We start from the raw sequence: 64,643 nt of genomic DNA, 5'->3' as shown, positions 1-64,643 counted from the left end.
CAATTGTAAGAATTTTCAGCTTCCCCTGAATTTGTCGTGGGTTTACTGATTTTTTGGTCTAATTTGACCGGACTATTAACTGAAGCGAGAGAACGCCATACAAATCGGTACACGCTTTTAGTACGTAATGGTGTGTAATATTATGCATTTGATATATCCATAGAATAATATGAGATTGAGGATCATACTTGTAACTAATTATTAATGATGTCAATATTTAACAATGAAGGCACTTAGACTTAAAGAGCACACATTTATATTTTAAATAAATTCTATCAAAAACCTCTTTTGCCGGCCGAGTTACACCAAGCTAGTTTTTCAAGTCAGGATGGTAAGCCTTCTGCCTTCGTGTAGAGAGAACTAGCTTTCTTTTCAAAGCTAGTGAGCTAGTTACCTAGTATACCAGGTATACCAGGCTAGTGTCATTATTTAGCTTAGTGGCGCGAACACGTCACGTGTTTAAGAATAAACTAAACGCATATTTTTCACTTAGGAGCTTTCTGAATACTTGCTTTGTCTACATGAAGCTAGAACAGAAGCCAGGATGCGCTAATAGCCCAAAAAATTTAACTCCATCCTACTAAAAACTATCCTGGCTTATATCTAGCCTAGTATAACTCGGCTAAAATAGAAATGATGCAGATCTATTATTGTCTGGTTACTAACAAGTGTAAGTAATTTTTTAATTTGTATGATTTTTAAAAAGCTTTGTCATGTGCCAAAATACAACTTTGCGTAGAGTCTTAAAATCGACATCAGATCAATAATAGTATAGGGAGTACCTATCTTTTAGTACTTACCTGAAAACTAATATTATTTGTGCACGTTTAATATGAAAGACGTAAGCACATGGAACTATATAAAGGACTACATATTTGCATTAAAAATATAACATTCAATACTTTTTTCATTCATCAGTCACAGATTAGCGCATCATTGGTTAGAACGTCATGTATCAAAAGATTGTCCATAAACCATCCTTAAACGCGAACAAACGATCAAACAATAATTTATTTTGTAATGTTATTATAAAAAGATATTGTACTAATCATAATATAGTTTTTCGTGCTGGTCATCAATCTTCATTTCCGCGTGTAACAGGCGCCTTGCGATTTATTTTATATAAAAGCGAGTGAAAGTTGTGTCATTACGGTTCGTCTCAAAGGGAATCATGGAGACTTTTCTAGTAACTTAAGACAGATAGATGATAGTAAGAAAAAACACAATAATCTACAACGTGTTTCATTTTTGTAAATGTACTTACCTATTCTAATTACCTTAAATCGTATGTTGCATTATGTTGGACATAGTAGGTACATTAAAAAAAATGTGTAAAAGCGAAACCTACCTTATTTGTACCTTTTGACATAAAATACAATAGTTAATTAAAACTTTACTATTTTTAAACGTTATGTTGTCGATCATGTGTTTTTTTATTTATCGTTTACAATACCTACATAATAATCTACATACAAATGGAATAACCCATTTAACTTAAAACGTTTTACTGGATAAATGGTTACTCACAAAAAATAACACTACGCAGCGAAAACGTAAAACCAATGACTCAGATAATATCCTTTTGTTAACCGAACACAATTATTTTGCAGTTGCGAGCGGCGCGATGCTATGTCGGCACGGCCCGTGCCAGAGCGCCTTTCACCGCGGGTCGTAGGTCAGGGCGCGCTCAGGTGCTCCGCCCTCGGCCGCATTGCCTTCCCCTGCCCCGCACCCCCGCTCACTTCTCTTCACCACCCTCCGCCCCGCACTAACGGCCCGCCACCATTGCCCTATTCAGCTGTCGTCGCTCCGGCTACATCGTCGCCGCTGGGAACAACGGCGCTTATGAATTATTCCACTGCTCTGCTCATTGAAAACAATTACAAAACAATACAAATTCATATCGTAAATTTCAAAGCCCTTTGTAAGCTTTAAACGCTACATGGCTTTTACTTGTTCTGTGCTACGATAATTGGCTGCGTAGATAGCCTTCCATAAACAAACAGAAGGAAGTATGCTCATTGCTTTATTGAGGTTCACGAACTGAAATGAACATATTTAAAATAAAAAACTCTAAATGCGTGACAGACACGCGTTTAGCAAATAAGTAAATAAGTTTAGAAATCTTCACGTCACTCAACGACATTAACACGATAATTTCCTGTTACTAAAGATAATGAGCGATTCAATTTATGTAAGTGTAGTGTGTTGCGTATGGTTTGTATGGCGTGCTAGGTGCATCGTTAGGTTAATTCGGCCGCAGCGGCGGAAGCCGGGTATAGCGAGCTTTCGGCGGTTCCCACGGCACCCCCCTCTCGCGCGCGCCCCGCGCTGCCTTCACCCCCGGCGAGATCCCCGAGAGCTGTTACACAATGAGAGGTGAACGCGGATCTAAGCAATCGCTTAACCTCGCCCACTGCGCCTCCATACCAGTGCACTATCGATGTGCTTTTGATTACACTACGAAAGCTAAACTCTCATAATGTACAGCGTTTAATGTACCAATTCTGTAATGCGCGATATTTGTGGCTTTAGGTTTACTGTTCTAAACTGCTCAATAAACGTATCTACTTGTGAAATTCGTGAGTAAATTGCTAGTTACGTACACAAATAAGTATCTAAAATTACAATGTGAACTCGAGGCGTAATAATTCTGTAATATTTACCGATTTGTAAACATAATTAATGCAACTTTAGAGACCGATTCTATTAACCAGAATTACGAAATATGTAGTATGGTAGTATCGAATGTAGTATAATATTTGTTATTTATATGAGAAGATAAGGTATAATCTTAATCTTCAAAGGAGGTCCTTACAACAAAAAAGCTAAATGATTGGATAAGTTAAGGTTGCCACATAAACTAAAACAAAGATCTTACGCAAGCATCTACATAGATGGCACACACAAAACTGAATATAAGAATGGATTACGCAAATCGACGTTCACAAGTATTGATTACTGTTCAATTAGAAAAATTAACTGTCACATAAGTCAAAATCGCATTACGTGTAGCGCCGCGGGCGGCGGTCACACTGATGATCACTTTCGATTCCGGCAGGCCGCCGGGGTCACGAACGATCTTTTTGTCCAGCACTAGAGATGCACGCGACGTACATGATTATATTCGACGCGCATAATTATGCTGTCACATCGTCACTTGATGGGTGGTGAAAGCGAACCATACTTGTAATAATAGAGGAAAAATAGACGTTAATGAGAAATCGTGAACAATCTCCACTGAATCGGATTTCATTAAAATGAATTTTATGGGATTTTTATTATCGTAATACATGGCTATAACGCCACATTATATTTAAGTTTATAGGTGTGCGCCAGGGTATATTTAAATAACACATTATTAAATTATTCTATTAAAGTTGGTATATAAATATAAAATTCAAATTAAATGGCCGTCGATGTCTGTTAATTAGCATGTTACGAAGATAATAATTATAAAAACGGAAATCGATCAGATTTGAATTTTTTAAATCATAATAAATATGAAAATGTGTCAGGGCACGGCAATATTGCGGAAAAAATGACCCAAATATTATAATTGAGGTAAAGCAAAGGCAAGACGTGTGCAGATAATGTTTAATTAGGTACAATCGAGCTGTCGGTGGAGGCATAAACGAATCAGTTCCGGTTGTGGAATGGCCTGGTCCTCCTTGAGCGCCACTGGGTTCGACCGCTACGCTCTTATACATCATCGCTTTTATTATACAAGTCCGCATTAAACCTCCCTACAACATACATTGCCAATATATTCAAAATTTATAGCGTTGTTCATTGCTATAGTAACTTTCATTTTCATCGGCATTTTTATTTCACCTAAATAAATTCTTATTTGAGAAGATGCCAGACAAATGGAATCACATTTCTTTATCGTGAATAATAAAAAAATCACTTGGTCGACCAGGAATATGGACAAAAAATATTATAACAAAAACTTTGGTAAATTGTTTTTATTAAAGTATAGGTTTGGTAAACTCACCAAATCCACAAAACATAGAGAAAAATTATTTAAATTAAAACTTGACCACCATCTTTGGAAAATAATTGAAATAATTACATTCGTAGTATTACAGATGTAAAATTCCTTACGCAAATATGCTCTGTTGTACCCGATATATTATACTTCATTCCAATATTAAGTATTATTATTATATGCGTTTTATTACTAACATTAGGTCGGGACTAAAAATTATATTTTACAAATCTGTATTGTTATGCGGAAACTGTGATAGGTACCCAAGATCTTTATTAAGTAACGAAGTTATAAAATGGCATATTATTTTTTATAATACAATAATTATTGCTATCTAGTATGGCATTCAATTCAAGTAAAAAATTTGATTTATACGAATATAAGAATTACAAATACCGTTCGTTACAATTAAAATTTTAGCCGTTTAATAAACGCTCATATGTGAAGAAAACGCCTATAGATTCTGAGGAATAATAAAATAAAATATTGTATCTACAAACTTTTAAATTGTAAGTTACGTATTACATAAAATGTTTGAATAGAAATGTTTAATAATCTGTCACATCTAAATATTTTTTTGTTTCTTTAACCTGAGAGTTACTCCTTTTACGAAAATCTGGCCGCTGCCGTTCACTTATTCATACATTCATCATAACAACCGTCACTTACTTCCACTATTTGTCAAAAGCATTTATTTTTTGTACACTCACAACAAATCAATTTATATTGATTCAGTTCAGTCAATTATATTCAATTAAATTGTAAAATTCTAACAACGAACACAACTGCAGAAATCGTAGGTACTACATTTTGCAAAATATGTAAACTTGCAGTTACAATTATTATAAATATGCGTAAAATGTACGTACAATTTAAGGTATGACTTGTAGATTTTTTTACAATTTGTAACGGTTATAGAACAGGGCCCAGGAAAGACGATCCACTTCTATCGTCGTCAAATTGCTAACGCTACAACTTTTATAATGCCTGAACAAACTTCAAGGTACACTTTATTATATTATGGTACTAGAATAGTATTATGTTATGTGTGTGTGACTATGGTAAGAGTGAAAATCCATTACAAGTATAGTACAAATAACGCCTATTATTCAATAAATTTGTGTGTCATGCTATTATGTGAGAATAAATGTACGGAAGTAAATTGTAATAATCACTGACTTTTAAATAAATTGCAAACAAACGAGGTAGTCAATCTATAAAAAAGAAATAGAACACTTCCTCTAAGTGCATTATAAAAATACTGATAACAATGAGTCGTAAGGAAAATATTTTAATGTATTTAATTCTTCACACGTGGTTGTAGTAAAAGGCTTTGTTCGTTGAGTCTTTGGTGTTACTCACGTATTTTCTTTATTAAATCTGTAAAATACATATCTTAATGATAACGTCACAATATTATAGTTACAAGAAAAAACTTAACAAGCTCGCTTATAAAGTTTTTATATTGATGGCCAATCTAACTGCCATTATTGAAGTATATTCCTTGTTACTACAATAAAATCTTACGGCACCGTATGATAAGGTACCTTACCTTATCATACGGTGCCGTAAGATTACATAACACTAACTCGCGAGATTGGAAGCTGTCGGAAAATGTAGGTACCTAATCCGTAACATAGGCTTTCAATTCAACGCATAATTTTCGTCAGAATATTTATATTAATTATATATGAGAGATAATTATAATACAGATAATTTACTGATTTTACCGATTGGTGTGATTTTTTTGTCTTTGATAGGAAATTCATAGCAAATCATTTGAACCCATTTACATGTGACCTACCCATGAAAATTTGCAGGTATAGGGCCTCTACAAATACGATATATTCTCCGGATAAAGAAAGAATTGATGAACGAAAATAGGAAATGAATGGATTAGGAAGAATGAGTAAAGGAAAAGGGCCTTTGGCTTCCACAATAATTATGGAAAGGCACCAAAAATGCACTAACTCCTGAAAAATGAATGAACGAGTAAAGTAATTCTCATATGAAATATTGATACGACAGATGTTATTGGATTCGATTGTTATTCGATTTTGGATATGAAATTCTGAACAAAATTTTTAATTTATATAATTCTATAATCCTTCCTATATCCTACTAATATTATAAATGCGAAAGTTTGTAAGGATGTGTGTGTGTTTGTTGCTCTATCACGCAAAGACTACTGAACTGATTGCAATGAAATTTGGTACGTAGACAGCTGGACAACTAGAATAACATATAGGCAACTTTTTATCCCGATATTCCTATGGAATAAAGATTTACGCGGGTGAAACCGCGGGACGTAGCTAGTTTTACATAATCCAAAAGCTTAATTTAAAAAATTGTATTTCTATAAAATGTTGAATATTTGATATCATGAATATTTCAAAATTCATTATTTAACGTTCTGTATTTTAAGGAGTATATAGGTACCTAATGCCATTGCTAACCTCGTTCGGTATAAATTTTAAAATAAATGAAATCATCACATTAAAATTTATGTATTTTTTATATTAATACAATTTCGCAATATAACAATGCGAAGTAGATATTTAAATAAATATCCTCTTAATGCCTCTTATAATAAATTCGCTATGTCTAAGCGACAAGACATTAATATATGCACTGCCACACCTAATATGCAAATAAATAAATATCACACAAAACGATCACTAACTATAATATAACATAATTGAGAAATGACTGTAATAATCGAAACGGTTTGTAAGAATTTATAAAGATTAAAATTATTCATATTGAGGTGAAGTTTTTATCAGGTCATGATTTTTTGAAAATGTGTCCACTTAAACATTTTCAAAAAATCATTTATCATAAGAAATCAAAAAATAAATTATATTTATGCTTAAGAAAGAATTTAATTCAATATGCCGTGTGTACCTATTGGAATGCAAGTAGTGGCAATACAACAAAGTTGATGACTAAGGTTGATAATATACAATAAAAATATGATCCTCATGATACCTGCGTAACCTGCGGATCAATCGTGCCTATCTCATACATTTATTTATTAGATATCGTAATAGAAAAGTAAGATTGATAACATATGAATCGCTATTAGCTACTTCCTTTGCAGACAATAGCATATGAATGGCCGATATATATACCTATTATGCAACATAGTTATCGATGAAGTCACAGAATTTATCTGATGTGTTTAAAATATATTGCACGTCACTTTATATATATACGAAGATACTAAGCGAGAGATCTATTATATAAAAATAGAATCATAAATCAACTGATCAAATTAGGAGCAGCATGCGACAGCGTGGGCGGGATACAGCCAAGTCAGTCGTTTGAATTCAAACATCTTGCATACTGTTCTGGTTTCTTATTTATGGATACGGCTGACCACATTAAGGCTATCGAAGAGTCATCATTGCTAGATAATTGACTACTGTTCCTGATAGTATTTATGGTTACGTTTAAAATACGAACTGCAATACATTTGTATAATAGTTACAAATGCTAAGTGACGGGTTAGTCACATTCTACGTTAATATGAATTACCACCTTAAACCGCGTCACCACTTACTTTTCTATTAGGAAGGATTGTACTCGAACTACTTGTACTTATTATTCTGTGCTCGCACGACTACCTATCTAATTAAAAAAAAACTTTATTTTAATTTATGAATGTGAATATTAACACCATCCTTCCATTACAAGAAGGTACCTGTATTTCATAGATGCCTAAGTTTATCTCTATACGAATTATAGTCTAACCTTGGATAAATTTCCCTAAAAATGTCAAGAATAGTCTCTAAGTCTGATCTACATTATGCAGGAGAAAGCACGAAAACAAAAATCAATATAATATATTCCAAGACTACTCCGTTTATTTAAAAAATACCTGATATTAGATAGCAGTTATGAAAAAATTCAATGCAAATGATAAGTTTGTTAGATACATACTGTAATTATTACAGCTCAAACGAACATAAAAATCTGGCCTGAGATGGACAAATGAAAATCGTGTGAATATAAAAATCTAAATTCGAAACATAAATATCTATATACCTATTAAAATAAAACTATTTAAGACAAATGTTTATTTTATTTGTTTACGTCGATGTTAATCATACTTTCACTTGCGGTTAAAGTATTTAAACACGGTTGAGATATTGCTACTGCGAGAAGACTAATGGTCGATTGTAATTACACCGCAATGGGTGTCTCACTTTAATAAGTATTTGTCACTATTTCATTCCCATACAATAACCGGACACGACGTCATCTTGCTATGATTTATAACATAATTAATGATATCCGTATCATGTTGATGGCACGTCACACCTGATCATATGAGAAATATGTCCTAGCTTACTAGTCGATACAAAAGCGCAATTCACATAAATTATTTGTCATGCTTCATAACAATATAAAAATGACAACGTGACCAGTCATAAAAGCGACACAACAATCAACAGAAAGTAATAAAATCCAAGTGTTGTCGCAAATCATTAACGCCTGTACAATAAAATTTCTTTTTTTTAAGCCTTAATACAACTGTATTGCGTAAGACGATATCTAGCAAAATATTATGCGACGTATTGGTTTCATAGTGCAACAAGAGTTATTATTTTTATTCAATATGTTCTTTTGTTTATTTTTTAGTCTATCAAAATAAAATCAGTTAAGTGCGTCTGACTTCAAGGGTGCCGTACAAATAAGCTAAAGAGTAACTGCATAAAAATTTTAGCCAACTAGTTTATGACCTTGCTACCCGTTACCATGCTTAGACTTATTATTATATAATGTTATAGCGGCAACATTAATTCACCATCTCTGAAAATTTTAACTGTAAAACTATCACGGTTTATGAGGTACAACAGCCTGGTTACAGAGGGAAGTACAGTCGTACTGACAAACACATCAACGGACAACAAAGCCGTGTGGATACTGAGCCCTAAAAGTATACTTTCAAAATCTTCACGATCAAATTAATACAAGCATTGTTTAGAATTTTTATTTTACATTAGCTAATCCGACTAGTTCTCGATTAGTTTTCGCTTCTGTTATAAGTATAAAGTTTTAATAAGGTTATTTTTTGATTATTTGCGTAATTTTCTTGTAATGTTTATTGATAAGAACATTGTCCTGACAGATATAATCAGAACAAAGAAGAATTATTATTATTAATTAGCGAAATCGGTCAAGCTATTCACACGTGATGTGACCACGGGAATTAAAGATTGAGCGGAACCCGAAAAAGGATATGAAATACAACCTTCCGTCACTCGCTGCCGACACTGCATACCATTATATCATCAGATTTCACTCGTTGTTAAACAAAATTACATTACATAAGTGGGTTTTTACTATCTTTACATTCAATTTTTACTTCCTTGCCATATATATATATCTATTTTACTGTACTATATCGCATTGAAATTATTTTTTTGTCTCTCTTTATGTCGTCAAAAAATTAAAATCATACGTGTCTAATCTGTAAACATGATTTTAAAATCTAAACGGTGTCGAAGATAAAGACTGCCGTATATTTCTCCTTTTAGAGTATAATCTATATTTGGAAGTGAGAAGTGGTTCTGAATATAATATTAAACGCCATTGCCCACCCAATCAGGAAAACATTGATAGGTATATAATATAGAATAAAAACAAAACACAATATTTAAAAATACAAATTTTTATAACACCTAAAAATCTTTTTAACACTTCTTTATACCTATAATTTCCTAAGTTTAAATTGTATGAATTTCCTCACAAAATGTGTTCACTGACCTAAAGCTGATCAACTACAATACAACTTACGAGCATTTGGTAAATAAGTAAAAATGCACAATTTAAAAGATCTATCAAATATTATTCGTTAACAAAAATATAGTCAAATGAGATTAAACATCACATAATATAAGTAACTGGGTAAATATGGTGGTCATAAACTGACCTCCATGTTGACGAATTCGTGGATATGATTTAGTTTAACGTTAACTTGTTACGTAATAACAAACAAACTACCCTTATGTATTTTCTATTTACATGTAACTTTATACGTCTGACCTAAATTTATATCAATACAATAAACTAATAATCATATATCCCACAGTTTAATTATGATATGAAGCCCATTCACGTGTGATAAAATCAATCGCCTTCTGATAACTGCAAAACCACATTCCTACGTGTGATACTTATTGAATTACACGTCTTAAAATTAAATAAATTTTACATATCAATTGTAGAATTACTTAATTACTATAGTAGTATAGTACTTACATAACATGTCTCTATGTATATGTATGAAAATATATGAAAAAATCTGCCTGAAATCAATAATAGCAAATACCTTTGTCTTATCACACTGTAAATTATTTAATTCCAAATTTTTCTTGAATGTGAATTATTATTGTATTCATTTTTATTTTTAAAGTCAATAAACCACTTCCAAATTAGTTATACCTTACCAGTCAACAAAAATACAGTACCTAATAGTTATTAACAGAATATTCTTCTAATTTAATCATAAGCCGTAGATCCGTTTGCGCTATAAATTATCGCAAGGAATAATCCAAAGGTAGAAACTATGATTTCACATAACCAGGCAATATTTACTTCATTTATGGTAAGGCGACAGAGTCTGCCCAGTGTCCATCTACTAGACATGCTTATGAGTCGTGTCAAAGGGTCATCGACTGGCTCCCAATCGCTATGACATCAGCTTTACTAGTGATTACAAAATATTGATACACGCTCACGTAACTCGACAAGTGTGCTAGGCTCTGCCGCATCTTTACAAATTTGTATAGCGAATTATTGATGACGAATCTTTTAGTCAGCGGTCAAGAGTAGAATAAGGAAAATGTGTAAGAAAAATAAATCTCACTCTCATCTCAACATTGTACAGTATGTGTCTGATTTTTTAACAACTTGGTAGCACTGAACAATTATTAATCTACTATATAAAAATAAGTCGGGTTTTCCTTCCTGACGCTATAACTCCAGAACGCACGAACCGATTTCCACAGTTTTGCATTCGTTGGAAAGGTCTCGGGCTCCGTGAGGTTTATAGCAAAGAAAATTCAGGAAAAATTTCAGCAGAAAAGCAGGGAAAACGAAACCATTTATCTGGTGGCGAAACGGAGTTTGCCGGGTTTGCTAGTTGTATCTAAATAAACGATCCAAATAGTAGATACGTTCACAAAAATGTTTAATTATAATCATTCATATCAAAATTACTAATAAATGTATTTATCCATATTTAAGATTAAAATGCAAGTTTTTACGAAAACGTATAAATTTTTTATCGGCAAACCGATGTTATAACCGGACAATTGTATAAAACCGTCAATATAAATCAACATGATGCCTCCATATTTATTCAATGGAAGACGGTTGCACACAATAATTAGAATTGGTTATAAGCTAACGGCCACAGCTATAAATAAAATTGTATGTTACCTGTTCAAGTATATTTACTTACATTATTCATAAACAGTTATTAAAACATACTATATGATATATTGTAATAGCAACTCAGCCTTTAGGCTACAGTTTTACAGGCAACATAATCATAGAACTTAAAAAGCAATCAATCCCTTCTCTTTGGCAACACCAGCAAATTGTATCTTCAATGACTCGTAAAATCTCGTGGCTCTCACTTGGCTTGATATTATGAAATATTTTTAACGATGCTTGACTAATAATTGTTATTAATATACAGCTTGAACAATTCTATAAATGTTATTATATTTGTATGCTCTTCTTTACGGTGTAGTGTATGGCTATATTTGCTCTGTAATGCAATCTTTAAATTTTAATTGCATAGGTAATTGAAATATTGTAATCCATACTTAATATTATAAAGCTGAAGACTTTATTTGTTAGGAACTACTGGTCCGATTTGAAAAATTCTTTCAGTTTTAGATAGCCCATTTAATGAGGAAGGCTATAGGGTCTATGTACCACGGGCGAAGCCGGGACGGACCGCTAGTGTCTAATATTATTTAAAGGGGTAAATAATAAATCTAGACGTCATAAAAATACCAGCATCATTTAAAAATTCAAAATAAGATAAGACAGTTACAGATAAAAAATACATTAAAATAAATGCAGATATACCCTTGAGAGGATATTTTGTAATATAATGAGCAGTCCAATTCTAGACTTTTAGTATAAAATGTCCACCACGTAACCTCTAAACGTACGATTAATATGTAAATTTTCTCGCGTGTTGGGCAAAAACTTGTCTTGAGACATATAACATCCAGATCGTCTGTATCTATGCTAAAAATGGTTTGTTTTATCAACGAAATATTTTGTCCAGTCTGTTGAGATCTACTTTCATTTAACCTTGCTTTTTTATGGGACAAGCCCGCCTCCCGTGTATTGTGCCGTCAAGTACCTACTTATGCATAGCTATCCGCTATTTAAACTTGATCGAGACGTCAAGAATAATTATAATATAGAAATAAGTTTGAGCAATTTTAGTTTAGTGTTATCCTCGTTAATTAAAAAAATGTAAATTGGAAAAAAAGAGCGCTTTTATTGTGTAACTAGCTTTAGTCCAAGTAGGAAAAGGAAAATTCCATGTGAATTAAATCTTTCAACGCGGAAAAAGTGGCCTATGTCACTTTGTAGCCTCGTAACTATCTTCAGACTTAAAAATCATAAGATAAAATTGACAAGTTAAACAAACACATGTTCGCGTTTATTATCCATTTTTTTATACGCATAGGAACATTACTTCTCTGAAAACCTTTACTATTAGCTCGTACTCACATGAAAACAAGATTCCAAACATTGAATATTTAGAAAGTAACGATTAAAACTCTAGCCTAAACTCTAATATATAAAAATAAAACGAGAGCCTGCTGGACCAGAACGTGTAGGCAGATTTGTCTCACAATCACGCGACAAGCTTCCATATTTATTTAGCCAGTGTCAAGTAACTTACCGGTTTCACGGAGTGGGCCGCTGCTGCTTCAAAGTAATGCTAATTTGAATAGAAGCTGTTACAAACATCCTACATTTTTGATTAGTAGGAGATTAAAATAAAAACTAAAGCTATGTTAGAAATAAAACCGGGATGTTAAATTATTGCCTCACCATTTCCTTTAAGTTTATGAGAAAATTTATTTTTATTTAACAGTATTACTAGTCAGACAAGTACAAATCGTAAGAATATTTAATTGTAATACTCTTTCAATCATTTAATGGATATTTCATGAACCAATAATGAACCTATGATTATAAAAATAAGGAAATCACGCTATGTAGATGAATAAAAATTTGTTAATTATTGTATGTACAACTTGAACATGGTATATATTTGTTAAGAGGGATCAATAATACAACCTATCTAGAATTAAAAATCGTTGTCATAAAAAAAAATGTATTTTTACAATGGCGCAATGTATTGCCAGCAGCTGTGTACTAAAATATAAAATAATACCTTCTTGAAGTAAGAGATACAGGGCAACCTTGAAGTAAAGTGGATTGTTCCGGGTTCTTCCAGCCAACCGGTTGCCGCGTCTCTGCTGCGCGTTGCACTCACTTATGACTTGCATTATATTACATAGAACTTTCAATATCAGAGTAATGAAATATTACATGACGTTACATACATCCACATGGTGATCGTATTCATTATTTGGATGGTTTTGGTCATAAGTATATGGTCAAAGCGTACCTTCTATGATCGGTTAAAAATTTTAAAGAAAGTTCAATATATCTAAAACACACTCCATTTAAATAGTACAAAAATGTATTTATTATTTTTTTAAATATGCACTGTATATATCAATACGAATAAGCTTTATTCGAACCTTGCACTAATAATAAACCTATAAAATCTTGTGGTATATTCAGTTTCCTCATTATTAATATTCAAGTAACAATCACATGCAAAACAAAATAGTTGCAAAAACGTGTTCTACTTCATATTTATATGAAAAGTGAAAAACAAAAATAATTTATTTTCTTGCAAATCGACTTGGGTGACCTTGCATGTTATTTTAACAGGTTCTGCAACAAACGTCGCGTCCGCTCGGTTCCGACAAAAAAGCCAATCTATGGCTCCACACACCAGGAGACATGTTAACAAGATTCTACTAATATTTACCAAATATACTACTACTTACCAAAATTGCGCAACATTAGATTTACTAAAAAATAAGCTTCTAGCGTGCTATCAATAGATGTCTGCTACACAATGTGTGAGAGTTTTATATTATATGTATCATTACATATCAAATGGGTACCTGTGTGTACTTTAACTTTACATGTTTTACCATGAAACTGTGTATTGAATTAATTTGAACGTTAAATTCCTGCCTAATGTTTTTTAAATAAACTTCTTTTAAAATAATAGGTAAATATTGATACACAAGCATCTTTCATTTCTGGTAGGTCAGGTACGCATTTATGTTGTGATTCATGATTTAGTCCAATCTTATATGCAAACCAACGTAACATTTTCCGAAACACATTGTTAGCTTTAGAAACAATGAAAGAACGGTGATTTTTTTAGATTATTATAATTAACAAAAATGTGTTTAAAGTGAATTAAGTTTAATACGATGACCTTCATCACTTTCCAATAGAATACAAAATATGTTAAGTGTTATTGCTCCTTCCATGAAGATATATAAATAAATAAATACTCTGTACCACATAATAAATAACACAAGAATGCTAAAATATTTTATTGTGTTCCAGCAATATATTTAAAATAATTTTAATGTTAAATAAGGCCTTTGCTCGGTAATGCAAATACAATTAGCTACTTCAATTTTCCGACACAAGCAAAAAAGCGACTTGATAGTCAATTATTGCGACATCTAAATTATTTATTATATTATTAAATATATTATCTTTGGGATTGAGTAATTTGCTACTTCTCTTTATCTTCGATTTCGACTATATTTGTTTGAAATTTGGAAATTTCATCTAAATTATTATGTGTATCGGAGACAGATTTTAATTCATTTTTCGGACTAGTATCGTCTGCTTCAGTCTCAATATTGTTTTTTAATACTTCTGCATCGGCAGAATCAATTTTATCAAGATCCGTATTGGCGGAATTTATTTCGGCTTCTGGTGCCTCAGGTACATCATTAATTTCTAAATTCGGTACTTGGATTGATATTACTTCACTATCACATTCTTTTGCTACTTCTGGTAATTTATTTTCTTCCAGAGGCTTAAAAATTTCTTGAAGTGAAGAAACTTTCTTTTCGGATGGTATTATTCTATTTAAATATACCAAAATATCCGAAAGAGAAACAATACCTACAAGTTTACCATCCTTATTTACCAACAACAGTCGATGACTTTCAGTCCTTACAATTACTTCTAAGGCCTCATATAACGTAATACTGGAGAGACATTTTTGCAATTTCTCTTCCCAATCTTTTTTCTTCGTTCGTACTTCGCCAAGAGATATTGACAAGTTGGAATACAATTTTTCACTAACTAGATTTAACACTTCATATTTAGCGTATACATCTACAAGAGTACCATTTTCATCTAACACTGGTAGAGCAGATACGTTATTATCTAACAAAAGTTGAAAAGCATCTTTTACTGACGTTGTGTCTGATACTGATATTATTTCATCGTATGTACCGATATTTAAATCCATAATTTTCTTGTGGAAAAACGTTAACTCGGGAAATTCATTAAGATACACAAAAAGAAATCGTAATATCCTTTTGTGGGATAAAATGTATAATACATCTCCAGATGTAGGGTCAATCATTAGCAAACGATGTACACGATGTTTTATTAGTAAATTTATAGCTTCGTGTAATGATTGGTCTGGGCCAATGCTACACAAAGGCTTCCGTGTAGCGCGTAAAAGTCTCCTCCAAGTGTGTAGCGTGTGAGTTTCTAACTCATCCATCGATATTTGTTCCTTATCAAGGTGTAATAATATTCTGATAAAATCAGTAACGGTTATCATACCTACGAGTAATTTTTTATTCGCATCCCATAGAGGTGCCGATCTTATACCATGGGAGACGAGAGTTGGAAATGTTTTTCTAACTAAAAACTGAGTATCAAATATAATGACTTTTGCCGATTTTGGCAAAATTTCATAACATCGGTGGTATTTGAAAAAATTTAACAACAACCTAGTTTTGTCTCTACCTCCTAATGATATTTGAACTATAGACAAATATGGGTCATATTTGGGAAGTCCACGAATTTCTCTGAATAATTGTTTTGCTTGTATTGGATCTAGAGAAGCGTATGAATTTTTATGATAAGTTGGTGACGTGGTATCTAAAGAGGATCGTCGTATTTGCTTTGTTGCTTTCTTTTTAGTTAATTCAACAGAAGGCTGATCATTTGTGGAGGGTTTACTGCGGAATATATCCATCACTCTTGTAATTGGGCTATATTTTCGAGACGACACTCCCGTAACTGTATAATAGTATTTTTTATGAGACTCTTTGGACTCGGCATTATTTTCATCTTTTGTTGTATCTGGAGATTCTGCTGTCTTAGGCGCTTTAATATTTTGCATGAGAGTTTGATGTTTTTTTGAATCACTTTTTCTTCTAATGCGAAAAATATCGAAAATGGAACTTCTTGGACTAGTTGATGTACCGTGAAAGGTTTCATATTCTTTTTTTCCGCTCGTATCTCTTTCAGCACTTGAAGGTCTAGAGGTTTCTGCTGTCTTCTCTTTAAAAATTGATCTTACATGAGGACGGTGTGATTCAGCGCCTCGGGTCCCAAAATGAACAGTGTGGATATTACTTTCAGGTAAACGACTAGTGCTTGGTTCTTGATCATCTGTAGCTGAAAGCTTGGTAACAACAAATTTTTTTCGTTCCCCCACTACAGTTTGACTCTCCTTTTGTGTTTCTGAATGTGTTTTCTTCTTTTTGTGTTTTTGCTTAGATTTTCCATGTCTAGCAGGTGATTCAGCAGAAGCTGATTCATTTTCTAAGATAGGATCCATGGTATAATTTTAATTCAATTAATTTTCTGTTATTTTCCTTATGCACCATAATACTGGAGACGAAATGCCAATACCTGTAAAAAACGAAATTATCCTCAATTTACTAGTGTAGATAATTATATTTCATGATGATTTTATATTTATTATACTATAGATTAATTAGTTTAAGGTATCGTGATTCGTTGCAAGTTTATCACCTAAATTAAATTTCAAAATTTGGTCTATTCCCGTAATTTATTTTTTAAAATGAATTTATCAACAATATTAATAACAGAAACATATATATCATGTAAAATATTATGTAAAAATATGATAAATACATATTGTAGTATATAATATATCCTCGTAACTTTCTTTACTGTATTAAATAAATTAATAAAGACATGAACAATCGAATGTCGTTGCTAAGCAACAGGTTCAAGTGTAATGCAGCAATTTACTGCACCATTTTACTACGCTTACGTTGTTTATGGTTTTCAAATTTTGCAGTCTACCTGTAACTTGCTTATCATGTCAATATATTTTTTTAGCATAACCAACATCTTTGATATAATACAAGGAAAAAGCAAGTCAATAATCAATACTAGATAGGAAGTTGGTAAGCCTAAATAGAATGTTACGTAAAACCATTGCCTACCTGATTTGTGTTGGCATTTCATCTTCATAACTAAGTACTACAACAATTATGTAATGTCAAAACAAGTCACTGAATGGTATTTATTGAAGAAATAACTTATAAAAAAACAATTTTCCAGAGCATCGCGTGATATCGATGCCGGATTTGTGAATGGGCCGCCATGTTGTTATTTTGCGGATGGGGTGTAGTGACATCTATCGACGGGTGCGGAAATCCGGGAAAAGATAAACTGGTGTATAAATGTGTTGGAAAACTTGAGGAACCAGAGTTCTGCCATAAAGCGCAAGATGTCAGTAAAGAAAAAAAAACATACAGAACAAATTTTAAATAGAATAAAATACAAAAGTATTTGAGAACCCATTTAGGTGGCGATCAATATTTCGTAATTTTGTGAAAGTACGTATTGTGTGAAATTTTACTGGTAAAAGTTATTGTAAAATATATAAATAGTAAATTATTTTATTGTTATTTATTTCTCAAAACTTAACATGTTAAAATAAGTACACAAAATCTCACTTTAATGATTCTTAAGAGATTTTTTTTAAGACAGTAATAATGTATATAAATATATACAGTTATGATATTATCTATATTAATATTCATCTATTATTAGAAAATTTGCTAGAAAATACCACGCATGCGTATAAAACTATGACGTACAGAATCGTCACATTTATGACGACATCATTTTTCTGTCGCGGGGTAAATGATGACGTAACCTTTTACGGGGAGAGAGGTTTGGATCGATACTTTCCCAGCGTTAATAATATTCGTGTAAGTAACGCTCGATTAAAGGAGCTCGGGAGTAGAAACGGCCTTTGAATATATACGGGTCGATAGCTCACGTGCACTATTTTATATACATAGGTCAGGGGTTCATTAAAGAGTTAATAAGTTGTGACATTCTGATAAGAGAGGGGCGGTTAGCTGACCCGTAGTGAGCTTCACTTGTGATGTTGATATGCATATTCCGTGATATATAACATCTACCTGTTGTCTGCGTTTATGCGCATTCAATTCAATCGTGATCATTGTATCAAAACATTCACGAAATTAACAACAAAATATTTCAATATTACTAGTTTGTTTAATTAAAATACAATACTTTTTTTATTACCTTTAAATAAATTACACAAAAGAAAATTATTTTTCTATAATAACTTGAATGAAACCGGTATAAAGATTGGAAATATATACTTTTGATTGTCTATTTAATCATCCGATTATCGTCAAAGAGTAGAAAATTCCAAGTACAATTTTAAACTCATAAATCACACAACCAAACATAATTCTGTTATCTAATATCACCTAAAAGCGTTACGACATACTAGCTCCTGATTATTTCGCTGTTGTATATCTTTAGACGACTGACGTCCACTAATCCTTAAATACACAGGTTTGCTCACTGTATAATCTTATTCGCACTCAAAAGTAATTCCGAACGCTTCGTTCAAGTATCACTTACACGATAAGATAAAAAAAAAAAATCGACGATCCATGAAGATCAAAACCTAATTTATGATATTGTGAAATAACTATGTCTATATTATCCAATAATATATTAAATGTTCAAAATAGATTTTACAATAGTTGCTGTATGAATGAATTATGGTAGAACAAATCTATAAACCAGCTATTAATTAATTATCATACGTATCTCTCTTTGCAATCAACTCATTATGTTATTTTTAATGTATATTATCAGCATATTATTATGTTAAAATTTAGGTATCGACATATTTGCATAGATATTCATTTAAATGCTTTCAATGTAATAAGTAGTTTATAATTATAAAAAATACATGTTCCAGTTTTATTACATATTAATATATATAGCTATAAAGCTATAAAGTTGAAGAGTTATGTTTATATGTTTGTTTGAAAATGCTGTTCTAAGGAGCTACGGATCGTTTTTTTGTGTATGAACGTGTACCCTTAGTGGTATATATTTGTACCACGAGAAAAATCGGAGCGGATTTCTAGTAATATATAATTGAAATGGCAATATTATTAAAATATACTAAACTATGTTACGATATTAAAGGTAAAGGTGCTTATTCAATAATTTAAATTTTCACTTAAGATGCCCAACTATTAATCGAAGACCAGATAGGTAACAACATTGGCCTCAATAGTTCTGTTTTTAATTGAACTCGTTAAAAACACGGAATGTTGAGGTCGATTGGTGTAAATCATAATATAATCATATTGCATCGTTAAAAATAAAACAAATTACCTACAGGTAGTTGGGAAAATTATAATAGTATGTTAATAAATTCGTAGCTCTCCCAAATATTATCAGTAATTCGACGTTATGTACCTTTTAAAATACCATAAATATTTATTTGTCATTAGAAATATAAAAAACATATCTAAGTTATTTGTTACCATTACTACAAAACTTTCCCAAACCGAACTCAATCTATTTGTTCTTCTGTTCATATTCTTTTAAGGTCATCTATTTTTATAAACAATTTAGGTTGGCAATAAGCATCTTCACTATACTTTTCATAATAATTGCTGATTTCACGTAATACAAAAATTATAATACTACAGGTACAGGTTTGCTTGTTTTGTTTCAGAAAAAAAATGTTTATTAAATCTACAACCATCAATTACATAAAACAATAAAAAGAATAATTACAATGAAGCTCTAATCGCAAATAGAAAGCTAAACTAAAACTATGTCACGAATATGTTAACAATTAGATATAAAACAAAATTTTTGTAGTGTTGTTATGCGACACTGATAAAAATAAATTACAAAACCAGATCGTTCGACACATAACCTCAAAATGACATGATGTAGATTATGTAAAGTATTAAAATCAACTTACTATAAAGATCATTTCGTTGAACCCCTTTCGCACAGACTATTTGTGAACAATACACACACACGGTTACAATGTGCATCATGCACCCGTCAACCTAGCGTTTAGAGAAGCATGCGTTGAGTCAGCAATTAAGCTATCTCGTTTCACTGTACGTTCGCGTGTTTATTAAATCGCATGAACACTATGAAAAAATACACTGGATCGTTAATAAGGGCGGCCATGTTCAATTAGCACAATTTATAAAACACAATATTCAGACATATGAGCTGACGGCATTCAAAGATGCTAGTCGCGTTCACGTTATTATACAAGCGCGGGGCGCAGATGCCGCTGCGTTCGCGCTTCAATAATATGACTCCGCGCACGCACACACATACCGACCTATTCCAACGCGTACAAACTTTGACGGTGTGTTCAAACACATGTGACGCGAACCGCGGCCAACTTCTAAACAACAAACTGAATACTGATAAATATGACTCTTATCACTATGGCATTATCATAAAAATTATGCCAATGTAAATATATTGCAGTTTTTATTATAATTGCATAGGTTTTGCAAAAACACATATCTATTCTTTTTCAAGGTACAGGTTTACTAATGTTAATTCATAATGGACTTATTTGATTATAAATATATGCTTATATTCAATTAATTTTAAAGGGAATTATTATATTTTATTTTTACAACAGTTTTTTTCTATTAACCGAACATTGATTATTTTCAAGTCACATAATTAGCAACAGTAAATTTGAAACTCACAGTTATCTTTTTTTATGCAATAAGCGGGTAACTGATTTTTTTTTTTTTTGTCTTATAGCGTTGAAATGTTTTATAAATGAGAATTTTTGAAAGAAGAGAAAAATGGGGTGTCCCTTAGAAGCATGAAGCCGAAAGAGTGAAATAAATTTTGTGCGTATACAGGTAGTTTAATACTAAATTACATGAAATTAATTCTTTTTTGTTTGACAATATTTAAAATTCCACATGCGACTTCTTTGGATTACAAGTATAAAATAACGTTATGTTCAAGGTTAAAACAAAACAATACAAAAATGGGATATCAGTTATATTTAGATTATCGCCTTAGATAAGTAAATTTTGAGAATAATAAAAGATTCGTAATTAAATTTGGTAAAACGTGATAGGTAATAATAATGTGTAAGTATACAATATCTTCTATTTATAAAATTGCATAAAGGTCAAGAAATTGTACAAGCTAATATATATTTTATTACCCAATATAGCTAGAATAATATTGCAATTTTTACACAGTAAAAAAACTAGCTCTGTGTTTTTATTAGTTTATCATTCAATGTCACTCTAAGTATATTGGGTTATTTGGAGTGCATAATTTTATGTTTTGACTCATTAAGATATGATAATTGCGCATACGTTCATAGGTATATTAGGGTTTGATGTCGCAGGGAAATATAGATATCCTAGATTTCACGAAAACCACAAAATCACGAAAGAGGTCGAATATTCATGTTAATTACCTACGTATTTTTTCTAAAAATGTTTATTTACCTGCGACATGTTCATTGGCGTGTCTGAGAAAGTGAGATCGCTAGAATGCTTATAACTGTCGCAGTCAAAACTCATAGCCGGCATTTTATCTTATTTTGAAGGCAAAGGTAGTTTTGCCAGCCCTCAGACATAAACGTTTTTGTCTGCGAAGGCATAGAAAGAACAAGCATAAACACATAACCATCATAGGTTTTAGTGTCAAAAATTCGTTAAGTGTTTTTGGCCGGTTATGAATTTTAAATTTAACATATCTATATGTATATATAAGCAAGTAATCTAATGTCATTAAGATTAAAGACCATGATAATTATAATATATTTGTGATTAAGTTACATAAAACTAATTTCACTGCATATAAAGTTCTTAAAATTAAGAATAGGAACTGGTTTTTCTATGTTTATGTGATTTTTTTTGTCTCGTTAGAAGTCTGATGCCAGAAAATAAAATTTATGCAACACTAAGTTCCGTGATGAAAAGAGAATAGAGAAAAACGTAAAGCCTACTCATCTAATATGTTAGACGACTACCGCCTATGCTACTTGTATTAGCTGTATTGACATTATGATTGAATTTGATATTTTTTTTTTTATTTTCTTAATATAATATAATTTTTTAAATTTGGGATTCGATCTTAGTGTATAAGCTAATAGAAAATTTACTTTCTTCGTAAATGTGTCCAAATTCTAAATGTAATAAGAACGTCACAGTTCTATATTGCATAAAAATAAATAAATATATTAACGACAGAAAGAAACATATACAGTACAAATAGATAATAATAAACTTAAATGATTTCAATGAAAGACAATGTTCAGTTCTGTTCATATACTTAATATAAGATTACCAGATAAAGTAAGAAGCATTCAGAAAAAGACGGATTAATTTTAAACATTATGTCGTATACCGCGAATTTTTTATATTTTAACATAGTGATAAATATCTTTCTTATATTTTAGAATATTTAAAAGCCCACTTTTTTTCAAATAAATACAACAATGTTACATCCATATAATAATAATAAGAATATAAATAATTCATAATACAGATTTAAAATAAAAATACAACCTACCTATTTGAATATTTATCTCATTATTAGAATGGACGCAGAATAACTAAACATTTATTTCTTGTCGCATCTATGACTATAAAATTTACCGATGAATCAGCCGTAAGCATGAAGAAAAACAAAAGGCATAACCAAGTTTCGTTTTTTACGTTGTACCACAGAGAAAATTGCTAAGTATTACACAAGTAAGAGGGAAAGGGATTAAACACTTGCCGGTGGAGACCCTTGACGGATGAACAGGTCTTTTGTCGGTGAGTGGACGGCGACGGCATCGATTATAAGTAAAATTAGAATAACTGGACGTTTGCCCGAAGAGCGGGCAACAAATAGTACTAGGGCATGCGACCAATCGTACCAGCCGCAAATATATGCACCGTGCTGAATGCGGACACACCGCGGAAGATATCACACTAACATTAACCGCATTCAAAGTTAATTATAGAGAAAAAATCTCCAAATTAAGAATATTCCGTTCTTTTAATATAATCTTGGCAATGAATACTGCGAAGCAAAGAAGACGTTATATTTTGAGTTAAAGAGCGGTAGTGCTGCTCCGACAAAAGTCACTTCAATAACGAATATGATCGTTATCATATACTGCAAAAGTACAATTAGGCCACACCTGTATATACCTGTACATAGTATAAGCGCTGTGTTATAATCGCTCTATAGATATCCGCGTGACGAGGACACAATCAATGCGGAAACGAGTCTGGCGAATGAGAGCGAGATGCGTTAGACGCCCGAGCCGCCGTCACCGCTGCATTTGTCTTTCGATGCACACGTAATTGCATCGAAATTAGTGCATATAGTTAATCGAGTGAACGTAACGAGACAGTCTAGGATTAAACTACAGAGAGCTTTATAACTATCATCAAATGTATTTTCATGATAACGATGCATTGTTCAGAACGTACATCCTATAACTTGGAGTAGTGTTTATTAAAACGATTCTAAGTACACATAGAAGTGAAACATGAAAATTAGTTTTAATCTATATTAGTTTACTATTGTCAACGATTCTGATGTTAATATTTTTTACAATTAATATCTAATTGTATATCAAATAATTAAATTTAATGTTTTTTGGCACGTAAGTGATGGTAGTTAAGTTGAACTTGGAGTATATTTCTAGTTTATTGAATAATATAACGAAGACTAGAACATTTAAGGAAATTTCGTATTTAATACATAATTTACAAAAAAAATATTTCGTGATGAATACATGATTATTACTACTATACTTTAGTTTAAAATATTTAAGTTTTCATACTTATTATTTTTTTTTATTACATCGTCTGTGAAAAACTTATATATTTTTTTTATAAATAGTTTAATAATAAAATTAGTAGTGTTATAATATATAATCAAAGGAAAACGCATTTCAGGAGTTTTTATTCTTATTTGAGGGCATCACAATCGAAACACCCAAAATCAAGTAGTCAACAGGCGAAACCGCATACCGATAAATAGTTATGAAAATAAGATATATTTAATTAATTTACATGCATTGAAAGATTCTATCCTTTAATATTTTTTGTTGTGGAAATTTGGAAAACTATAACAAAGTAAATCTAATCGTAATTTTTCTGTTATCGTTACAATGTCTGCCTGAACTAAAAACTCGATATAAAATTCTTGAATAACAGTAGAAAAGCCCAAAACTTTAATTTAAACAAAAACATATTAAAGTCAATTTTATTAATATCTGTCTGTGGTGATAACCATAAAGATGTTGAGACATTTTTGAATATTCGTTACTACTTACTAAGCTACATAGCTAAGTAACACTTATCTGCTGAAAAAAAAATGGAGAAAGATTCATAGTAATTAACTGACGAGATTCCATTTTCAAAATATCAATAAAAATCACAATTTTACTTATTAATTAATAATATCTTGGTGCTATTTTTAAATCTTATTACATACTACATTTATTAAACTTAACAAATTATAAATAGATCTCATATGCTTCTCGAAAGAATATTAATTACTTCTTGAAAATAATGTTGAAAAATAAGAACACAAAACAAAAATTCTTTTGTAATTTATTATATATGAAATATAGAATAATGCAGAATTTTTAAATTAAAACACGTGCTTTGGAAAAGGCGCGCTCTGCGAGCGCTCCGACGCGGTCGCGGCGTGCAGCAAGGGCGTCGCTATGGTGCTGGAAGCTTTGGCGCGGACTTACAAAGCTCCGTTCCTTACTAGCGATGCCGTTAGCGCAGGCTCGGGCGGGCGGCAGGCGGCGGGCGGGCCGTGGGAGGTACCGTTAGTGACGTCACAGTTATGACGTCGCAGTCGTGACGTCAGACAGCGCGATATAGCCACCAGCCTCGGCGGCGGCGGCCTCAGTATCGCACCGCCCGTCCGACAGCGCGTACTTCCGCGCGTACCCTTGTTACTTCGACTACCGCTAACTGTGAGTGAGTGCGCGTGCAGTGAGTGCTATGTGCTCGGCCGCATGAGGATCCTGTTAAGCGAACTAGGACTATCTGGCGCGTGCCTCGGTTTGACCCTGGAGCCGTGCGCCGCCTCTGAGGACTCCGACAAACCAGCGCCAGGTCAGCGCCCGCACGACGATTCGCCTCCCTCTACTTCTGTGTTTATTTTCGCTTTCGTTGTGTAGAACCTCTGGGTGTTGTAGACTCTGTGTGGAACTGTTGTGACGATGGCCATCGGCTAGAATGCGAGGTGCGTTGCTGACGCCCTCCAGCCAATTTTGCGGCCTTAGACAATTTATTTTCACACGTATGTACTTTATTTTTTTTATTTTTTGATTTTACAATTAATTTTTATTTATTTAATTTTATTTCTTACAACTGTCTTCTCTTGCAATTTTCATAAACTTTACAGTTAAGTTACTTTTAAGTTATTCAAATTATTATTGCTCTTTTCCGGAAAATTTAGTATATGCCTTTAATTTTCAATCATAATATGAGAAAATTTAATTTATAAACATAACGAGAAATATTTATTTATACATCCACCCATACCAACGTGGGAAGAAGCAGGATGCAACACTTACCCAATGACCTATAATTAAATGTTACGGACATAAAAGGAAAGCTCGATATTGAACTTTAAAAATAAACATACACATTTATATAGAATATTCAGAATTGTTTTTAATCAATTTTGAATATTTTGACGTCAAGATATGTTACCAATTTATCTCTAAAAAAACTCTTGCTAAGGGTATAACGAACTTTTTGACTGTTACCTACCTACCTACTTTTAACCTTAACTCAAAACACGTGCTTGTAAGTGCGAAAATTATAATCGAATATTTTATTTAAATAATAATTTTAGCACATGCTGATACGTATAAGTAGACAATTATTATTTCTATCATTTTGTCATAAATATTAATTATTTGTATTACAACTTCGTCCAACCAATGAGCATCACTTTCTTATTCCTTAAATTCGAAGGTAATTTTTATATAAATTATTAAGCTGTCCAAAGCCACAAGTAATTAGTAATAACAACGTAAGTTATTATCAACATGTCAACTCTAAATATTATTAACTAAAAATAGAAAATAATATAATAAAAGTGAAATATTAATCAAAACTTCACCATAATAAATATAGAATCTAATAACATGTCAAATGATCGTATTATATCACAGAGGATATTAAATAAATCATTAATGTGTAATGCAATTATACCGCAAGACATGCTAATAAAATATTGCATAGTGTAGGTTAGTGCGGCAAAATTAATATCGTTTTTGTTGTGGAGCATTAGGTAACTATAATATAGGATGAGAGTGTCGCGATCGCCTCCGGTTTGGAGCCGATGGCCTCACCTAAACTACCTTCCACTTGCCCAATCGGCTGTCGCAACCGGCAGACGTTGCACCTGCCGACGAGATGTGTCCGCAAATTGCCAATGATCACTGATCGCATAATACTGTATTGTAACACTACATTCAAAAACATACGTCTAAGCGCAGATCAAATATTGAACACCGAAGCGGCACTTTCACTTTTTATTTACACGTAACATCTAAATTCACCGACATCAGGCATATAAAAACAAAAGTGGATCTATAAAATCAACAACGTTTCACTGAATTAAGATTTATGTACCTATTCATAGTCAAAAGATAAATGTTCGACTTAATATAATAATTAAACTTTTTAAAAGCTTGTAGCTTTTTATTCTGTAAATCATGTTAATGGTTCTATATTACCCGGCTGATAAGACGTGATATCAGAGTCCAGCTGGCGTGACGTCACGTCGGAACACATTCGTTTCTCTCTGACGTCATATCTACTCCGCCCTGGTCATAAAAGCTCCTGACGCGGGCGCGATACCGAGAGAGCCTAGATAAGATAAAACCTATTGTTATTATTGCCTTATTATGGTTACATGCTGTATATAGAATTGATTTCTCCTGGAAAACCGTTTGCTTGACACTGAACATTGATTATTTTTATAACATCCCTTCCGTTCAAAAGCTATAGCATATTTTATTATTACCAAGCAGTTATTTATCACGTGCAAAGCTAATTTTTAAAAAATCTGACATCCCGTTCTGAAAGTTTTCATGAATTGTGGTATTGCATATATATTGTATTGCACCCCATCAACCAACCTACCGACACGCTTTGCTCGCTCTTCCCTAAATGCATGAGAAAATGAAATGTACAATTTTAATTCACATACGCCTGTTAAGTAAACACCTAACTTTCATGTCATTAAATTATTTTCAAAATTCCAAAATACTGTCCCAACGGATTTTAGCATCTAGGTGTTAAGTCGATTCGGTACGGTACCCGACGCCGGTGTCAATAAAATTGCCTACTGCATATTTTTAGCCATTCATTTTAACTGCTGAAACGTTTGAAGCGGAATTACGTCACAGCGTCTAAAAATACGTGGGTGGCTGTGCGGTGGTGGTAAGGGGGTTGGGAAAGCGTGTGGGCCCGCGGCCTCGGCCTCCATCGACACCTGTGACGTCGCTAACGTTACGTCACGCATCGACCCGCGCTCCGCTTCAAGGTCGCCCTTGCATACCCTCGGATATCGACTTCCTAAAATTTGTTACCTCATTAGCAATTGTCCAAAAATTCCCCTTATACTTTGAGGAAGTGATATTACCGATCATTTTTGAAAACTCTTATTTAACTCTAATCTGTAAGTATGTATTTTCATCTTTAGAAAAATCTATAATATCTTTGTCTTGATGATCTTTTACTTTTTCTTCACTATTATATCGTGTCTGAAATACTAATCTTGGAGTAAATTAAATCCGAAAAATATAAATGATTCACCACACACGAATAAATTGCTATTGTCCATTTATTGAAGACAATATTAATTGGTAATTCTATAAACATTGCCTCTAATACTAACCTGCTCTTACAAGGCATCTTTTACATTTATTTACAAAATTTGTTATCATGCTTTAAAAAAACAAGACAAAAATATTTTTGCTTTACTTCTAGAGGCTCTCTTTGTGTTCATAAAATAGTTTATATCCTACAGTAATTAATTACACTAAACCACTTACTGAAGAATTAAAGTATGAAAAGTAAATGCTATATTTTAAGTTTTTTGTCTTAATCCGTGAATTTCCTAAAAAATGTCTAAACAGTGCGTTTTTCTTGTTTGTTACAAACTAAAAATATCTGATTACAACTAATGACTGATCGAGCTTAGTTTACGAAGTCGACACGTTTAAGTTACACCAATAAATTTAAATTTATTCAAAATAGTTACATAATCTTCTTAAATATCCGCGGCGACTACCAGCGAGACAGACTTCAAGGTCGCAGATTCAGCTTTACCTAATAAAAAAATTGTTAGATATCCAAAGCTTAAGATGGTCATTAAAATTTTATTGTCGTTGTGTCATGTAAACGTATTAAGATTTAAGTAATTAATAATCCAGCGACGTTACCTTTATCGATTGATGCTGATTAACATTTAACAATAATCATAATCTATATTTTTTTATCCGCTCATAAAGAAGTATTGCAGTATCAGTAAATAAGCTGAATTCGATAAATAAAAACTTTTATGAATTCTGCTTTCACATAGCTAATGCTTAAATAATGTTATATTTCATAGACTGTATATACATTCTACCCGCATACGTAAAATTATTTTAAACAAAAGTTTCTCTTACTTCTAAACATTTTTCATAATGTCTTAAAAAAATATCTATGTTTTAACTAAGGAGCTTACTCAGCATCAAATAAAGTGAATTTAGATTGGCAATAGATGCATAAATAATAACGTTAGAAAATAAGCTGCAGTTAGTTTCACAAAGAATATTAATTTTTATAGGGTGGTTATTCCAAGATGAAAATTGAATAATAATATTATAAATCCTACTAATATTATAAATGCGAAAGTTTCTAAGGATGTGTGTGTGTGTTGGTTGCTCTTTAGCGCAAAAACTACTGAATCGATTGCAATGAAATTTGGTATGTAGACAGCTGGACAACTTGAATAATATAGGCAACTTTTTATCCCGATATTCCTACGGGATACGGACTTACGCGGGTGAAACCGCGGGGCGCAGCTAGTTACTTAATATTCTATAATTTCATATCAATGTTGTTCCTGTTATTGTTCACAAAATCTTGCCACGCGAAGAGTAAATATTTTTATTAAACATATTTCACCTTGATATAGCCGCAAATTTAAGGTATTATAATGTTTAAAATTTTGTATGCAAAAATAAAAGCCTGTTATTTCGAGAGCGGTTTACAATTATTTAATCAACAACCATGTAATAAGTACCCAAAATATTTAATTACTTCATTTAATTGAAAATTGTAAGTTGTTTATGTAGGAGATTTTGTGGCGCCTTTGAGTATTGAATATTAATAACATGACACCTAGTAGCTACTAAACCAGTTATGTTCAAAAGCTGTTGAATTTTATTTTAAATTTAGTGCTACATTAAAAATATACCTACTTTGTATTTAATCAAAGAACCTGAATAAATATTTACAAATTTATGTATAGTCTGACGCAAATGGTATCGAACACTAAGCACGTTTATTTTTCAATTCGCGAAATTAATATTCTTATATGATATTATCTAAAATTCAAATAAACTTATGTTGTTAGAGACGAGATAAAAATAAACTTACCGCAAACGGCAATATACTGTACTTAGCACTACAGTATATTGTGTTATTGGGTGGAATACGTCAAATGCGATGACGTCACGCCACACCACCCCCTGCCGACCGACACTAAGTTCTGATTCTCTACAGCTGACTATTTGCGATGTAGTATCATTGTATTATTTTTTTAAAATAACTTTTGTATTTTAGCCCCGTGTATGTATTTTTTTAACAGAATATATTATGACAAAGTTGCTAATAGAAGCGTTTTCTCACAAATTTGTTATTTATGTTAAACAAAATAAACAATTAAGTATCTGCCCATATGATATGATAACACCAAAGAAACGTGTATATTTATTAATTTTTGTACAGATAAGTTATTGCTATAAGAAATTCAGCTTATAAATAAAGTAAGCTAATCAAGTTTGCATTTAAATATGACTACTCTCTACAATATAAAACAAAATACAATGTGTGGTACACCAAATTGATATCCAATAACGTCGTATAACAAAATATTGTAAGACCGTGAAACCACTTTTCAATTAAGTTCGTAGCCTACATGTGTTCTGCATCATATCAACTACTATTTACCTAAAGGCTATATTAATACCATCTTTTAGGTGGAAGCGACACTATATTAATTTAGTTGCGCCATCTTTCGTATACTGCACTAACTTTGAATTATATGTTAGCTTTTAGTTTTCCCTCCGATACTCCCTGCAGTATTCCCATAATATCCGAGAGATGTCGCAATAACGAAGCTTTTAAAGCTCCGAATACGCAAGAATTAGACAGGTATTTTTACCAGTATGTTTTTATCAATGAACACATCTAAATCTAACGAATATATGTTTTTAATCCAATAGTACGTACCAAATTAAATTTCTCTTAAAACTCTCTTTACTATATTAATGTTAAATAGAAAATACTGGAAAAGTAAAGTTATGAATTAGTGACAATAATCACATATTTCTGCCTCTTTGGGCATCTTTTAGATTTTTCAACTCTAAAACAAAAAACAATTAAATATATCTTGAAGATATGTAATGCAAAAGCTCATTGTTTTATTGTTACCCTTACAACTGTTAATGCTATTTTATTTTTGAAATCGAAACCGTGATGAATAGTAAATCATAGATCTAATGAAATTCAGCGTCATGAATGTAAATATCGAAATTGAATAGAAAACGAAATTGAAACATTTCTTGAGTACTTATAAATAATTGTTATGTTGCTGGTATCAGCACAATAAAAACTTTATAAAAGTTATAAAACATTACATATGACACAGTGCGTTGTAAAATGTAAATTGCCAATTTTTATGCATCTGTTCATGAAATATATGTAATGTAGAGCTTTATGCTGCCACGCCTTTACCAATACATACATACGGAAGTGTATTTGAGATGCAAAAATAGGTTGTAAATTTTGTGAGTAATAAAATCTTCAGATAAACAAGCACAGTGCATTCAGGAAATAGTCTCAAAATTGCAACTTGTTACTTTATAGCGACAAGATAAGAACTTGAGCAAGTTTTTTCGAATGAGATTGTTAAAAACAAGGTTTATCGTGCATGGATTTATTGAAATTTCTTTGGTTTAAATTTATTAACATTTACAAAGCGTGTTATATCCGAATTTCACTATATATTTATAAGCGAATGAGTAGATTTGTGAAAGCCTCAGTGGGCTTAAATAGAAAAAATAGAGGATTGTAGGCTTGACGAATGAGCAAAAAATATATATATATTTGTACAATATCCACACCATCAACTTCAAACAATGGAGAAAAACATCGTGAAGAAACCGGCATGTCAAGAATCAAAAGTTCGACGACATGTTACATATGCTACATCTGCCAGCTCGCGCTTGGCCGGCATTTGCAAATTGTTGATATAAGAACATTAAAGCTTTTAAAATTTAATTTGTATCTCTATAATCCGCACACGTTCAAGCAAGTTTAGAGCGATTTAGAACTATTTTTGTATTTACACTTACAAATCAAGAATATAAAACTTATCAATTAACTGAAAAATATATGTTATTTATAATGGTTTCTAACAACGACACTGAAAGTGTGTAAATATAATAATAATGATTCAAATTACATCTGCCAGATCGCGCTTGGCCGGCATTTGCAAATTGTTGATATAAGAACATTAAAGCTTTTAAAATTTAATTTGTATCTTTATAAGCCGTACACGTTCGAGCAAGTTTAGAGCGATTTACAACTATTTTTGTATTTACACTTACAAATCAAGAATATAAAAATTATCAATTAGCTGAAAAATATATGTTATTTATAATGGTTTCTAACAACGACACTGAAAATGTGTAAATATATAGGAATAAATAATAATGATTTAAATTATATGAATACAAATAAATATAATTAACGAATTAATCGCGATAATGAAAGCTAAAATTGGTTTTTATTTATTTGATGTTACTTTTATGGATTTGTGGAAAGAATAACTGGCTTAATTGTAATTATTAAATTATTATAAATTAAATTCCCTCTTATTAGGGCTTTCGTTCATTTTTCCCTAAAAGTTTTGTAAGCTTTAATAAAATATTCGTAAGCAGAAGATAAATCGATATTCAAATGTACATAAAGCATAATTGATTACCTGTTAATATAATTAAAATGAGAAATAATAAAATTAAAATCCCAATGATTTAAAACAAGTTCCAACCTCCACGGCTGAATAACTTCCTTGTTGTTAATATAGGTAGAGATCTCACACATCAGTTGCTCAGCTAGAAATATTCAAATGATATGCATTTTATGGTTGTAATTTATCAATTTTTTATATTTCAGTTTTGATATTAAATCTTTCAGAGCAAATTTACGTAGTTCGTAATGTATTATTTCAGCTAGTTCATTTCTCATAGTAAAAATACATAGTTTGTTAGAAAATTAACGTTTTTCAACTGAGTTCCCAAAAACGAAGAAGGTTCTCAATTCGGTTGAATTGCTTGACTGTATTTGTACACAATCTCCGTTGGCATTCAACCGATTGACGTGATTCTTTATGTGTTTGAGAGGCTTATTTTATCATTTGGAAGAGTCATTTTAGAATTAGGGTAGTTGAAAGGCTTTTTTATCATTTGGAAGAGGCATTTTAGAATCAGGGTAGTAAGTACCTGCCTTCCTTGTTTGTAACAAAGATTTGTTTTTATTAATTAGTTTAAATATAAGTAAAGACCAAAAAGCTTATTTACTAGGATTAGTGCACCCTTAATTATTTTAAAGGACTGTCCTATATTGGCAGTAAAAAAGCATAGCTGTATGCATGAACTGAATAAGTAAGTAACAGAATAAATAAATAAATAGTAATAGAATAGTGTAAGTATGAATTATATGAAATCTATGATTAAAAATACACAGCATTATTAAAATTTTTCCTTTATATTATTAAAATATGACCGCTCTATTTTATCACAGAATCCACTTGGAGGAACGATAAAAATAATAAATAAATAAATCGTATCCTATCCTATCCTACTAATATTATAAATGGCAAAGTTTGTGAGGATATACTTATGTGTATGAGTATGTTTATTACTCTTTAACGCAAAAACTACTGAACCGATTGCAATAAAATTTTAACAGGATACAGACTTTTGCGGGTGAAACCGCAGGGCGCAGCTAGTAAGTTATAAAGAATAAAAATAAAATCTGAAATTAATTGAAACAATAAAAATGCGCACTTTTTGCAGGAGTATGTACACTTACCCCATAATCTTACCTTTTAAGTAGTTAGGTGTAGTAGAAATCATAATAGAGTAGTGTAGTAGAAATCAAGAAAGATTTTGCAATGATCTCATTATAAGAATGTTTTTGTCAATTTATCCAGATTTATTATACTGCAGTAGTATGAATAATTTATAATTTTATAATTTTTAAATTCAGTAAGAGAAATAAAAAAAATTTTGATTGTTTATTCTATACACGCTTACATAAATAGATGTTTTGTCTGTATCTTAATAAGCTCGGAATTAATGGTTCCTAACATAATAGAAATTGCAAATGCCAGTGATTTCATAACTTCCCAAGGGATCTATCGCCTTTGCGCCCCAAAAACTTTGGATTTTTGCTGTTTTACTATTATCCACTTTATGACAAAGGCACAAAGTACAATATCCTATTCAAAATGAGTGCATTCAGTAGAAGTTTTAATAGACGTAGATGAGGTGTGTATATTGGATTCAATTTTCGGGGCGTGGCGAATCAAGCACCGTGACACGATGTATTCAAAAAGGCAATATTTGGCTGACAAAACAGCAGTATAAATTAAAAGACCTTTCTTTTAGCCCGCCACAACTAGTTATGCCGGGATTGCGTTCGGTTGTTTTGAAGTGACTACAAAAACTATTGATTTGTCAATTACGTGCGCCTATTGGGAAGTAGGAATCAAAGTATGTTCGTCAGGGGTAAATAATACATGGATCGCATAGCGTGATAGTTCAAAGCTGCATGATACCCACAACGGGTCGTCCAACCGCTCAGAAACACTTGCGTTCAACCCTTCACAACAGTTATTCACTAATTTAATTGATTTGACTTATCTACTCAAAAGAACCATAAAACATAATTCGTTAATATTATTTTTACGTCAAAATGACTCGACTATGTCATGAGAAAATGTTTTTTTTGTTACAGGGTCGAGCGCAATAGAGTCGCGCTCGCCAAGCGCTTTTTCACCAAACTCATCCAGCATGCTACTGCTGCAGACACAAGTATGTATTAATATTTTAACTTCATATTGTTAAAATCTAGTAATTTTTCTCACAAATCGAATACATTCATCAGTTATAACACCTGCAGACAGTTGCTTTAAAAAACGTCACTATAACATGTTTGAAAAGAACGTCATTGGCTTACCGTGACCGCCCATTAACGTCCGCCTACCTTAACATTAGATACGCCTCTATTTATTGATTTTGTTTTCTTTTGCAGAGCAACTACAGTTCGTCCTTCATTGATCTTCTGTCATCGCAATATCAAGAAGATTCCTCAGAAATCTTAGACGAGAATTTAGATCCTTTTCCGGACGTAGAATTTCATGCTCCGGTTCCTCCTGAAATTAAATCTCAACGAACTACGCCAGTGAGCGAAACACCATCACCAACGCCAGGCCCTGCTTTACCAAGTTTTGAGGAAACATATTCAGTTCGGTATCCAAAACAAGAGATGGCGGAATTTGGAATAAAAATGGATGAAGATTGTTACAACATTGGCCCATATTCTCACCAAGGGCACGCACCCACACAATTACTGTATCAATATCATCAACCTTCTTTACCCTATGTACCGTCGCCCTATTACGCCCCGGCTCAACCTTGTAGTCCTACGTTCGATACCGGAGGCGTTACCCCTACACAGGACTCATACTCTTTACCTCCATTCCCAAGTACAGCAGATTTACATATTACGACGGATCAAAATTCACGGCAAAGACGAGCTTCTTTACCCGTACAAAGATCAGAATCTAGCAGTTCGAATGAAAGCCCTAAATTACACGGTGGTCGCGTACACTGCATGCAAGCGTCAACTCCTAGTTCAGCAGCAAGTTCTCCAGGTGGGGCACCTCAAGATAGTGTAGGAACAAGAGCAGCCCCACAATCACCAAGTCAGTTATGTGCCGTTTGTGGAGATACTGCTGCTTGTCAGCATTATGGTGTCCGTACTTGTGAAGGATGCAAGGGATTCTTTAAAAGAACTGTGCAAAAGGGGTCTAAATACGTATGTTTAGCTGAAAAGTCCTGTCCAGTAGACAAAAGAAGACGCAATAGATGTCAGTTTTGTCGTTTTCAAAAATGTCTTGCTGTAGGAATGGTTAAAGAAGTAGTAAGAACGGACTCATTAAAGGGAAGACGCGGAAGATTACCTTCTAAACCAAAATGTCCGCAAGAATCACCTCCAAGTCCACCAATCTCTCTAATAACAGCTCTTGTCCGTGCGCATGTTGATACTTCTCCTGATTTTGCTAATTTAGATTATTCGCAATATAGGGAACCTAATCCGATGGAACCACCAATGTCAGATGTTGAAGTAATTCAACAATTTTACTCATTGCTGACGACGTCCATCGATATGATTAAAGTGTTTGCAGAAAAAGTACCTGGTTATGGTGATTTATGTCCCGAGGATAGAGAACAGTTATTTGCATCCGCTCGTCTGGAATTATTCGTTCTTCGACTTGCTTACCGGACTCGTCCTGAAGACACCAAGCTCACTTTTTGTAATGGACTCGTGCTTGACAAACGCCAATGCCAACGCTCCTTTGGAGATTGGCTTCATGCAGTACTTGACTTCAGTAACACTTTACACTCAATGGACATTGATATATCTACGTTTGCTTGTCTTTGCGCCCTTACTTTAATCACAGGTACGTACTATATTTATTAAATGCCCTTTCTACTAGTCTTCAAAATAAATAGATCTTTTTTTATAAATAAATCTTATTTGCATAGTTTTGCATACCTATATACATACAATAGTCTAGTAACTAGTTGAATTTATTGAATTTCATCAACTCTTACTATATTATCGAATAAATAGATATAAGTTTACCTAGCAATTCCGTACAAAAAAATTAAAACACCTGTTTCTTTTTTTCAGAGAGGCATGGGTTAAAAGAGCCTCACCGTGTGGAACAATTACAAATGAAGATAATCGGCTGCCTTCGAGCTCATATGCCCGGAGGAGGTGGAGTTGGTGGTGCCGGTGCACCTCATTTTAGTCGAGTCCTCGGTGCGTTACCAGAGCTGCGTTCCTTGTCAGTGCAGGGTCTTCAGCGTATTTTCTATTTAAAACTTGAAGATTTAGTACCAGCACCCCCACTTATCGAAAATATGTTCCGAGCAAGCCTACCTTTCTAGAAAGTTTGAACTTAGTTCATGTAGTATCTGCGGATTTCACCGCTCCCGAAACTCGTCCCTCACTTATCTAGAGCCGACTCCGTTATTTTTATAATTATTTACTTAAATTTAAAATATTTTTCGATAGGCTAGGTTAATAACGTAGAGTTCGATCTCCAAGGCATCATCGGTTCATGCTTATAGTATGAATTTCATTATAATTAATTTAAATTGAAAAATTTATACTTAAGTTGTAATATTAACGTACGGTTAAGATTAATTTATTGTTATTGTATATTTGTGTGTGATTCAGTTATATCTTTTAAAATATCTACTTAGTAGTCTGCATTTGAGTTACCGCTCGTGATCAATGGCATCTCGTCGTACAAATATTCCTATGTTATTTACTTGTGTATTATTTTAATAAGAAAAATCTAGTCACAAGACTTATAAATGTAAAAATTTGGCTTATGGGTCACCGATTTTTTATAGTATTTTACAAATAATTAAAGCATTTGTTGATGTCAAAACACGATTGTGATAAACGGAGAGCAGAACGTTTTTCGACCAGTGTTGCGTTTCTTCGTTTGTCTGATAGGTACATGACATTGAGTCGAAACGGAATTATTGATAGAAGTTACCTTTTAGGTTTACATAATTTTAACGCTTGGTCGTTTATTTCGTTTTGACAAAATCTTGCGTCTAAGATCAGGGAAAAAGTTCAGCATGATATAAACTCCTTCAACTCCTACGTGTCTTATAAAGTACCTTCGTAGATAGGTAGCTTAGATATTCCTTAAAGTATATTGTAATATTTCGAAATGTAGTTTTAAAACATATCAGTGTATTTTAAATATGTTTAAAGTACACACAGAAGTTAATTACGTATGAGTACATAATATAGTTAAAGTTATAATACTTATACATTATAATTAACTAATATATTATGACGTTCAAATTAATGTGGTAACCCATGTGTGCAATTTAGTACATTTTAAATGGGTGATGATCCTTAATGGACCAAATAGTATATACAAACCTTAATAACAAAATTCTAGATCTATTAATTTTCAAAAGACCGTTATAAATATTTTAGACTGATAGATGTTTAAAATATATATATATATATATATATATATATTCGTCGATCTAAAACAATTATGTACATAAAATTGAATTTAAACACAAAAAGACTTGAAGAAACATATATAAATATATCAAAATTCGTTCACCCTATATATTGAATTGAATCAAAATGTCCTTTACAAATTTCACTTTAAAGTGATATAAAATATACGTTCTCTAGATTCTAAAAATGTTATAGATTATATTAAAGTGATAATTTTATACTAAATTGTATTTTGATAGAAAATGCAAGTGCTGAACTTTTTGCTCGATGCCAGAGCCCCTATAATGTACTAGTTAATTTATAGATATGTAAGTAAGTTACAGTTTATTTCTTAATATTATATGTTTCGCGCATTTCTGAAAACCGTAACTTATTAAGGTGTCTCCCTACTTTTTCCATTTGCTAAGATTTAAAGTGTAAATATAAAATACGCTACTTCTAAATTAATAAATAAAAAAACTGACTGTATCACTAAAATTTAGAAACATCTGTTTGTTTCAACAATATAAAAATGTTCGACTGCACATATTATAAAGTAAGATTAAGTTCAAACATGTTTCACATTGAAAACAAAGACATTTTCAAAAACACATTCCACAAAAAATGTTTTAAAAGCAAATTATGTAACTTCTTGCTTGTAATAAATTAATGTGCACAAAAGTAGGTGAGCGCTGAAAATTATGAACTTGCCGTAGTTGATTAAGTATGTATACCTATTTAAAACTGCAGCATATTAAATCATAATAATTTACTTTAATACCTCCATTTTGAATTTTCATAACTTGATTGCATTTCTTTTTCTACATATAATATTTTATTGATGTGCTTTTGTTACTTAATTATTATTATTCTTTTTCTTTGTAAATATTTTGTCACAATTATACTAACGCAAACGCGTTAATTGAAATATACTGGTGTTTTTCATTTGTTTATTCGTCAACCAACATTTGTTTATAGAATACTTGCGAAAAATTATAATATGATAATGTAAACTTATTAGTAATTGTCATCTCCACCGTGATTTGGTTATTCCTATTATGAAAGGGGAAATTTAATAAACTTAAGACGTACAAATGTCGTTTGAAAAATCATCCTAATGAACTTGTCTGGTACATAATAGAGCTACTTAGCCCTACGTACAAACGCTTTTTTTATGTCATAGCAGACAACTGAGCTGGTGGTTCACCAGATGGTAAGCGATCACCACCGCCCATGAACATTCGCAGAGGTAATTGGTAAAGGAAAAGGAAAGGATTGACGACTGGAAAAAAGGAATGGAATGGGCCTCCGGCTCCCCCACTCACTGTACGAAACACAGTGGCATGCCACTATTTCACGTTTTCTGTGGGGGCGTGGTACTTCGCAGCTGCGAGCTGGCCCAATTCTTGCCGTAGTGTGCTCGACTCCCACAATAGTCTGGGGAGCTTCTTAGGACCTCCTTTCAGAGTAGAAAGTAGACCTTAATCCACCCCGCTAATCCATATAAGATAAGCTATTGGACGAATACCAAGGATACCAATAATAAAATTCATAAAAACCAGCTTAATGTTTAATAAGGCAGGTTGCAGGTCAAAAGGAGTCTTAAAAAAAAACACACAAAAGCATAAAAAAAAATCATATAATACTAGCTTGCCCGCGGCTTCGCACGCGTTAAATTTGGAGTAGTGTAATAGATGAATCACTCTATTTATTAATAAAAACCCCATCAAAATCCGTTGTGTGGTTTTAAGAGGTAATCATACATACTTAATAATCATACAGACTTTGCTTTATTGCCGAGTAGCCTAAGTTATCCTTATTGCAGTTATGTCACTGACAGTCTGTCAGGCCGTTTCTGAGATTAACCGGAACAAATAGATAGACAGACACAGAGGAAGTAAAAAATTGTAAAAAAATTATGATACATTTGTAATGTACCGTGTATACATACGCATTTAGTAAAAAGCTAAGCTATCTTATTTGAATATTTCAAGCATTATAGGTACATTAGATAGGTACTACTACAAAAAAGGGCGAAAGTTTAAAATTTTGTTATAAAACTTATTTTATTAAAAGTATCAATCATTAATATAAAGATAATAGATATGATCTCCCAATTCCATCATAGTCCTGTCACGCGTACAGTAGTTTCACGTTTTACAATAGAAACCATACTGGGAGGAGACAAAGTAAATATTTAGTAGTCTGTGGTAGAGTGAAGACTGTCATAGAATGTATATAAAAGTACTCTGTGTAGAGAACCATGAAAGATCAGTTTACGCAGTGCTGTCGTCGAATAAAATAATGTTGCCAGTATTATTTTAATTGAAATGGGAAAATGATTCTCCTAATTTGGGAAAAATGAATATAAATAGAGTTATATATATATATATATATATATATATATATATATATATATATATATATATATATATATATATATATATATATATATATATATATATATATATATATATATATATATATATATATATATATATATATATATATATATATATATATATATATATATATATATATATATATAACTCTATTTATATTTACACGAATATCGAAAAGATAGAGAAGGATTAAAACATTACTCCCATGTATAAGCTTTAAGGTTTTCCAGCAGTTGTTCAGCATCCCTAGTCCAGGTGTCGGTGGAAGATGGAGTATGAATTGTCTACATAAATATATTTAGGTAGTTCATTGGAATCCTTCGTGTCACCAGAGCACATAGTTTTTTATAGGGTTATAGGATTGTAGGGTCTTAGTGTTAGAGGAGCAAATCGTGACCGTTTTCTAAAACGTGGGCGATCGCCGATCTGTCAAATTTTGTTCATACTGCATACCTTCACTATGGGACATGTGGAGCTGTGGAATTTTTTCTGTAAACACTAACCAAACTCTTTCTGTAGTCTGTGCTTCTTTCATAACTAAAGGTTTACATATTATATACAAAAATAATATGTGAGGTATACGTAGTAAGAACTAAGTAATTACCAAAGAGAAGTATGACAATAAGGGTTACTACTAACTAGTTCTTTATCCAAGTAATAGTAATACGTATTTTAATCTGTGCTCTAGGATCTAGGTACGAGAATGATGAAATGTGACTGTTGTGATGAAATAGGTAATTATTAATTTATATAAGTTAACATTCGATAATAGTACCAATTATAAGAGTTGTTTTTTTATTTTGTAATAACCAAAACAAAATTCGTCCAATGAATGAAGACAATCATCGAATTAGTGCAAAAATCTTCGACATATATTGAGTGTAGTGAACGTATGAGATGGTATTTATATGCTCTTATCTAAAGATTTACAAGACTTGACTAGACTTGCAGGAATGGGTAAAACGTCTGATATGTCGGAAATTCTTGATAAAAATCTGGAAGACATAGAGATCCAAGAAGTATTAAAAAATGGCACTGATCTTAGAGAGTACGCCCTGCAAATCGATAAAAGTATAAAGGAAGCCGAAAAGGCATCTGTAGGTGATTATTTAAAAGAGAGTGAAAATATTATTTCTTTGCATAATCAAATCGAAGAATGCGATGGAATTCTTGAAAGAATGGAAAATATGCTCCTTGTTTTTCAGGTGAGAAGTAGAAAAAAAAAATTTTAAGAGATATTGATGTTTCTTAGCTACCATATTCATAATACTTTGTAAATTTTCAGAATGATTTAGGGAGTATCAGCAACGAAATTATAAGTTTACAAAAACGATCTGTAAACATGTCCATACAACTTTCTAACAGACAAGCATTAAAAGGCCCACTCTCAACATTCATAGAAGATATTGCTGTCTCTGAAACACTCATATTGTAAGGACCGTTTTTCCATATTTTAATTAATAATTATTATGTAAGCATTCACTAAGGCATTGTTTTTTTTTCAGTGGAATCAATAATGTACCTGTAACTGATAAAGAATTCATGGTGCAACTAGCAATTTTAAACCAAAAATTAAATTTTGTTAAGGACCAGGATTTCAAAGAAACAAAAGCTTGTCATGATGTTAAAGATGTACTAGAAAAGTTGAAAATTAAGGCCTTAGCGAAAATAAGAACTTATATACTTGAACAGATTTATAAATTCCGAAAACCAATGGCTAACTATCAAATGCCCCAAAATGCAATGTTGAAATATAAATTTTTCTTTGAATTTGTATTAGCAAATGAACGCAATGTTGCACAAGAAATATGCAATGAATATATTGATACACTCAGCAAAGTTTACTATTCATATTTCAAGTCATATGCATCAAGACTGGACAAATTAAAATATGAAGAAGTTCCTACTAAGGATGATCTTATGGCTATTGAAGATGGATCCAAGGGAGGATTCTTCCAAAAATCTAATTTGAAAAATAAAAGTACTATCTTCACAATTGGTAACCGAGGAGATGTATTAGCACAACAACTTGAAGCTCCCATTATTGTACCACATGTTCAACAAAAAACTAAAGTAATAAACATAATATAAATTATATAAAATGATAAAATATGATATGAGTTTTAAATGTAATATCATATATTTTGTTCCAGTATTCATATGAAGCATTATTTCGTAGTCTTCAATATGCCCTTGTAGACAACAGTTGCAGAGAATACTTGTTCACTACTGAATTCTTTCATGTTAAAGGCAGTCATGCCCAAGAACTGTTTGATAGAATACTTGGCAAAACTCTGTCCTTATTAGTGGTAGGTAGAAAAATTATTAAAAATTTATTCATCTTTTAGCTCCCAGCTCACACCATTTGAAGCAAAGTAGCATCTGCACGCTTCTATTTTTAGCTGATTATCTGGGGAAGTGTGGTATCTTCCCTGATGCTGGCCCAATTCGTGGCAAAAGCGTATTCGCGTCCCACAATAAAATACATTGCCTATTTGTATTCAAACTCCTATCTATTGACAATTGGTTTGTTATTTTTCAGAAAAATGTTGAGAACTATGTTTTAGAGTGTTATGATTGCTTAGCTTTGTTCCTTTGTATTCAATTAATAAACAGATACCGATGGATGTGCCACAAGAGAGCAGTGGCAGCTTTAGACAGGTAATGTTACTAATCTATAGAAATTATATATTCTCAGAATTACTCATCATTATATTATATTGATTCATTAAAAAAAATGTCGAATAATTTAAGACTTGATAATAATAACTTTACGTATTAATTATGAAATAATATTCATACAAATATATTAAGGAATGTCAATGGCAATTTGTCTTTAAAACTTGCTTTATTAGCTACATAATATGTTTATAGGTAACTAACTCATTTAAACTCGATTTTGATAAATACAGATAGATTCAATTGAAACTTACATATTAAGGAACAGTATCAGTATAATAGTATCAGTATAATTTATTGACTTTTTCCAGATTTATAATTAAATATTCTCCTTATGTATACCATGTTAATCAGCAAACGGGGACAATTTAGTTAATTTTATCATTAAAGAGGGTGTTTTAATCTATATTTATTATTTCATTGATGTAGAGTGTGGTATTTCAATTATTAATATATGCAAAAGATAATCAATATGACAAAATCTTTTTCAGTTATTGGGATTCTTTGCTAGGCTCTTTTTGGCCAAGACTTGAATATGTACTAAAGTTAAATATCCAAAGTGTACGTGAATGTGACCCAGCCAAGCTGGCTAACAAGGAGCTGGGCCCACATTATGTATGTATGATTTTCATTTAAGTAATTTCCAATTCTTTTTAGATATTTATCCCTTTAATATGAGCATTACCTTTTATTCACTTCTTTCCAGATAACAAGAAGATATGCCGAATTTTCAGCCGCAATGCTCAGTCTAAGTGAACAATTCCCCTCACAGGAGCTCAGTAATCTACTTCTCGTATTACAAGATGAAGTCCATTGCTTTCTTCTTAAGATGGCAGCAGAGTTTCCTCAAAGAATCCAGCAATTGATATTTTTGATCAACAATTATGATATGGTTTTAAGTATTTTAATGGAACGGACGAGAGACAACACTAAGGAGGCAGAGAGTTTTCGAGAACAACTACAAGCAAGAAGTTCCGAATATGTTGAAGAAATTTTGAGCCCTCACTTTGGTGGTATGATGCAATTTGTTAAGGAAGGGGAGCAGCTGTTAGACAGCGATAAGAAAAATGAATTAGCTAATTTAGAAAAGAAATCACTCACATTAGTTGCATCTTTCTCCTCTAACTGGAAACAAAGCCTTGAAGAAATACACCGAGAAGTTCTAGTTTCATTTCCTAATTTGGTCACTGGCTCTGGTTTACTTCAGATGGCATTGACAAACTTTGTCCAATATTATCATAAATTCAATAAGCTTTTGACACCTAATGCACGAACACAACTCGTTAATATACATGTTATTATGGTAGAAATAAAAAAATATAAGACGAACTTTTGATTATCTCAAATAAAATATTATTATTTTTATGTGCTTTTCATTCTACAATAACGAAAACTAGGACGCGTGTCTTTGAAAGAGAAACTAACAAAAAGAATAATCAAAACTTTATTAGCGGTATCAATATCGTATTTTATACAAAAATCACAGAACATAGAGACCATTTACAAAACATTTAGTCACATAACTAAATACTTATCCCTACTTTCGAAGATGTTATCCGACAGTACGAAATTAAGTGGACTGACGAGCAAAGGAAGTATAATAGTTTCTTTTTGACGTTTTATGACAATTTCTAAAACTTCTTGTAGTTCTAGTTTACAAATTTAAAAAAATTATACTAAAACAAAAATTTACAATAAGAGCCAATGTCTTTAATTAAATAACAAAGCTCCAAAGCAACTAATCCACCTATTATAATTCACAGTTTTAAACGAAATTAAATATTTTACATAATATTTAAAAAAGATACGTTCGACATTCGAAATATCTATTTATTTATTTTTTACATTTCAATTCATGACACACATAATCCCACAGCTTATTGTAACGACTAGTTTGCGCAAGCTCCATTCGCTTGATACGACAGTAAACAAAACGTATATCAAACTTTTAAATTAAATTAATTACAATTATCATTCATTTCTACAGCTTCTTTTAAAACTCGCTGAGCCTAGGAAATAATGACATAAATTTTAATCTAAACGTTTAAAATAATATTTACAAAATCATCAGATTCTAGGAAATTTTTCATTAGACACTGGTTTCAACTTTTTTGTTACCTATTTTAATTTTTAATGACGATATTAAATGTATCAAACCTACATACTGTATTAGTATATGATCATAATATCCTACCATAAAGTAAACATCTTAAATTTAACAAAATAGTTAATTAGTACAGTTAATTAGTCAGTATGGTAAAATAGTACAAAGAATATAAACGGAATGATGCTGTTTTAAACATTGAAACACTCCTGTTTCCTGATTTCCTTATCAGGAATTGTTATTTTGTCACTGTGCATATTCCATTAACTGTTAGTTTTTCAGTTATTATATAAAAGAAAGTGGTGTTAGTTACACTATTTATAAATCAAGAACGAATTAACCGATTTGGATGGAAATTTTTGCAGAGGTAGCTTAGAACCAGGAGACGGACATAGGATAGTTTTCATCGAGATCCCACGGGAACGGGAACATGCGAGGCAAACCCCGTGCCTATCTTTCCTGCGACTACGCGGGCGAAAAGCTAGTATAATATACAATGTACAGTATTCTCCCTACACAATGCTATTTTCTGATAAATTTTGAGTTAAGTCAGGTGCAGCCGGAATAATGCCACGAAAATTACAGTCACGGATACAAGAAAAACTGTTTTATCAGATTATATTTATACTTATATACTAAATGTTATACTGAGTTTGTTTTATAGTAAGATTACACAACAAGAATTAATCAATGTGATGATGCAAAATAAGATTTAATCTGCTACGTTCTTTGGTGAAGTTAGAGATATTTGTATGAGCCATAATCTTATTATTCCTGAATTGCATCGGAGTTTAATTACATGCGTAATATTTTAAATGTGTATTCTAGATAAAATTGTTTTCCAAGCCTTTATTGGTTTCTCTCTTACATAAGCTTTCAATAAGATTTCAAGTTCGGAAGATATCTCCTCAGGTTGCCATGACAACAGAGCTTTAGTGATACGCGGCGGGTTATGCTTGCTCATGTAAATCAAACTTGTAAATATTGCTTCTTTAACACCACGCGACACTAAAATATAAAAAAAAAACATGTCACCATAATTTTATTATATATGCTTGGCTTGTTGAAAAGATTTAATAGCATTATTATCTTTTCAGGTCATTAAATTATTATTATGTCATCATATTAAATATATATAGAAATTAAAATAATGTTTAAAAACCATTTGGTTTTTAGATTTAAAAATTTAAATATATTTTTTGTTATGCATAGAAAAAAATTTAAAGTGCTCTTCTTTATAGTAGAAATAGATTTGTAACAATTCAACAATACCAACACTGTCAAGACAGTTTAGCATAGACAATAATAATTTGAATAAATCACATTACTTACAATGTTCTTGATCCAACATATCTAACAGCTGATTAACAATAATTTCACAGTGTACTTTCATATCAGGTGGATATGGTTTGAGGAGTGGCCCCAACATTTTTATGCAGAATATCTTTACTCTTTCCACTGTATTTTCAGCTTCTATCATTGGTAAAAGCATATTGTTAATAACATTTCTTTGGCACCAACTTGCTCCATGACGCTTTGCAAAAATTAATAAAGCTACCCTCAACATGTATCTATCAGATTGATCATCTAAAAAAAAACAAATGAACTATTAGTATTATGTTAGATGTATGAAGTCAACACTTATTCTATAATAATTAATGTTAATACCTTTGACACTTTTAATTGCATTGTTAAACATTTCCAGAATTTTTGTTTCGTTCCATTCGCTAAACTTATAGAAATATTTCTTATTCAGTATCCACCTTATATCTTGGACTCGGTTAAACTTATCCTCACATTTATAAAAATGTAGTAAATAAACTATACAGGTAATCAATGGTGTTTTTGCTGCAAAATAATGAAACAATTATAAATCATGAAAGCAAAGGCAAGATTTTTTCAATCAACTATATTAAAAAATATATATATAATTTACCATATTTCATGTGTGCCATTGGCAAAATATGCATCCATGCAGTTAGACATTGCTTTATGAGAGCGACTGCCTTATATTGAAGACAATACATAGCATCTAAAAGGAATGTCTTTAACCGATATTTCATATGGAACAATTTGCATGTCACTGCATAAAAATGGGAAAGACTCTCGATTGTATCAAAATCTGGTGAATGATTCAGACGAAACAGTGTATACTCAATGTTACTTAACAAATTGTTCACAACATTATATTCAGATGTATTTAAACGTTGGAGAGCAGCTAAAATAATTTGTTCTCTTTTTGTCATAGCTAGGGGTCCATTACAATTAACTTTATTATATAATTCAAGTTTTCTTGCTGGATCTTGGAGATGCTTAATTAAACCAGCTAATAGGCTCTTTTCATTTATATTTCTCATTTCCTCTACCATTTCACTAATGGCTGATTGGACTTTATCAGGCTCAGCTTCTAAAATGTGCGCTATTGAACTGTCGAGTTTTTTGCAAATTGTGTCTGCAATTGTATCTAAAAATGTATAATATAAATTAGCTTTACAATAATATACAAAGAAATACATAATTATTATAAAACTTGTATCTTTTATTTTACCTGTCACTTTTGTTGATTTACTTTTGAAAGCAGCACGACCATGTTTGATTATCATTTTACATAAAATACTATTACTGAGATTACTCATAGTTCTACAATCATTTGATTGCTGTATATGATTAACCTTATCATTGTCACTTTTAGAGGCACTAAATGCAGGATTAGTTATTCGTTCATCTTCCACAATAATACTTGGTTCATTCAAAGTTTTTGATAGATCTACTTTAGTATTTTTTTGTTTAACTGATTCACAAATAGTGCTGCGCAACAATCTTTTATAAGATGTTTCAGAATTTTGTGAACTAAGCCTTACTGATCTCCGTTTTGACAATACCAAATGATTGCTAGTACTTTTATCAAGTTCACTTCTCCCATTAACGATTTCTTTTGAACTGACATTATCAGATTGTATATTCTCTTTTTCAACAATCATTTCTGTATTTGTTGAAAAAGTATCTAAGTCCGAATAATCGATAGTTACTTGCTTATTTTGTGGTACGGTAAGACTCAAATCATAACTCAATTCTTTTGCCCCTGTTTTTTCTGAATTTGAACTTCGTAGCATCCTTTTACAACTAACATCCGAATTACCAGAATCAACTCTTTTTCTCCGACGACCGGTTTTTTGCAAATTTAGGTCAATTTTATTATCACTTTTAACATCTTTACTCTTTTCTCTTATTTCTGCTGTGTTTGCTAGAATTATTTTACTCCTACTTCGTGTTGAAATAGTTTGATTTTGGTTTGTACTATCTGGTACAGAATCTTTTACATCACAACAGGACTTGGACAGCTCTTTTTCACTATCAAATGAATAATTGTTAGTTGTGTTATCTGTTGATATTCTTATTTTGTCTTGTCCTGAACTTTGTTTTAATTGGTTTTCAGTTTCATGAGATTCAAAAGACTTATCATTGTCATTTATACTTGGTAAATCTTCGGTTTTGTTAATTAATTTGGAATTTGGCTTTCGGAAATCTTTTTTAAGTTCAACATTACTTTTTGATTTTAATTCTGCCATTACTTTTAAGGCTTTATCATATGCCTCCTTATTATTCAAAATTTCAAAAGATTTCTTATTTGTTACTGGAACTAACTGAGTTCTTTTTCTTAATTTTCTCAAAGTTGGATTATCCGCGTATCCACTAATTTTACATTTTGGCATAATTTTTTTCTTAAACCTATCGAGTTTAGTTAGTTTTCGAATTTTGTTTATTGTTCTACAATTTTTTGGATCAACAGCCTTACTCTCTTCTATTTCTTGGCTTTCATAATTGTTATTTTCATTATTAGTAATCTTTTCAATATCGTGCACCTCGTTTTGAAATTTAATTTTGTTATTGTTATAGGATTTTCTGTTGTTTTCAAATATATTCCTTGGGGACTCTTGACTAATGTCTTCATTGTTAGAATTGATAAATGATTTTTCGATCACCTCAGTATGATTACCACTTGTTGTTTCATCAATATCAAGAGTGTCTCTTTCTATGTGCGAACTCTCCACTGGTATTTGAAGTTCAAGGTTGTCTTTGGAAATTGGATGTTGTTTGGTCAAATCTAAAGTAGCAGAATTTAAATCTAAATTTCTTTCTGAATTATGACATTGTAATATATTTTCACTTCTAGAATCATTAGACAATGTATCATCTTTAGTCAAAATTATGGTTTCTTGACTACTATCATCAAATAAATGACATATTTCACTATTAAAACTTGGAACATTTTCGGCGCTATCAGGCATTTTAGTTTTCAAAATATTTTTGATTTGCATGATTTCTTTACAAAGGTATGATATATTAGCATGTAATGCCTTATTTTCTTCTCTTATTTTCAAAGCATCTGGACATCCAACATGGTCTTGCTTTTCACTTTGTGAACATAACACACTTGATTCTTTTTGTTGCTCTTTGTGAGACATTGTGGGTGTTCTAGGAATAGGCGTAATTAAAGCATGCTCTAAACGCATATTACCTAGTATCATTTCCACTTCATAGTCATAATTAATATTATCACATATTTTTTTACTGTTATTTTCTTCCAAACAATTTCTTTTCAATGAATCTGTAGATATTTCCAGTTCTTTTCCACTGGATAAAGTACAAATGTTCTTTTGACAAACTACAGAACTGTCTTGCTTACTTATGTTTTTAGCAATTTCTGTTTCATTTGTTTCTAAAATTCGAGAATCTGTGTTTGATCCATCTGAAGAAACTTTTGTTACTTCAAAGAATATAGGACTTGTTGATGTATCAACTAGAGAAAAGTGATGAATAGGATTTGTACCAACATCTACCAATTGCCTCTTTTCTTTTATAGTTACTATTTCTGTGCTTAGAGGAATATCTGTTATGAAATATTCAGGACTGTTTGCTGTGTTTTTATCACTAAGTAAAGCTTCATCATCAAATATATTTGGACTTGATATTAAATGTTCTTCTAGTCTAATGGGACTAGTGGCAACATCAACATGGATAATAATTTCTTTATTGTTCACATTGTGGTGTCCTTCAGTAGCAAATCCCAAGTCAGGGCTATTCAAAAATTTTTCTGCATCAGAAAATGCTAATGATGATCCTCGGCCAGTATCTTCACTGACCACTTCTTCAGTACAACAATCATAATCATTTTCAATCATTGGTGTTTCTGAAAATATTATATTTATTTTTTTTATAATATAATTGTATCTCACCAATGAAAATACCAATAATTTGATTCCATGAACTGAACAGGACTTACCTTTAATTTTATGATCAGGACCAGATTCATAAATGGCTCCCTTTATGATCTTGTCACTAAAAGTCATAGCCTGGAAAAGAAAGAAACATTAGATTTCTAAATTGAAGAAAACAATTAATCGTATTCTCCACTAGAAATAAGTATACTAATAAAATAAAAAAATACTTACTACAGCCTTATTTTGTTGCTGATCATGAGTAGGTGAACCAACAGGACTATCTCCAAGAAAACTTTCATCATCACTGTTGTCAGATTCTAAATTATCGTCTAATCCCTTAAGATCCTTATATTTGTTTAGGATATCCTTACAAGATTTCGTTTTTTCTGCAATTATATTTTAAAAACACACATTAACAGAATTAAGAAGAGAGATTTTCATCATACTTCGGTTCTATAGAGTTTAAATAAATATTTGAGAAATTCTTTGAAAGAATAGAATAATTTTTATCATGGGGCGGGATTGGAACCCAGCCTTTTTGCTAATCCATAGCATTGCCTTGCCTCTCCACCACCCGTGATCCCACCTCAGCAATCGAATTTCTTCTACACTTTCGGTTTTATTTGCCTAAAGGACACCCCACATCATCTATTGAAATGATTAAGAACCATCACATCCAATATAAAACATAATTTCAATTATTACAATATTTTATGGAAAAAGCCTTTATTAAATTTTAATTTTCAGTTTTAGTTTTAACTAAAAATTAATTCAAAATATAAGGTGGTAAAAAAGGGACTTACTTTTACCCAAAATAACATCTCGCATCCACTGGATATCTCTTAAATATTGATCTTTTTCTCTCTCAAGTGTGGCAAGCTTCCTCTCATTATCCTTAACAGTGCTTTTCTCTAATTGTTTCTCTATATTTAAAGCTTCTATTACAGACTCATGCTCTTTAACCAATAACTGCAATTATAATGAAATCAGAAGTATTAAATTTTTTCTTTCTAAGTGTACTAGCAATCATATCATACTTTTAAAACTGCGATGGTGATTGCATGCAATATCTCTTAGTAAAAGTAAGGTTTAGAGATAACTAGCTACACCCCGAGGTTTCACCCGCGTAAGTCCGTATCCTATAGGAACATCGGGATAAAAAGTTGCCTATATGTTATTCCAGTTGTTCAGCTGTCTACTTACCAAATTTCATTGCAATCGATTCAGTAGTCTTTGCGTGAAAGAGCAACAAACACACATACATCCTTACAAACTTTCGCATTTATAATATTAGTAGAAAGTTAAGAATAAGAAATTGATTCATTTGTTGATCTGATACAAGTAACAAGTATGAGGTTATGAGTTTAGTACTTTTCATTGATTTCAAATACAAAATCAAAATCACTAATAATGTAAGTACTTACTTGTAATTGGTGAGCATGGGATTTCATTGCTTCACATTGGTTATCCAGATGATTTATCTTTTGTTCTAATTCTTTGTTTACCTCTTTTAACTTTATCATGTCCTGTAATTTTTTAACATTATATTTTAATGAACTTTCAATAGATAGTCATGTGTTTTTCTATTCTTTTATTTAAATTTTCATAAGAGGTTATTGTACATTGCATAAGTGATAAATTGAGTGCAACATTTTTTCTCTCTTTATTTTCAGCTCGTTTGACAATATTTCTATAAAATATAATATAGCTGATAAAAGTCAGAAAGATATAGAAAATCCAAATTCACCAACCTTTTCCATTTGAATGCATTTTTCTAAAGTGACTTTGTAATCGAGACAGGCTTGTTTACACTCCTCTTTCGAAGCTAAAAGCAAACTTTCAGTTTCATCGAGTTTATCTCTTTGTAAGTAAAATTTTTGCAGAAGACAACTGAAACAAAACCGCATAAATCGTATAACAATTACTTATTATTGAGTAAATTAAGCTTTAAAATTTCTATTTTGGTACTCACTGGCTTGCTATGATTTTGTTCTTGACATTTATTAGAGACTGTCGTTGTTTTTCAATCCTTGCAATGTTCTGTAACAACAATATAGACCAATCTACATCAAAGTCTCTAATAATTTATTAAACTGATAATGAAAAACTGTGTTATTGATTTGTTTTCAAAATAATTATAATCTAACTTATTTCTTATATATATGAAATTTAGAGGTAAATAATTATACCAGACAACATTAGTCTCTTTCATAAACTTATTATATATCTCTAAATTTTCTACAATAGGATAAAACAATAATTACAATACCGTCTGAAAAATAACCTTACCACATTATGAATCGAAGGCTGTAAGAAATTTAAATCAAAGTCTGCAACCGTGTCTTCATATACATTAGACATATTTAACCACCAAATATGCTGCTTTTTTAGTTTAAAATATAACTACATGTTTACAACACGTTGGTTAAATTTCAGACTAAACACCGGGCGCGCTACACTTGTAAGCCGACATGTTCAATGTTCATAGAGTTTACTGTTTAATACATTCAGTGACAATGACTTGACATTTGACAGTGACATGATAAGTTTTTTTATAAAACGGTTTGTAAATTCCAAAGACGTATACTATTGACGAGATGGTGCACCAGAAATAAAGTAAAATTGTATCTATTATGATAGACTAAGATTTGCAAATTTTTTATAAACGGAAACTAATCAAAAAGGGCCGGCGAGTGATCTCTCGTTGGAAGCATAACCTTGTCTGGAATCTTGCAACTTAACTTTTATGGTTTATCAAAAGAAAACCTCATAATAATTGAAATTAATGAAAATATTTTTATAATTTCTACAATTAATAAGGAATACGTTGCATTCATAAAAATAATTTACCAGTCTTAATATTAATAGTAACAGAATTACTTGAATAATAGAAATTAGGTTTACTGATTACACTTTCCTAAATGTAGATACTGAATAAATGATACTAAAAAGATTTATCATAGATAATTGTTAGTGTTTTAAACCAACGGATTAATAACAGCGAATGGATTCGAAATCGTTTTATTTTACACATTAATAAATCTGACGCCGTTTATACAAAAGCGTAATACTGTCATATCGGATACTACCTACGTGCAAAAGCAAGATTAGTAACTTATGATAACAAGAAAGTTGTATTAACATTTATAATTCAGCTATTTATTATCCCAACTCTATCATTCCCGAAATTGTATTTATATGCTATTAATAAAAGTCAAGAATAATTATAAGTTATTTAATTATATCATTATTAATTATTTTATTTTTAATAAGGAGACCACCCATAGGCTTGACCCAGTTCACACAGGGGAAGGTACGACACCCTCACAGAAGATTGACCTGAAATATTAGCATACGAGGTGAATGTTGAAGGAAAAGGAAACTTTACCATTAATCCTTTCTCTATAATTTACCTCCTTAAGACGGCAATACATGTAGGCAAGACAAGGCAGACACGTAAGGCCTCTCCAAATTGCCTTACGCCTCTACAAATGTTCTTGGGTAGGCGACCTACCAGCTCCTTTACCGATTACGAGTTACAGAGTAAATAAATATGTAAATAAACAAGTCAAGTCTGAATTTACTAGACGCGATGTGTACACCTTCCTAAATGTGTTTTAAATGATTCGGTCAGCCAGAACCCTTCTAAATTTAAGATCCTAGCTCGTTGAATGCGATTACACTTTCTGAATTAAGACGACAGAAAAAAAATTCAGCGAACCGTACTATGCTCTATTCGATATAGCTCTGTTATTCATAGGATGTCATTTATGCTCTATTCCCATGTGACTATTATCGACTGTAGTCTGTCAATCTCAATTATGTCAGACTTGTTTGCAAATAAAAAATATTTTGGTCATTGAAAAACGTGCCGAGTGAGTTGTTTGTGTTACGTACTTGTGCTAATTACATTCAAGGTTTGTGTTACCTTATTGAATTTTTGAATATTATTATATAACAATAATTGAAGTATCTGATCTTTTCAGTTAAATATTTCTGAAATTTCTTTTAACTTGTCCCCTGGTCATTGCCAAGTTCAAGGCTGAGCGTTGAGTAAAACAGGTATAACCGTTATAAGTACATTGATCTCATTTTATATGCGAACAAATTTAAATATCAATCCTAATATTTTTAAATAAAAGGAAAAAAATACAGTTATATATCCAAAAATATGAATTAGGTACCTAAAGAGTCCTGACATCTGTTTGTTCGACATAAACGGTCATTAACCAATTAATATATTCATATAACGAACAAAGTCAGCTTATCATTCTAACTTTGGCCAAAGCAGCAATAAGAATTAGGAGCTTTAGCGGTCTATATATTAATTATATTTTTAAAGCTAAGTATGGAAACAAAGGTATTTTTTTTCTTATACAAAATTATATATTTATTTTGAAAACATGTAACTGTATGAAGTTATATAATATAGAAACAAATCTAATGACAATCTAGCAATTAACACAACTTAGCACCTTAAGTGGTTTTATAAAATTTTTGGCAACCAATTTATACTTTCCACATGTTAACAAAAAAACTTATTTATATTTAAATACATTTATTATTGAACATTGGCATCTTGTACTCCCTAATTAATTTAAATTTTACATAAAATAAGTATCCCCGCATAATCAAAGTAAAGCCTACATAATTCCCATTCCCATAGGCTATAGATAAACCTTTTCTATGTCCTTTCATAGGGCTCAAGCTCAATTTGTACTAAATTTAATTTAAATTGGTGCAGCGGTTTAGGCATGAAGAAAAGAAAAACAAATACACAGACAGAGTTGCTTTTAGATTTATAATATTAGTGGGGATATCTAATTTTAATTCTGATGATGATGTTACATATGAGTATCCTTATATTATAGATAGGAATACATATATAGGAAATAAGTACACTAGTACTTGTTTCCTTTTGAATGTGTGATTTTGAAAGTCCTTAAGTAGTTTGTTTGCCACATATAAAAAACACTATAAACTAACATTTATGTTTCTTTTCAGATGGGGTTTAAAATGAGTGACTTTAAAAATAATAGCCTATATGATAGGATGAACAAATTACTTGTCTCTTATGATTGGAGCGATTGTAATTTTATAGTGTGTGGAAAAGAGTTTAAGGCACATAAACTAATATTAGGCATAAGTAGCCCCGTGTTTGAGGCAATGTTTTATGGACCTCTATCATCAAATGATAATATTATTATCACTGACATAGACCCTACTATATTTCAACTCCTTTTACATTTTATTTATACGGACAAAGTGCACATCTTATCCATTGAACAAGCATATGACTTGTTATATGTGTCCAAGAAATATTTGTTAGACTCACTAACAGGTATATGTATAGAATATATTGAAGGCAATATGAGTATTGACAATGTCATAAAGATCCTAAACTATCCAGATTATATGCAAGAAAATGAAATACTGACATCTGCATTGAATCTCTTTTGTCAGCATGCACACTATTTACTTCAAGAACATAAAACTGACATTTCTATATCATGTTTAAGGAAAATATTAGAGTGCAATGATATAAATGTGAGTGAAAAAGATTTGATCAAGATAACATTTGAGTGGACCTTAAATTATTGTGAACAAAATGATATAAGTATAGAAACAGTGAAGTGTAGAGATATACTTCTAAAGAGTGGCTTATTTGCATTGTTGCGATTTCATATCCTGTCTGAAGACGAACTTGATGAAATAGCTCTTGATAAAACAAATCTCCTCCTTCCAACTGAAATTGAGGATATAAAGCAGATAGTTAAAAAAACACTGAACAGCCCTGACAATAGTAATAAGAAATTGGACGGCATGATGTGTGTAATACCTATACCTCGAAATGTAATAAAGATCCAGTGGCATCTTTGTCATCGAGCTCTTATTCGATCTGAATCTCCAATATCGATTGATTCTCATAACAATTGTATATACACAAGACTCAAGGCTGACAAATCATTTTTCATACATTCCCTGAAAATTCAGTCAAGGATGGCTCCTGTGGATAATTTCTGCAACTCAATAAATACCTATGTTGAAGAGTTTTCAATATCAATAATGTCAGAATCTGATAACAGTATTATTAGGAAACTTAATTTTAAGAAAGAGATTGAATATGATTCTAATATTGATATTGAATTTTTGGAACCATTATGCATTAGAAAAGACAAGTGGTATAGAATAGGATTTATATGGCCCAACCAAAGATTATTTGATACACATTTATATAGTGTGCAAAGTAGAGATTTGTGCTATATGCTGTATAATAATAAGATTAAGTTTGAATTTCAAGATATTCTATCATTGTCTGATAGTTGTGGAAGTTTTCTGAAGGGTTTAAAATTCTGTCTGTAAATTAAGTGTTTTTTAAGTATGTATAAGTTGCATGCCAAACTAAATAATTTATTTATACATTTAAGCAAACTAACTGTTTAAGTATGTCAAATTACATGTTTGATAATGTTATTTATAAAAGTAATGAAGCATATGCGTGTACTAATTATAAAGACATTATTTTAGATTGGTTTACTCAAAAAAAGTCTAAGTAAAATATTAATAACAAAAAAAAAACGACATATTACTCTAAATTATAGAAAGCTAGAGTAGTAATAGGAAGTGTAAGTAATAGCATGTTTTGCATAGGAGCGTCAAAATGTTGTCAAAGATTGACATAGGATAATAAGATTTGCAGTGTAAATGATTAAGCCTTGTTTGAAAAAAAATTCCATACTAAGTGAAGTTGGAAATGATGTGAACAACATAAAAAAAGCCATTTGTTTGACTGATATACAGACTTCCATACTTGCTTGAAGGCAGTAAAAAGAAAAAGGGAAATTTTTACTACAACTTACCATTTGTGAAATTGACATTCTGATCGCTCTTTAGAAGCTTTGTCCCATATCGTAACTCTTGCGACCACAATTTACAGATAGCAAGAAGGAAAATGAAGAATACAAGAACAATAATTAATGTATTGTCTGCTATTTTTTTTTTAATTTTAAATATCGCTGACTAAGTCTGAAAGTTTAGAAATTAAAGACTAACGGGAGACGGACTGACTGTCTCCCCGTGACCACGCTCGCTGTAAAGTATTCGAAACGTCGGGTTAATAATAATGAATAAATCGCGTTTAAATCCGTTAAAAAGTCTTTAATTTCTAAATGTATAATACTCGCGTAAAAGCAAACACAAGAAAATAGTAAGTTTGAAAATTTTACAAAATTACATAATGTATCATTTTTATTAGTAAGGGGGCGTCCATAAATTACGTGAGACATTTTTCAGGAATTTTTTGATTTCGATTTGATAAAAGGATAAGTGACGAATACTAATATATTAAGTTTTGCCATATGTCTAATCTAGATTTTTTTACTTTAACTAAACTTTATTTTCTCGGTTTTCTATGAAAAAGATTAACGTAATATTTATTTAAACCCCCCTCTCCACCAAGTAAGATTTGGAAAGATTTTACTTGACCCCCTCCTCCCCATTAAACACCTCGCGTAATTTATGGACATAAGGTTTTTAAACTATGTAATGAAACTTAAATACACATGAATGATTAATGATTAATGAACCCAAGGCGTATCCCAAATAATTATATACTTGAAATCCTGGGATAACAGAACCCATTAAAGGTGCATGTTTATTAATTAAATTAATTACAGGTACATTTCCAGTTTGAAATATATATTTATTATCACAAAAATGTTTTGCCAATTCCTAGATGGAAAGGTTTTGAATACTAATGTTTATATATTAAGTCTGTAAAAGTATTAATAATAGTATTATAGCAATAAATTACTAAAAAGGGTGGATCTCTTGATTTTGTGTTTCAATACAAATTTTAATTTATTTATTCGCTGATCAGGACTTGTTTCCCAAGAAAGAAGAATGAATTTAATAATAGTGGCAAAATATATAATAAAAAAGGAATGTAATCATAAAACGGTTTGAGTTTATATTTAGTGTAGTGAAACAATTGTAGGCAGTGTAGTGCGGGGTGCGGCGGAGGTGATCATTTAATTAATAATTATAATTTCTCAATTGCAGGTACAAAAATTTGTTTTTTTTTAATAAAAATAAAAACTTTTTTTTATGCATCTAAGGTGGCAAACAAGCATAAGACCCACCTGATTATAAGCAGTAACCGTAACTTATAGACGCTTGCAATACAGAAAGTACCGCTCACGCGTTGCCTATCCCATTAATTCCCATCTTTCGCCATCAGGGAAGCGGCCTCCGCACATGTCCCGCTTGATGAATGCGAAAGTTGGACAAATGAGCCTGTCCATGACCATATAATGTTGCTTTATTTGAGTCAATGGTAGATTTCTATTTTACAAAATTTCATCTTGTAATATAATCATTTCACTAAACTTGAATCGTTTTATAGGTACTCTTGTAAGAGAGTAATGAATCACTTTTTTATAAATATGTTACGGCATATAACTATATCGCTAGGGACATAACTATATTGCGGCTATATCTATCTTACTGCGACATATACATGAATGTCGCAGTCAACTGAGCCAACCATTTTATTACTATTACAAGGGCGGACATTATACCTCAATAGTTAGTTGGGTGTGTAATTTTAATATTATCCTGTTTAATTCAAAGGTTACTTTTGAGTAGGTAAACGGCGCCTGTCAACTAACGACCTGACAAACTAACGTACAAGGAGGCCTTTAACAAAATGGTACAGTTTAATAAAATATAAGGCTGTTATTTGAACGGCCGGTTATAGTTGTGACAAATAATTTGAACTGATGAAATAACAGGAGGCTTAAATTATATAAATCTCATTAAAGCTCATCTGATTTAAATATCTGAATAATTTTACTCCTTCCCTATATTATGTATATTTACTTCAGACTATTGTCACTTACTAAAATTGAATCACTCACTTGTGTGCTTACATTCATAATTGCGCCCATGTATAGAAAAAAAAAACATTTGCAAATGTCGTCCAACACTTTCGGGTCTTGCGTAATCGGGCGAATGTGAGTGACCTGTATCATGATTATTATACATCCTCCGAAACATTTTGTACGACTTACAAATAGACTATGCTGGTGATACTTAATATCTTTACATTTTTTATTAATATAAATTCCATAACGATAGTAGGCTATGTAAATTAATTCAAATGTAAAGGTCATTTTCCTCCAGGGATCTACTATGCAATACTGTGTTGAGAGGGTGAAATTACTTAAATAATTCCTGTTAAAATTCATGGAAATGGACTTAGTATTCATTAATAGATCATTTAGTAAACATAATTATCGGGAACATACAAAAATAGATAAATTAACCGCCAAACAACTGATTGAGATCGTTCAACCAAATATAACTATCAAACTATCTTTCAAAATATTATCTATATAAATTAAAAGAACTTAAAAATCATGAACACATAACAACCTTTATTGTCACATTTATTACGATTTTAGTACGAGGACATACATCTTTCAACACATTTTTAGTGGGCGGATTAGCGAGGAGGGCCTTCAAATTTTTTTGTTAATAGAACAATCCTTTCAGCTTCTCGAATACCACTCAGTCTTGCACCGTGCACGGTGGCAAAGTATCCCGGTACAGTAGCTTCTCCAGCAAATAGTATAATTGGAGGTTGAGAATCGCATGGTCCTGGCACAGGAGTTCCTAACTCGCATTGGTGGCTAACAGTAGAACAACAACCCATATAAGAATAAGAACCACAAAAATGTGCATCAGACGCCCACCGTGACCTTAACATCATTTGGGGATATGGCAGACAGGGATTTCCCGTAAACTTACGTAACAACTGTGTTAGACCTTCAGCAACATCGTTATCTGCCATCGATTCCATCATAGCAGCTTCCTGTCCAGATATCCAAGCACATAAAACGTGCTTACTTCCAGGCATTTCGTCTACTGCGCACACACCCCGGCTCCAATCACATCGACATTGAAGTTCTTCAGCCGACCAGGCCATTTTGAGATTACCTTCGTGACAGACCCAAAAAGGTTCCGCGTATTCAAGGAATACCTTGTCACTTAAACCAAATCCTAAACTACAGATAGCTTGCAACTTGCACGTTGGAAGTGGTGGCGCGAATAATTTATCAGCCTGACATTTAAGACATCCCAAAGACATAGTTACAATCACATAATCAGCTGTTATTTCTTCGCCATCGCAACATTTAACTAATGTCCGACCATCACCTGCTTGACCTTTGCCCCATCGAATTACATTTACTGGTTTATTGTAGCGTATGCAATTGTCAGGTAGACCTCTAATTAAAGGAGCTAATACACCAACGTATCCTAACGGAACACGTACGCTTCCACCCGGTAGCTCAATGTAACTTCCATATTGATCGGCACTGATTAATGACAAATCATCGCCACAGCGATTTCTAAGAATATTTGTTAACCCAAACATTACTCTTGCGGCGTCATATCTTTGATCTTCGGGAAAATTATGCAATTCTTGCTGTATTCGTAAACCAAGAAAGTTGAGTAATGTTCCATGTGGTCTTTCACCACCTAGACGAAACAAGTTAGCTGCTTGTTGTTCGATTTGCCGAAACGTATGATATGCAGTAATAGTGACCGGTAAATCAACAGCTCGTCCCTCACTTGTACAGAATAATCCTCTCGAAGGGTCTAACCTAGGCAATGGCGTTTGAAGAAGCCTATCTTGGGATGCTAAAGTGTAAACAGAGTTCGGTAGGCATGCCCCAAATATCCACTCCGCGCCCATTTCAATAACTGCATCTCCAAGCCAACAGGAATGAATTCTTCCACCGGGTCTGTAACAATTTCATTAAAATTTCCAAATAAAACATTATTGTTAATAAAAATAACATATATTATGCGGTATAAACCTTTCTTTCGCTTCCAAAACCACAAAATTTCTTATTCCACATTGAGTTAGGCGATGAGCAGCAGATAGGCCGGCCATTCCAGCTCCTACAATGATAACGCGTGGTTCTTTGCAGTTCGGACCTATACAACAAGAGTCCACGATGCATTGCTCTTCAGAGGCACTCAGAGCGCTACTTAAACTTCGACATTGATGTAATTTTATAAAGGGTTTATTTTCTTTTGTAATGAGGCATTCAAGTGTACTATTCCATTTGAACCACGAAGATGATAAACGAGATAATTTCATCGTGCTCTTCCTCTTTTATTTTAATCCAGACATTGGGGAATTAAACTAAAAATTTTGCTTATATAAAGGATTGTCTAGATGACAATTATGATCAACTTCAAAAAGAAGATTTCACTAATTATTTGTCTTATTTTTTCGTAACGGCCTCCTTTCCTCGCCAGTTTTCTAACTTCATAGCTTCTAAAAATCTTTTGAGAATGTGTAGTTATACTAAGTTGCTTCTTGCCTTTATTTGTTATTTTTAGTATAACATATTGATAGTATTTGTCTGTATTTCAATATGTTTTCCTCGTTAAGAATCATAATTAAATTATTATTAAATAATAGGTACAAATCAAAACTATTATTGCTATACCATATGCCTGACTTTATTAATTGTTATTTGTGCTACGAATATGTGATAACATAATTTAGCTTTTTATTATCTCACTAATTTGTATTACCTCATATTATAATATAATGTACCTTATGTAAAACAACTTATATATAATATACTAAGATCTTCATTGCTGGATTCTAACATAAAAAGTACCTTCCTAATCTCTACTTTTACTTATATTCTTTGCATTTGCATTGGGAGAGCAAGAGAAGATTTTGGTTTTTTCATAATATAAGGGAGGGTAGTACATATATTTACTTATAGTAGGCTATATTATGTATCTAAAATACAACAACTGATAAGTACTTACCTGCAGCCCATATTTCCTTATTATGGGGCTTAATAGCAAAATCTATCATCCCTCCTAAGGTAGGTTCAATTCATCAGATTAGAGAAATTGGAATTTCTAGTAGGTATCTCTCTCTGACGCGATCAATGCGATCGATCTCTGATCGATTTCACCGTCTTTCATAACCACGAAACGAAATGAAGATAAAACTTCATACAATACTCTTTTACTACTAGCTACAGCGAGGAACGTAGGGTGTCAATAAAAATAAATTTATTCCTTTTTCAACATTTATTTCACATCTTGAATTTGAACACATAAATTGTTCTACATTATTGAACATCACTACTAATATCTATGATAATATGCAATCTCAGACTAAACGTGTTGCTCTTTTCGTCTGAGTATGCAACGTCTTAAATGCCTACACAAATAGCGTATCCTTATTTTGTACTAATATTGGGTAATATAGATAATAAAGTTTTCGAACGGCTCTAATATATTTTCTAAACGTCAACAGTCCTAACGTAAGTAATATTTGCATATGATAAGGCTACAGACTACAAGTCATATTAACAACATTAATAGGGAAAAATGTATCTACGTATGCAAATAACTTATTTATTTTTATTAACAATAAATTTAATGAATTTTATTTATGTATTACGTTAACTTTACAAAAAATTTGTTAACACAAAGGAACTTTAAATATTAAGGGATCTTGATTATAAAGTATGTTCCTACTTAATGTAATGTTAGCATTGTTCATAATAAATGTTCAAATTTAAGTTAACTTTTTTAAACACTTATGTTAAAGAACATAATTAATAAAACTGTAAAGTAATAGCTATGATCGGTAAAGTTTATTATAAAAACGTAAGTAAAATTTAAAACAGCAAAATCAATCATAAAAAATTGTTAACAGATTAGGTACATATTTGATAGACCACACTCACGTTTATAGCCGGGTAAAATTTTCTAAATATTTTATACTTATGATCAAATATATGTAAGTACCGGAGTACATATATACCTTAGGTATTAATACATTGATAATTTTTTTTATTTATTGCAAAACTTCGTTAGCTGCGGCTTGGATCTCTTCCCAAGACTCACGAACGTCGCTCTCCTCAATAAAGCGCGAACATATAGCAAGCCTCAAAAAATAACAATCATCAATTTTAGATGGCACCATGTGAATCTTTCCGCGGCCATTAATACGCCGCAAAAGAGTTTCATTAATTTCATTATCACCTTTAAGTCTAAAACAAACGAGACCCATGATAACTTCTTCAACGACTTCGAATCGCTCATCGGCTATGCAAAGTTCCTCAAAGTAATGCGCCAATGCAATATGTTTGCGAATTAATTTTTGTAGATTTTCGATTCCGTAAAGTCGCAACACAAACCAGAGCTTGAGGGATCTAAAACGACGTCCGAGAGGAATTTGCCAGTGACGATAATCGGGCGCTGAGCCTTGCTGATCGTGTTTTAAATAGAGAGGATCTACATTGAAAGCATCTACGATCCAGCGCGGCTGTTTCAGCCACATGGCTGAACAATCAAAGTTAACAAACATCCACTTGTGAGGATTGAAATTGAACGAATCAGCTTTTTCGATTCCCTTCATTAAATATCTATATTCAGGACATATGAATGCTGATCCAGCATATGCAGCATCAACGTGTAGCCAAACACCAAGATCTTGACACACGTCACCGATTTCATCGAGATTATCGAAGGCACATGACGATGTCGTGCCTAGTGTAGCTACCACCTGAAAAGCACATATTCATAATAGTATAGTATACGCCATTAGATGATTATATTTTATAAGAAAATTATATTTAGACTCATAGGTACTTTACTTAAATGTAAATAATATGATAAAATTCCTTACATAGAATGGAATTAGGCCTTTTTCTCTATCTTCTGTTATCGCTGCACGCAAGGTATCTCCTCTCAAACTCCTTTTGCTGTCTGGCGATAAAGTACGCAGTTTTACTCCCCCAAGTAGACCTGCACGCTCCACGGAAGAATGAGCTTGTTCTAAAATAAATAATAAAATTTGTTTATGTTTTCCAAAAATTCGCCTCAAAAAGACGCCTCCTTGGTACAGTGGTAATCGCGTGAGCGTAGAACCGAGGGGTCCTGGGTTCGATTCCCGGTGGGGACAATAAAAAAGAAAAATGTCTCGGTCTGGCAGGACACAGAAGGCTGATCACTACTTGTCCATAAAGAAAATCGATCAGTGAAACAGATGTATATCATCTGCCCCATACCCCAGTAGGGGACACGGGA

The 64,643-nt window shown here is 31.8% G+C and overlaps 7 protein-coding genes across 14 annotated transcripts; 3 read left to right on the top strand and 4 right to left on the bottom strand.

Annotated features, from left to right (window-relative positions):
• Positions 1-14,670: 14,670 nt before the first annotated feature.
• LOC119828280 (5'-AMP-activated protein kinase subunit gamma-like) lies at positions 14,671-23,337 on the bottom strand. 4 transcript variants are annotated; one of them, XM_038350412.1, is made up of 2 exons: positions 23,234-23,337; positions 14,671-17,026 (listed from the first exon to the last, which is right to left on the bottom strand). In XM_038350412.1, exon 2 carries the CDS (start codon positions 16,950-16,952, stop codon positions 14,874-14,876), a length of 2,079 nt encoding a protein of 692 aa, XP_038206340.1. In that variant the 5' UTR covers positions 16,953-17,026; positions 23,234-23,337; the 3' UTR covers positions 14,671-14,873. The 4 variants fall into 4 exon arrangements, with proteins under 4 accessions (XP_038206340.1, XP_038206323.1, XP_038206348.1 ...); XM_038350395.1 differs by lacking the exon at positions 23,234-23,337 and adding an exon at positions 20,427-20,836; XM_038350420.1 differs by lacking the exon at positions 23,234-23,337 and adding an exon at positions 17,587-17,781 and having other exon boundaries at positions 14,671-17,017.
• A 1,826-nt stretch (positions 23,338-25,163) lies between these two features.
• On the top strand, positions 25,164-38,079 carry LOC119830649 (probable nuclear hormone receptor HR38). Its single transcript, XM_038353717.1, has 4 exons — positions 25,164-25,774; positions 34,789-34,865; positions 35,086-36,517; positions 36,751-38,079. The coding sequence occupies exons 1-4, from the start codon at positions 25,711-25,713 to the stop codon at positions 37,008-37,010; spliced, it is 1,833 nt and encodes a 610-aa protein (XP_038209645.1). The 5' UTR covers positions 25,164-25,710; the 3' UTR covers positions 37,011-38,079.
• A 2,855-nt stretch (positions 38,080-40,934) lies between these two features.
• Positions 40,935-44,652, top strand: LOC119839046 (vacuolar protein sorting-associated protein 52 homolog). 4 transcript variants are annotated; one of them, XM_038365337.1, is made up of 9 exons: positions 40,935-41,112; positions 41,188-41,233; positions 41,424-41,704; positions 41,785-41,930; positions 42,005-42,572; positions 42,653-42,808; positions 43,042-43,160; positions 43,670-43,793; positions 43,885-44,652. In XM_038365337.1, exons 2-9 carry the CDS (start codon positions 41,203-41,205, stop codon positions 44,512-44,514), a joined length of 2,055 nt encoding a protein of 684 aa, XP_038221265.1. In that variant the 5' UTR covers positions 40,935-41,112; positions 41,188-41,202; the 3' UTR covers positions 44,515-44,652. The 4 variants fall into 4 exon arrangements, with proteins under 4 accessions (XP_038221265.1, XP_038221417.1, XP_038221188.1 ...); XM_038365489.1 differs by having other exon boundaries at positions 40,935-41,233; positions 41,443-41,704; XM_038365260.1 differs by having other exon boundaries at positions 40,935-41,233.
• A 1,415-nt stretch (positions 44,653-46,067) lies between these two features.
• On the bottom strand, positions 46,068-52,975 carry LOC119838950. Its single transcript, XM_038365142.1, has 12 exons — positions 52,794-52,975; positions 52,477-52,544; positions 52,256-52,394; positions 51,929-52,030; positions 51,308-51,473; positions 50,736-50,890; positions 50,567-50,636; positions 47,831-50,473; positions 47,219-47,746; positions 46,951-47,130; positions 46,615-46,869; positions 46,068-46,290 (listed from the first exon to the last, which is right to left on the bottom strand). The coding sequence occupies exons 1-12, from the start codon at positions 52,863-52,865 to the stop codon at positions 46,094-46,096; spliced, it is 4,575 nt and encodes a 1,524-aa protein (XP_038221070.1). The 5' UTR covers positions 52,866-52,975; the 3' UTR covers positions 46,068-46,093.
• A 1,322-nt stretch (positions 52,976-54,297) lies between these two features.
• Positions 54,298-57,595, top strand: LOC119830658 (BTB/POZ domain-containing protein 6-A-like). 2 transcript variants are annotated; one of them, XM_038353738.1, is made up of 3 exons: positions 54,323-54,421; positions 54,491-54,566; positions 55,509-57,595. In XM_038353738.1, exon 3 carries the CDS (start codon positions 55,509-55,511, stop codon positions 56,865-56,867), a length of 1,359 nt encoding a protein of 452 aa, XP_038209666.1. In that variant the 5' UTR covers positions 54,323-54,421; positions 54,491-54,566; the 3' UTR covers positions 56,868-57,595. The 2 variants fall into 2 exon arrangements, with proteins under 2 accessions (XP_038209657.1, XP_038209666.1); XM_038353729.1 differs by lacking the exon at positions 54,491-54,566 and having other exon boundaries at positions 54,298-54,421.
• Positions 57,596-60,009: 2,414 nt separating this feature from the next.
• Positions 60,010-61,479, bottom strand: LOC119830494 (spermine oxidase-like). Its single transcript, XM_038353542.1, has 2 exons — positions 61,388-61,479; positions 60,010-61,312 (listed from the first exon to the last, which is right to left on the bottom strand). The coding sequence occupies exons 1-2, from the start codon at positions 61,462-61,464 to the stop codon at positions 60,010-60,012; spliced, it is 1,380 nt and encodes a 459-aa protein (XP_038209470.1). The 5' UTR covers positions 61,465-61,479.
• Positions 61,480-62,618: 1,139 nt separating this feature from the next.
• On the bottom strand, positions 62,619-64,467 carry LOC119832929 (aromatic-L-amino-acid decarboxylase-like; the record flags this gene model as incomplete). The annotated part of the gene is made up of 2 exons (XM_038356798.1): positions 62,619-64,119; positions 64,243-64,467. Coding segments are annotated over 2 exons (936 nt in total), but the record flags the coding sequence as incomplete, so codon positions are not given.
• Between the last annotated feature and the right edge of the window lie 176 nt (positions 64,468-64,643).

This window comes from Zerene cesonia, chromosome 1 (genome assembly GCF_012273895.1).
Source record: "Zerene cesonia ecotype Mississippi chromosome 1, Zerene_cesonia_1.1, whole genome shotgun sequence".
Lineage (NCBI taxonomy): Eukaryota > Metazoa > Arthropoda > Insecta > Lepidoptera > Pieridae > Zerene > Zerene cesonia.
The sequence above is the reverse complement of the archived record's forward strand: the minus strand, read 5'-3'. Positions and strand labels throughout refer to the sequence as shown.

Coding starts and splice junctions, on each gene's coding strand:
- LOC119828280 (XM_038350412.1), bottom strand. CDS start 16,952: ATGGATCCTATCTTAGAAAATGAATCAGCTTCTGCTGAATCACCTGCT.
- LOC119830649 (XM_038353717.1), top strand. CDS start 25,711: ATGCGAGGTGCGTTGCTGACGCCCTCCAGCCAATTTTGCGGCCTTAGA. Junction 34,866..35,085: donor TGCTACTGCTGCAGACACAA/GTATGTATTAAT, acceptor TTTCTTTTGCAG/AGCAACTACAGTTCGTCCTT. Junction 36,518..36,750: donor CGCCCTTACTTTAATCACAG/GTACGTACTATA, acceptor TCTTTTTTTCAG/AGAGGCATGGGTTAAAAGAG.
- LOC119839046 (XM_038365337.1), top strand. CDS start 41,203: ATGATGAAATGTGACTGTTGTGATGAAATAG. Junction 41,931..42,004: donor GTCTCTGAAACACTCATATT/GTAAGGACCGTT, acceptor TTTTTTTTTCAG/TGGAATCAATAATGTACCTG. Junction 43,794..43,884: donor AGGAGCTGGGCCCACATTAT/GTATGTATGATT, acceptor ACTTCTTTCCAG/ATAACAAGAAGATATGCCGA.
- LOC119838950 (XM_038365142.1), bottom strand. CDS start 52,865: ATGTCTAATGTATATGAAGACACGGTTGCAGACTTTGATTTAAATTTC. Junction 50,891..51,307: donor AGATGTTATTTTGGGTAAAA/GTAAGTCCCTTT, acceptor ATATAATTGCAG/AAAAAACGAAATCTTGTAAG. Junction 46,870..46,950: donor TGCAATTAAAAGTGTCAAAG/GTATTAACATTA, acceptor GTTTTTTTTTAG/ATGATCAATCTGATAGATAC.
- LOC119830658 (XM_038353729.1), top strand. CDS start 55,509: ATGGGGTTTAAAATGAGTGACTTTAAAAATAATAGCCTATATGATAGG.
- LOC119830494 (XM_038353542.1), bottom strand. CDS start 61,464: ATGGCCGGCCTATCTGCTGCTCATCGCCTAACTCAATGTGGAATAAGA. Junction 61,313..61,387: donor GTTTTGGAAGCGAAAGAAAG/GTTTATACCGCA, acceptor AAATTGTTACAG/ACCCGGTGGAAGAATTCATT.